This window comes from Hoplias malabaricus, chromosome 2 (genome assembly GCF_029633855.1).
Source record: "Hoplias malabaricus isolate fHopMal1 chromosome 2, fHopMal1.hap1, whole genome shotgun sequence".
Taxonomy (NCBI): Eukaryota; Metazoa; Chordata; class Actinopteri; order Characiformes; family Erythrinidae; genus Hoplias; species Hoplias malabaricus.
Window position 1 is genome coordinate 64,790,772 of NC_089801.1, and position 63,503 is coordinate 64,854,274.

The following is a 63,503-nucleotide window of genomic DNA, read 5'->3' on the forward strand; positions in this document are numbered from 1 at the left end:
AGAGTTCTAGTGCCTCTTCTTTTGTGTGTGTGTCTATTTCTATTCCTCTGTGAAGGCCTCTGGGCAGCTCCACATCCTTTCAGACCCACAGGTGTGATCAGGTGCTCAAACATAAAGAGGGGCAACTTAAATACTCTCCTGGGCTCTTGGTTTTATTTAAACAAATGATTTAGAACAGTTTTATTAGAGATACTATAATAAATTTACATTCTCTCTCTCTCTCTCTCTCTCTTTCTCTCTGAAATGGCTACCTGTTCTACATAGTGCACTATTATAGGGAAGTGAATTCAGGAGGATAGTGCATGATTTCGGACACTGCCTCATGTGGGTTTTTACCAAACAATGCAGTGGATTATGGGTAATCTGATATCTGTTAGTGTAGATGGGTTGTACACTACTCTTTGCAGTGCATTGTGGGATTTTTTGAGTGCACTGAAAATAGTCCACTATGTTTTCAGACACTGAACTCCAATGTAGTGCACTATGTAGCGAATAGGGCACAGTTTCTGAAACAGCCTCTCTCCTTGCTTTTCTTCCTTCTTTTTTTTGTCCATCTCATTCTTCTCCACTCTCTCTCTCACCCTCTCCTTCCTTCTCTCTTTCTTCCTATTCATCTCTCTCTTCTTCCTCACTTTATTCCTCTTATTCACTCACTCACCTTCTCCCTCTCTCTTTTTATTCTCTATTCCCCTCATTCCACTTTAATCTTCTTTTAGTTGTCCCTCTTTCTCAATGTATTCCATTTTATGTCTCTCTCTCTCTCTCTCTCTTTAATGAATTCAGAATCATCCTTTCAGTCCACATTCAGAGTCTGAATACTGATAGTTTAATAATCACCTGAGAGTGTCCCATTACTCTCCGATGCTCAGGAGAAGAACTGTAGGGAAACAAACTGAACACAACTGCTCACTGCTCACCTCTGGCCTTTGAGCTTCGCTGGACTCAAACCTGCAGCTCTGTTTGTGCTGGACCACCTTTTAATCCCACCGAAGTCACATCATCTGTCAGTCAAACCCCTGACAGCACCCAAAGGCTTCTGGGATATCAGCTTTCACACACGCAGAGACATGCAGCACAAAGCAAAAACACAACACACACACAGTGGGAGAGAGAGAAAAGAGGATATGGTTTCAAAGTGAAAAATACAGAGCTAATAACAGCTAATACATAAACACATAGACACACACACACACACACACACACAGAGAGAGAGAGAGAGAGAGAGAGAGAGAGAGAAAACAAGAATAGAGCAGAGAGACTGAGATAAGTACGACAAATGAGGTAGTCAGAAAAAGAAAGAAATGATGAGGATGAATTAATGAAAATGGATAAAAAGCAGAGAGAAGTAAAGAAAAAAAATATTGAAATTGAGAAAGACAGAAGGTGAATACAAAGGTAAATGCAGAAGCAAGAAAGAAAGAAAGATGGATAGTCAGCAAGTCAGCAAAACCAAGGAGAATAGATTAAGAATCAAACCAGACACAGAATAAGAAAGAGACAGAAGACAGAAAGACAGATAAACGGTCAATTGCCATAAAATTCAATACAGTATTTTTGGCCAGTATTTCTGTGTGTGTGTGTGTGTGTGTGTGTGTGTATGCACTTTAATATTCACTCATTATCAGCAGCTTCAGTTAATCCACACACTGCAAATCAACATCAAACATTTATCCTCCACAACCAGAGCAAATCAATAATGTTTTTATGTGGAATGACATTCATTCATTATTCACTTAAACTGAGTGTGAGGGAGAAGCTGCAGCAGGGCACAAATCAGCCTCAGGTTTGAGCCCCAGCGGCGCCATATGCCGCCTGCTTCACCCTTGCCTCCCAGAAGAACCCTCCAGCAGAGGCTCCTTTAAAGGGCCCTGTCCTGTAAAACATTATTGTAGTTAAAGCAACACTAGGTAGTATTTTTACTTTAAATTTACAGCTTCCAAATCATGGTAGTGCTCCACTGACCTGTAACAGGGAGAACAGAGGCTCCTCCTTTGCTACTCCAGGCTTAGCACTGCAGAAACTGCTCTGTGTAACTTTTATTCTTTGTTTATTCTTGATTACAGTACACACAGCTCCAGGGACCTGGCGGTTGTTGGTTTGAGTCCCGCTCCGGGTGACTGTCTGTGAGGAGTTTGTTGTGTTCTCCCTGTGTCTGCATGGGTTTCCTCCAAGTGCTCCATTTTTCCTCGCATGGTCCAAAAAAACACGTTGATAGGTGGATTGGAGACTCAAAAGTGTCCATAGGTGTGAGTGTGTGAGTGTGTATCACCTTGTTAAGGACTGGCGCCCCCTCCAGGCTGTGTTCCTGCCTTGCGCCCAGTGACCCACTGCAACCCAGAACTGCATAAGCGTCTACAGACAATGAATGAATGAATGAATGAATGAATGAATGATTACAGTACAGTGCTGTAAAAATGTATTAGTCTAGAGGGAGCCCCAGTAGCCAAAATACCTTACCAAACGTTCCTTTGAAGTTTCATATCAATTACATTCATTCATTCATTCATTATCTGTAACCGGTTATCCAGTTCAGGGTCACGGTGGGTCCAGAGCCTACCTGGAATCATTGGGCTCAAGGCAGGAATACATCCTGGAGGGGGCGCCAGTCCTTCACAGGGCAACACACACACATTCACTCACACCTACGGACACTTTTGAGTCAACAATCCACCTACCAACGTGCGTTTTTGGACTGTGGGAAGTGGTCTGGAGCATCAGACTATCTACAAAATGGAGGGACTTGTGTGTTGTTCACATTGTGCAGTGGATATGAGCTGCCAAAAGGCATTCAAGAAAAAACAACAGGAGAACCAGGGCTAATTAAGAGGATCCCAGAGGAGAGCTAAAGTAACACAAATCTCTCTATCACCAAATAAACAGCTGTCCTTCCATAGACCACTTTTGGTAAGTTCTAATCACAAGACCCCACAAAAGACAGTGGTGCTGTGGGTTTTGATACTTGTGGTATTTTGACCAAAGCAGCTCCCAGCCCCAGAACTGTGTTGATTAAAGGAGAAGTTGGAGAATACGTCCCCTTTAAGGGTTTCTGGATCTACTAGTATGAGAACAAGGGAGGTTGTCCTCCATTTGACTCTGTGATGAACAACACTGATTCACATAACCGTGACGTCCACACATCTCCAATCTGATAGATACCCGTGTGTGTGTGTGTGTGTGAGAAAGAGAGAGAGAAGGGGAACAGCAGATGCCACAGATTCAGTGTTTGCTGATAGGCGTCCAAAGTCTGATGCTCACCCTTAATCCTCTGCTGATCCTGGTTCTCTCTCTCTCTCTCTGGGAGATGTGTATCTGTTCAGGAGAGTGTAATGGTGGCACGATGCCTCAGTGATTCGCGAAGACTATGAACAGGTCAGCTACAGGTTATAGTGCACTCAGGGCAATACACACACACTTGTTTTGTACTTTGCTAAGACAGGGATTTATACATATCATCACCAGGAAACTTTTTGCAACATTTAAAGCTATAATATGTAAGTTCTGCAAGTTTGGGAATTAGCGACCTCTCTGGAGGTAACATGCAATTGCACCCCACGTGCTGAATAATACTTTGTAACATCTGTGTTCCATTTACCTTGAAAGTCGGATGCCAGAGCTGGGCATGACATCACACCTGAGCTGAGCGCGTTCCAGTTAAACATTTCAGAAAACACTTAGCTTGTTCCCAGTTAGCAGTGTTAGCAAAACCACATGATAACAGCAATTTATGCACTAATTTATGTATCCAAACATCATGGAAACACATTCACATAGAGCTCTTGGACAGTACTGGGTGACTGGTTTAATGAGACACATAGATAGAAGCACTAATACACTGATTTACTTCAACTTAGTGCTTTAACACTGCTTTTACACACTGTTGACATGCAGGCAGCCATCTTGGATTTTAAACTCTGGGTTGGTGAGATTTCCGACTCGTGGGGGCTTTCCAGTTGAAATTTCCTACTTGGTACACAGAAATTACGATATCCGAGTTCAAATGTAAAGCAGCAGTAGGTTGTGCTGCCTGTTTTTTCCACAAGGATATGAGAGTGATTATTGTGGATGGGATCACAATGAAGGAGTATTCAAAAAGAACTCAGTCAGAACCCAGTGAGGTACTGCTACCCTATTTAAGGTGGACCGGAGGCATAAGTAAAGAGCTGCTGTACCATTTAAGGTGGAAAATAGGCACCATTAAATAATTGCCATAACATTTAAGGTAGCCCTAATTGCCATAACATTTAAGGTAGCAATAGTATGTAACAGCACCGACATTTACGGTGAAACAGAGGCACCAGAAAGGACTGCTGCAAAGTTTAAGGTGAAAAGCCAAGTTTGAATAGCATTCCTCAGTCACAGCTCGGACTGAAAAAGACACTTAATGACAGATTTGCAGTCTGATGCAGCTCTCTCACTCAGAATCTGGTCCAGTGCAGTGAGGGACAAGCAGTTGGTCAGTAGTCTGTGAATGAGCGCGGTCATCACTTGCTGAGAGTAAACAGGTGTTTACACAGTGAAGCTGCGCTCTGTCCCCAGAGCGTGTTGGGAGATTAACAGCGCTGTCTGATGCATATGTACCAAATCGTGCACTGTTTGTACATGAGCTAAGACAACACACACACACACACACACACATACACACACGGGTTTGTTTTAATGCAATGTGGGAACATTACATGGACTACTCTTCATTTTGTGAACACTCACCCTTACCTTAAATGCTACCAGCTTAAACCACATTGCCAGACTCTCTAGGAAGAGCCTGATACCTTTTGCCACTTAATAAGGCCAAGAACTGCCTACTACATTAGGAAAAGAACTTTGATTGACCCTCAAAAAAGACCAATCACAAGTCTGCACTTTTAGCCTGACACTTGGAGGCAGTATTTCATGTCAGACCAGTACCAGAACCAGTACAAAACAATACACGAAACTGTATATACGGATGTACAGAGAGTCAATCAGAATAAAACTAGCAGATCCTGACAGTGCATAGAAAGTATCAGGCTCTCTGTCAACTTGTGGGTGGAACATCTGTGGCTGAGACTGGCCTAAACCCTGAACCTAAGCCCTACCCCCTAACCTTAAACCCTAACCATAAGCCTCTCTCTAACCATAACCACATCTACAACTGTAACACTTTCCTGTCTTCACTTTAGATTATACAGATAAAATAACTTTAAAACTATCATTCTGGTTTTCAGGTGACACTGACAACTGATAAACTTTGGTTATCATGTATAACAGTAGCAAGAAATGTATTGATCCAGTGATGGATATCACCACACCGCCCCTCTATTAAACAGCAGCTGCTGTACCTTTTGGATACCACTTATTTTGAAAGATCCTCAGCCTGGGTAAATAGAGCAAAGGCCTACACACTGCAGATGTGGTGGCCACTGCAGAGGCAGCTTCAGTGTTTAGAGACCTGTTGAACCATGGATTCGCCAATATATTATTAAAGTTACTTTAACTGTTGTTGCTCAAGTAAATTTGAGTATGCAAATCTTATGTAATATTTCACGTTTAATTTTGCACACTGTGGGAGAGGCTATGGAAATAAGGGCAGGGGGTAAAGAAAACTACATGAATATCTAAGACAATGGTACGTGTTTATGAATTTGCTTTTCCTGTCTTCCCAAACCAATAAAGAAAACATTAATAAATAAATAAAATCATAATTCTCAAACTAGCCCCCAAAGAAGACAAGTCCCCACAATGTAAAGGTATAAACAGATTTCAGTCCACACATACCTGGTACACACACACACACACACACACACACACACACACTCTCTCTCTCTCTCTCTCTCTCTCTCTGTGTTTACTCAGCTGTGTGGCGGATGCAGAGACTCCAGGAACAGCACAGAAACCCTTGTTAATTAAAATCGTGATTTGTGCTTTTCTTGTTGGATAAACAATGCCCCCGCTGCCCAGGAGACCACTCCGCAGTGTCTGTGCTGTTTATAAAATCCTTGAGTGCATCATTCTGCCTCTCTCTGTTTCAGCGGGTGGGCTTTTCTGTAACAAGTGATTTCAGCGTGCGCTCCCACCATCACGTAACTGTGCAACTCTGTAGATGTAAAGTCAGAGACAGTGTGTGGTGGTCATCCTCTAGTCCTTCGTTAGTAGACACAGGACGTTGTCGGCTTGATGTTTTTGGTTATTAATAGCCACCGTTGCAAGGTTGCAAGGTTAATGTCTCTGTCTCACGCAGCTCCAGGGTCCTGGGGTTGTGGGCTCAAACCCTGCCTGGGCCACTGTCTGTGAGGAGTGCAGTGTGTTCTCCCTGTGTCTCTGTGGGTGTCCTCTGGGTGCTCCTGCTTCCACCCACAGTTCAGAAACAGGTTAGTGTTGTGACTGGCTGTCCACCGGTGTGAATGTGTGAGTGACTGGGTGAGTATGTGATGAACTGATGCTCTGTCCAGGGTGTGTTCCTGCCTTGCACCCAATTATTCCCTATAGAAATGGTTACAGAACATTTATGAATAATTGAATGAATGTTGCAAGGTTGGACAAGTTTGACAGACTTTAGTCTGTCAGTAAATATTCTGCATATAAGATATGTATGGAGAAGACAAAGGACATTTAGCAGCAGAAGGCACGTCTATTACCAGAGGGCACACCCTATTGGTGGATATTAAGGGGAAGAAAATAGAAGTATTTAGCTGTTTTAAATATCTTTGGTACAATTTTGGACAGCTGTTTGGATTTTGAGGAAAATTTTGAGTTAATTTATAAGAAAGCTCTGCAGCGTCTTTATCTCATTAAAAAGTGTTTGAGGTCAGTTTAGATACAGTGGAAATACCATATCGCTCTCTGGTTGAAAGTGTAATGTGTCACAATATGACAGTCTGGTTTGGGAGACTGAGTTGTAGGGGAAAAGGAAATGACAATATGTGAAAATGTATAGGTAAATGGTAGGAAGAAGTCAAAGATCTATAAAGCATTTGTTTAGGAATCGTACTCAAAAAAGGCCTCTAAGATGATAATGAATATATAACAGTTGGGCACTGACTACGTATACAAGTGTTTAAGTAGACAGCGTTCTAACGGTCGTCTGTCCTCGTGAGGCAGATCATTGAGACGCTCTAGTTAGAGAGCGATTGCGTCACGGCTTGTTCCCGCCCACCGCACGCAACTGGTGTTTACTTACCTCAGCGCGGTGGATCTTCCCGTTGTTATCACGATTTTAATTATTTTTTATATGGGAGTAGAGCGAAATAGACGGGGCCTGTTTTTGCGTTGCACCATGGGACTGTCTTCGCGGCCGAGGAAGGGTTCGATGCTGCCTTAAAATTTGGCCAGGTGCAATGTGTCTTGGTAGACAGCATAAAGCGGTATCTAATTGGGACAGCCTGCGTGCCGCGAGCGCGCACACTACGATGTATTATGCTCTCTAGTGTGACAGCTCACAAGCCCTGTGTCTGAAATGGCTCCCTACTCAATATTCCCTATATTACTCACTATACAGTGCACTAAAAAAAAGCAACTGAAGTCAGGAGGGTAGTGAACAATTCCAGACACTAATTCATGCGGGCTTTACCAAGCAGCGCTGTGCATTATGGGTATCCACTACCCACATCAGTTAGCGAACATGGGATGTACACTACCTTTTGCGGTGCACTGTGGGAATGTTTGAGCGCACTGAAAATTGTCCACTATGTTTTCGCACAATACTACAAAAATACACAAAACGGAACACAAAAATACTGCACAGTAGTGAACAGAGCACAGTTTCGGGCACAGCGTAGGTTTTGGGACAGACCCTAAATGTATATGATGTGAGATGAATTAGAACATTCACAGCAGCCTCTAAACTCTACTCAGAATTCTGTACTGTTGTCATTTGAAGAAAATGTCAGTTGATTGGCTACAGAAAGCAACAGCTGTAAGTTTTCTTTTTTTATTATTATTTATTTAAGTGTTTGTTAACTTATTGTTTCATTATATAACATTTCACTTAGTTTATATCTCATAATTAAGTCATGTACTGATTTTAATTTGAAGTGGTTCTCAAATATACTACTTCAATTAGCAGAGAATGTTCTTTGGTTTTAACGTGTTAGCGAGCCAATAGTTTACTAGTCATAGATATGTTATTTGTTTATGTAGGTGTACAGTATCCTTATTACTTATTATTATTATCAATTTTTGATATACTTGATGTGAAGTATACTGAAGTTCAAAGAAGATTATTTTAGATTACACACATTATATTAATATATAAGGAACATATTAAATCCTGGAGCTAGAGAAGTAGAGAATTTCTGTCTCTGTCACATTCTTGAAAATCTTGTTTAGCTTACTGCCAAACTGTGTTACAACTATACTCACAGGAAGGGCAGTATAGTAAACTAGACAGAACACATTGAGGGCAGAGCTTGGATAGACAAATCACAAGGACTGCAAGTGTGCTTTTTCATGTGTGTGTTTTTTTTCTCAGCCCCCTACAGTATTCCACTTCATACATTTTCACTGATGAAAAGCCTTCCAGCAATTTAAACTTGTTTTATTTTATTTAATGAACATAATGCAAAACATATCAGCTCATCTTCACAAGAATAGACAAGATCACAGAATTACTGTCTTCTCACACACACACTCATACAAAGTGCTGAAGTTGCCGTCCTATTTCCCAGCTTCTTACTTTGATTTTCTGTTCCACTTTAAAATGTCACTGCACAATTTAAAGGGAAAGGAAAATGAACTAAAAGCTGGCCAACAGGAGATCAAGTTCAGCTTCATCAGCAACTTTCAGGACACCAGTGACATCACAGCCCTGGTCAGGTTTTGACGTCATTAATTTGACTAGATTTCATACTTTGCCTTTCAAATACCCAATTAGGTTCTAGTTGAACAGGACCAGCTGCGTACAGTTTCTAGGCCGACCTCTTCTAGAGGGAAAAACAAGAGGCATTTATGAGTATTTTGAGGGAGATTTTGGTAAAGGTTAAAAAACAAAGAGTTCAAAGTTCTTGTGTCCGAAGTGAAATGCAGCAGGTATTGGCCATGTACCTTGAGGACGACCAAAAACTCAAACCTGCATCAACACTAAGTCCTCACCACTGATTTAGTTCAGAATCCATACTGAATTTGCAGAAGCTGTGAGCTTCCAGAGGAAAGTTCACGTTCTTCTTCTTTCTTAGTTCCATATGTTTATATTTTCGTGGAGACGCAAGTTCCCAAACAAAGGGTCAATTTTTTTTTCACAAAACCTGAAAGCGCCAGGCAGCCTGGTCTTTGTAGTCCAAGCAGTCGGAGCTGAAGTTGAGTTTCCATGACGACGCAGCCGCGGCGGCAGCAGCAGCTGCCTGCTGGTCTTTGTAGTCTTTGTAGTCCATGCAGTCTGTGGAGCTGAAAGGCAGTGCTGAGCTGCTGTAGGCCTGATGTGGGTGAGTGTGTGGGTGTGTGTGTGCATGTGTGTGAGGGTGTGTGTGCTGGTGCCCGTTGCTCTGCCCGAGGTGGTGCGGGTGGTGTGGGTGGTGGTGTCCTGAGACCCCTGTCCCTGTCATGGAGCTGATCTGGGCGTGATGCGAGTGATGTGAATGACTGTGCATTGGCGCCAAATACGAGCTACAATCCATGCTTCCGAAATATGAGCCGGAAGCATTGCCTGGGTAACCCTGGCCGTAACCGGGCGTCTGGTTGTAGGAAACAGGGTATGAGGGCACTCCGGTTGCTGCAGAAACACCCCGCTGCATGCAGGAGGCACTGGTGGGAGGGGCGGGGTCTGGTAGAGTGGGTGGAGCCGGCAGAGGTGAAATGGGGGCAGGGCTCCAGATGGATGAAACGGGTGTGGTGCTGGAGGCGGAGCTACCACTCATACCCAGTCCTCCCAGGCCTGGGGGGTTGGAGCCTGAAGACGAGGAGGAGGATGACGAAGAGGACGAAGAAGAGGACACGGCCGGAGGAGTGAACTGACCGCTGCTCTCGGACCCTGGACTCTCTCTGGAGGGCGAGGCTTTCTTCTTGGCCGGACGGATTTTGTTGCTGTTGTTGCTGCCACTCTGCTGCTGCTGCCGACACTTGGCTCTTCGGTTCTTAAACCAAACCTGGAAAAAAACAGAAGAAAAAGTTAATCAAGTTTAAGTCCTACTTAAAGCTACACTGGGTAAGATTTAGTAGTTTAGCTTTTGGGCTCCCCCTACAGTAGCAGAGTGTAATTAATTTTACTGCACTCTCCTGAAATCAAGGGGGTGTAACTCCAAAGGTTACATAGTGCTGTTTCTGCAGTGCTGAGTGCAGAGTAGCAATGACAGAGGCTCTGTTCTCCCTTTTACAGCTCAGTAAAGCATCACTATGATTTTGAAGCTTGAATTTTAAGCTAAAAATACTACCTATTGCTTTAAAATTATATATTACATACACTTTCAGATCACTGTGAGGTGAAGGCTTTCATTACTTACCTTTACCTAATAATTAATGCTACAACATTAGCATTAGCATAAACCTCAGACACAAATTGAACCGAACTTTGTGAAGCAGGGCAAGACCATCACTTGCTTCATCAGTGTTAGCATTATTTGCTGGGTGCTCAGACAAGGAACATCCTCAAACTCCCATGGCATGTTGATTTGCATAATCCAAATCAAACAGTTAAATGGACTGAGCAGATAATCGTCCTGCAATAACTCAATAACTTTTTAATGAGAAACCAATCTTTCCATTTTCTCCAGTGATTCTTCTTCATGTTTTGAGACAGCCATTATACTGACACCAAGAGATCTGGATGTGTCAGAGATTTTGAAACACAGCCACTTCCATATGGAGGAGACACTCCATCGAGCGTAAACTGAACCACTCAGGGACAGCTGAGCTTTTTGATATCTGTGCTTTATTGAAAAGTGAATATGTAATGGATATACTCTTACATAAATATTTTTGCTACCTTTCAGTGGTTAAAAATGACTGATTGCCCCTTTAAGTGAATATGATCTGACTGTTCCATTATGAGACATGTCAGAGTGACGTGGTGCAGTGTATCAGGTGTTTACCTGCACTCTGGACTCAGGCAGGTTTATCTTCAGTGCCACTTCCTCTCGCATGAAAATGTCTGGATAGCGAGTTTTAGCAAAAAGAGACTCCAGGATGTCCAGCTGAGTGCGAGTGAACGTCGTTCTTTCTCTCCTCTGCTTCCGAGGGTTCGCTACAGACACAAACAAAGGAATAAGCTAAGTGATCAGTACAGGGTCATTCTGGGTTCTTTCTGTTCATAAAAACATGGAGTGGTGTAGCACAGACTGAAATAAAACAAACAAATTTTTTTTTACATAATATATGTCACTGGGGTGGAAGACAAAATAACAATTGCCATTCTTATAACTGCTTTGAATCTCAATAACCTTCCCAATATGACATATGGGCCATTGTTTTACCTTGAGGGGCTAAAATGTATCTGCACAGTGTTAAAAAGCTAATTACTGAAAGTTTGCAGCTTGTTTTTTCTGTCTGGTGTTCTCCTCTGGATTGATTAAATAACTGAGGAAAACCCAGAAAACGTGTTCCTTTAAGCTCAAACCTGTCAAAGGTTTGTATCTACAGCATAAATGTCTGTGTAGTGTCATCTCTAAATAGCTGAGTGCCTAACTCTTGTGGCCCACACTCCACCCACCCCAAATATATATATATATATATATATATATATATATATATATATATATATATATATATATATATATATATATATATATATATATATATATATTATGTATGAGATACTATAGGCAGAGTACATTGTAGCGGTTGCTAAACACTCTGAACACTGTAGCACTGCTAAACGTTTCTGTACTAATCTTTCATTTCAACCCGAATCTAAAATAGAAGATATATGGCATATATAGGACACCGTGATTTACTTTGATATACTGAGTTCTCAAACGGTTAAACCTGCAATTTTTTGTTGTAACTAATCCCTGGTTGATGTTCTTTAACATGGCTGAAAGTCGGGTGTATGCAGTGCTACAATACAGAGCATTAAACGGGGCAATTAAAATCATGCTAATAATATAAATATGAATTTCCTGAGCAAAAGACACTGGGTTGAAATAGTGGACTTTTATGGCAGAAATCCAGAGTTGAATCTCTGGAAATATTTGTCCAATCGCAGTAAAAAATGTGGTACAGGACACGGCTGTTTGAATATTAGGAGTTCTCCTTTGACCTATTAAAACAGCCAAACTCTCCATATTAAAATGACCCTTAGACTAGGCCTGTGTATGAGAGAGCGTATCAGTACCTGGGTATCCCACTGCAGGATGGAGGAGGTCCATGGGAGCGCCCCCGAGCCCCAGCCCATTCATGGCATAAGGGCCCTGTTTCAGATAAGACATCATCCTTCCACACACACCCCAATACACACCTACAACACAAAAATGTTTTCATGATTCATTTAAATAATCAGTAAAATATATATAGAAAATAATCTGAATCTGAAGAACACAGAAATAAAGTGACCCAGTAAAAGTGCTATGAGGGTTATAAGAGCAATCCCAAACTAAATTGACTTGACTTAGTTCACATGTTTACATTGGGTTCAACTGAAATAATTAAACACAATCAACAGGACTCTGGAGTGCTGCCTTAAACTATTGCTTAAAGGCCTTTTATCATATTTTAATGTTTTATAACATGTACTTTTTTTCTCCTCGTGGTAAGGTGTAAGCGTTGAAAAGAATCACCCAACAAAGTGTGTTTATTGTGTAACGTAATGCCTGCAAAAGTTTAAACGTACAATTTTGCGTACAAAAAACGTCAAATTTGTCTAAATAAAATTTGTTTGAATTTACGCAGGCGGTCGTTTTACGTTCTAAATTCTGTAACGATTTAAAGGAAGTGTTAAGATTCTTGCATTTCAACTGAAATAAGGTTGCTATGAAGAGTGGTCATATTACACGTAAAAGCGTAACTCCGCGGCCATTCCCGTCCTGCACAGTTCCGTTGGCGGAGGAGAGAGAATGAAACGAGTCTTTAAAAAAAGCGCTTTGGTTCTTAGTGAGTGTTTGAGTGAACCCCGTCCACATCGCCATTCCTCCATTCCACACATTCACTGTGAGAATCTCAGCTCCTGACCACTGTAGGAACCCTGGTTCACAATGGTCAGAGTCGGTAAGTTTGCCCCAGTGGTTCATAATGCCTTGTGTAAGGATGAATTCATTAATGGGCTCTCAGATTCACCAGTTCGTTAACTCACTGTTCGTCCTATTAGCGCTTCACACCACACTGACCAGTGGCTCGAGGCTGTAATTAGCCGTCCGCTCACAAACTGGCCACAACGGGCCTGTGTTAATTAGAGGTTGAGTTTGACTCGTTTGTTTTATTAAATAGTGCTTGCATTATCAAAGTTTATTTATTTATTGGTTTACTCATTTGTATAGTTTTTGAAATACCTCCTTTGCGAATAGTTCACAAACTTTACTTTATTTAACCTCATCTATCATTTTTCTGAGATTGATATACATTAAAGAAATATGTCTAGAGCCAACGTTGTCATTATTTATAGCCACACTGGCCGCGCGGTTTATTCACGAAAACATTTCTGAATGTTTTCTTAAAGCCTACGTGAATATATTTTCGTTATCATTGTTAAACTATTAATATAATCAATTAAGCTTTAGGAGGTATGTCACCTGGACAAAGTCTTCAGTGACCTAGGGATTTACAAACTGTTTAGAAAAACAGAACAAATGCACTTTCGACTTTAAACTCTACGAATTTTTTGAAGGTTTTGAATGTATTGAATCTTACTGAGTAAGAAACTGAAACCAAGTTTTGCAGTTATTGGGTTATTACTGTTAATGTTTCTTAATTTGTAATAAGTTAAAATACCTGTTAAAGTTATGTTGATGTTTTATTGTGTACAAGAACTAATTTTTTAAATCCACAGAGGCTTTTACAAATTTGAGATCTAGATTTTAGTTTCTGACAGTTTATGATCAGTTCAAGTTATGATCATTTTCATTTAAAATATGTGATAAACATTGGTCAGATTTGGCAAGTTCAGAAACATCATGTTTACTCATTTTAATTCAATTATTTTTAGTAACACAAAGCTTGACTTTGTTTACCTTCAGAAAGTTAAACTTTAATCTTAGTAAAGTTACATTGAGGCTGTTTTTCAGTGTGTGTTTGTGTGTGTGTGTGTGTGTTTGTTTCAGTTATGATCATGTCTCAGTGATGCTAATAGAGCAGCTCCAGGCCTAAATGAGGAGGTGGGCTTCTTCGTCAATGTAAAAGCGCGGAGCTACAAATGTATGAAGACAGAAAGTTAGTGTAAATCTGATGGTGCTCTTTTCTGCTGAGGCTCATGTGTATGAAAGGCTCCACAGCGCGCGCCTTAAAGCAAATGGTAATCAGCGGCGAGCCACAGCCAGCAGCGCGCACGCACAGGGGGCTCCATTTACTGAAGACCCATCATCATCATCATCCACTAAATACACCACACAACCCCCAGAACCAGTTCTTTATCTCTCTCTCTCTCTCTCTCTCTCTCACACACACACACACACACACACACACACAGCTTAAACAGCGCGAGGAACGTCACTGTTCAGTAAGATATCAGAAATAAGAAATACATATATTAATATAAATAATATGAAAATATATCAGAAATAAATAATGAAAAATTAAAACTATACAGTGGGCACTCCTACTCGAATGACAGGTGATAAAAATGTAAACACATCCTTTAAACTTATTTAATGAACAAATACTGTTTATTTGCTGTTACTTGCTTTAATTTCCTGAGTCTGAAACAGTACAAAAAATACACAATTTTGCAGTTTTTGAAATTGGCAAAAGAAATGACGTGAAATGTAGTTAAACTATTTTTTCCCAATTGAAATCATATGTACTATATAAAATGAAACTTTGCCGAAGTTTTGTCACACTTTAGCTTTTTGCGTATATTTTAATCGTCCCAAACTGGTCAAATCTGCATATATACTAAATGAAACAAAATGGCAAACTAAATGATGTAGTTATAAAAGTCCTAAGCAAAATATGCATTGATTTATTTACTTAGGAGTGTTGGGACAATTTGGCTTAGGTGTCCAAGTTTAGCACATTATATCTCTTAACTTTTTACTGCTTTAAACAAGTTCACGCTAAGAATTTTGTTTTCTTTGTTGTTTCATACTAGAACATTTTATAAACCTATCCAAACTAAAGAAATACAGTATTTAAATAAAAATAACAAAATCGTTTCTTACCTGAAGACTGGCCTTCTGTTTATCCACTCTCCTTAGATACCAATCCACGCGGCAACAGTTCTCCACGGAAACAACGACAACTGTCCGCAAGTAAATAAAAGGTTTTCACGGAAACAAAAGTCACAAATTACTGAAGGTTGCGACGAAATAAAAAACTGTCTCCGGAAACAAGCACGGAATCATTGAACCACACGTCTATAAAGACACTTCAATAGCGACCGTGTAAAAATAACAACAGGAAAAAACCCATCACCATCAAAACCGCCTCAAACTCATCTCTCTCGCGCGCCACAGCCAAAGATGTTGACGAATGGAGATCGATCGACTTTTTTGACGCCCTCCGCGGCTCGTGGGTCAAAGAGAGCCACCGCAGCCAATCAGAGAACGTGCTTCTCCTCATGGCTAAACCAGCCGACCAATCAAGGAGCGTGAAACTCGGCACGGCCCCGCCCAGGGTGATTGTGACGCCACCGCCTTCCGAAGGTGCAGTGCGAGTGTTCTATTAAGCAAAACAGAAAAGAAAGGATCTGAATTCGACGCCAACTTGAACACGAAAGATCAAATAAAAATGCAAACAAAAAATCCGATATTTAAATGACGCTAATATGAAGAAAACAGCTCATGAGATAAACTCTAACTATTTAAGTTTAGTTGGGCCTAAACAATTTCAAACAGCAAGGAAATAAAAAATAAAAACAAACAAACGCAGATATTTAAATGCTGGTTAAAAAGTGACTTTGAAAAGGACCTAATGTGCTTTGGCGGTGCTCGAGCGCCTCACTAAAATGTAAAATAAACTTAAGTATAAAAATTAAATTCAGTGCATAAATAAACTTATACATAAATTGCGTGCGTTTTATCTGACCATGTGTTTGTGTTCAGTTAAAAACACGTACCTTATGCAAGCTTTCTCATTTCTCTTTATTTAAGCGGCTCTGAAGGCATATTTTGCTGCGTGGCCTAAGTTAAAAATGCTGTTCGAAATTTACAACTAAAAAAACTTTACAAATATTAAACCAATAAAGATGTTGTTTAAAAAGTGAAGAGTGATTGTGTAAATTATTTGGCAATGATAATGTCTGTGAAGATGTGTTTTATAAAAACGTCAAACACGTTGAACAAAAAGAGCAAATCTAATGAAATTTGTAGAGAAAAACGGAAAGGATAAATCATTATGTTCAGTTCTTTGGCGTGTCAGATTCACAAAGGTTTAAGATTCATTCAAATTCAGCAACTTCATAGAAATATCATTGATGTATTACTTCATAGTAAACATTCCGTGGAGGAAAAAATAATCAGTAAATACAAATAAAGTAAAACACTAAATTGAACTTAAGTAAAAAAACAAAACAAAAAAAACATTCAGCATCATTCTGGAGTTTCAAAACTTTCAAAACGGAATTCAACAGAAATCACATGTCGTCTAATTTTAGTAACAATCAAACTAAACCTAAACTAAAAGAACCAACATGCGAATCTGATTTTTTTTTTTTGAGTATTATGAATTTGTTTGTTTATTTGTGGCGGGGCAGAACCCCGAGTCCCGTTTCTGTGTGAGAGAACATTGAAGTTGTTTTGAAGTTGGTTTTATTCTGCATTTGTGAATATTACAGGAGTATTATGGGCTGTGTGTATTTTCTGGGTAAAGCTGGTTAAAGCGCGCGGGGTCTAAGCCTCATTGTCCCGGGTGTGTGTGTCTAATCCCGGAGAAGCGCGCGGTAAAGCCGCGGGATCAGCGCAGCGCTCTGGATGTGTGTGTGTGTGTGTGTGTGTGTGTGTGTACGGGCTAAACTGTGCTTCGTGTATATTGTCGTTACTTATTAAAACGATGATGCATAAAATCCCCACTCAATCCGACGCGAGGCTTGTCAACGGGACGGGTTTATCTTCTGCTCCAGCTTTTCTTTCTTTTTCGTTCTGTCTCTTCTCCTGTTCTTTCTTTCTGTCTGAAATATCCTCCTCTGTGCGGCCGCAGTCACTCCTGAGTCAGAGGAGCGTCCCGACTCTCTGAACAAGTGCGCGCACAGCGACCAACTCTCCGCGAGAATTTAAACACTCTCTCACTGATACACGCGCGCGCACAGGGAAAGTCTCTCTAAGTCAAAACAAGTCCATTTTAACTTGCTTTTGATTTTAATTCCTACTGCGTTTTTAAACTCTTTTTTAATTTTACTTCATTAAAAATATATATAAAAATATATGTCTATAATCTTTTTACAAATCTTTTTTTAATGAAGTTAAACAAAAAAGGGGGTTTATATTTATTGAGTTTGCTTCCGGGTGACATTTGGATGCAAGTATGTTGTTTATTTAGCACTGATTTTTAGAAACAATACTGTAAAATTATATATATTTTAAATTAAAGCCATAAAAAAGTTTTTAAATTCTAAATGGTTCTCATTGGGCAGATTGGACAGTTCTTCCTAAATATGTGAAGGAGTATATGTAAAAGCTTGAGTTTAGTTGCTTGCCTAAAATACAAATACTGCAATATATTAAAACAAATAACATCATAGGTGACATTTACCATAAAAATAATATTGGCCTTGGTGTGAAAATATTACTTAAGCCCCAGTACCGGTCCCTGAGGAACTCCTTAATCCACATAAGCTTTAATTCTGCTCCTGTTAAAAACGCAAAAGCCATTCTTGAAATCACAACTCCTTTTAATTACCATAATGAATGACACGCTGTCAGGCCAGATCCAGTCTGTTTACTCGGGTGTGTATTCGCGTTAGACTCCCCCCAAAACCACTCAGCTACAGCCAAGCGGTTTACTAAAAAAAAAAAAAAAAAAAAAAAAAAGCCAGGTGAAGAGCCAGAAAAAAACTTTTCGACTACTTCCAAATAAAACGGAGCAAGAAATTATATTTTCACAGCTTCAGATCAGAGGAGCAATAAGGAATTACACAATCAGCAAAAGACGGGATGTAATTAAGCATTAATACAGCTATTAATGGTGTTTGGCATATGAAAGCAGTCTGAGAGCTGCAGTCATTCACTCTCAAATACACACACACACACACACACACACACACACACACACACACACACACGAATGCCAACTCTGCTGTTTGAGGTGGAGTTATTTTTCAGCTACAGTCTTGAGCAAAAGTCAGAGACCACTGAGTGATTATTCAGTTAAAAGTGCCGATGTGTACATAGTTTATGCATTTTACAATTTCAGAAATTACACATTTAATCGAAAATTAACAAAAACTAGTTACAGAACTCTACACTTACCTCAATGTAATTTTTTAAATGAATAATGCTTTCAGTTTTTCATCACCTTCAGAACTAGGCTGGCTGATGTTTTTGATTCCAGACATGAAAGTTTACACTCACCAGTCTGTAAAATCTTACCTAAACACTATGAACTCACAAGTCCAGTTATGGAGATCACATTGTCTTCTTTTCTATTTCCACTTCTCTCTTGGGGCTTATGGAAAGATCCACTCATTCCAGACCTTTGTTGAGCTGTCTTCTGACACTGGAAAGATGGACATGTGTGGATTTTGCTTATATGTGATTACTTGAAGAAATTAATGGCTGTGAACGATTATAAATGTGGCCTCTGACACATGCACAATGTTATATCTGTACGTACTAATGTATGATGTTTATATTTAAGTGTGTTCTCTGTAGAGAACGTTTTCACTTATTTTAACATAGAAAACAACAGAACAGAGTTATTTCACCAGAGAAGCCCAAAGGTTTTTGCACATGGGTGTGCTTCACTGCCTTATAGAGTGTAATCCATGCGCTCTTATGCATAGGAGATTAAAAATAAATGTGTCTGCTCTTGTTACACAATGTGTGAACTGGCCGACCTGAGCTAATTATAGAGAGGAGATCAAAGCCAAAGGTAAGACACTATCACACAGCTGAGACTACAGCTTAGTCTAAAACATAAAGTACTGACCACAGCCCAGACTAGAGCTGAGACTAGAACAGAGAGTACAGACCAGAGCTGAGGCTAGAACAGAGAGTAGAGACCAGAGCTGAGACTAGTACAGAAAGTACAGACCAGAGCTGAGACTAATACAGTGAGTAGAGCTGAGACTAGAACAGAGAGTACAGACCAGAGCTGATATTAGAACAGAGAGTACAGACCAGAACTGAGACTAGTACAGAGAGTACAGACCAGCGCTGAGACTAGTACAGAGAGTAGAGCTGAGACTAGAACAGAGAGTACAGACCAGTGCTGAGACTAGAATAGAGAGTACAGACTAGAGCTGAGACTAGAACAGAGAGTACAGACCAGAGCTGAGACTAGAACAGAGAGTACAGACCAGAGCTGAGACTAGTACAGAGAGTACATACCAGCGCTGAGACTAGTACAGAGAGTAGAGCTGAGACTAGAACAGAGAGTACAGACCAGAATTGAGACTAGTACAGAGAGTACAGATCAGCGCTGAGACTAGTACAGAGAGTAGAGCTGAGACTAGAACAGAGAGTACAGACCAGCGCTGAGACTAGAACAGAGAGTACAGACCAGCGCTGAGACTAGAACAGAGAGTACAGACCAGCGCTGAGACTAGAATAGAGAGTACAGACCAGCGCTGAGACTAGAACAGAGAGTACAGACCAGAGCTGAGACTAGAACAGAGAGTACAGACCAGAGCTGAGACTAGAACCGAGAGTACAGACCAGAGCTGAGACTAGAATAGAGTACAGACCAGAATTGAGATTAGAACAGAGAGTACAGACCAGCGCTGAGACTAGAACAGAGAGTACAGATCAGAATTGAGACTAGAACAGAGAGTACAGACCAGAGCTGAGACTAGTACAGAGAGTACAGACCAGAGCTGAGACTAGAACAGAGAGTACAGACCAGCGCTGAGACTAGAACAGAGAGTACAGACCAGAGCTGAGACTAGAACCGAGAGTACAGACCAGAGCTGAGACTAGAACCGAGAGTACAGACCAGAGCTGAGACTAGAACCGAGAGTACAGACCAGAGCTGAGACTAGAACCGAGAGTACAGACCAGAGCTGAGACTAGAACCGAGAGTACAGACCAGAGCTGAGGCCAGAGTGGAGAGTACAGACCAGAACCCCGACTAGAGCCGAGTCTAGAGCAGAAAGTACAGAAAACAACCCAGACCAGAGACTGAAACTAGAATTTAGCTGAGATGAGGTCTGACTCTAAAACTGTGATCAGTGTAAAGATTAGAACAGAGCTGGAACCAGAGTTTTTAGAGAGATTTTCATTGCTAGTTGTTTACAAGTGTTTAGTTTATTGCAAGTGTGTTGTTTGTAGGTGACATGTATTATTGACCATGGGCATCCAAATGAACATAGAATCAATTTAACAAGCTCTATAAAGAATCACACCCAACAGGTTTTCCTTTATGGAAAGAGTGTTTATGGCTCTATACAGAACCACTGGCGTTACTAGAGAAGCCTAGACAAAACTAGGATGAATGATGAATAACTAGAATGAAAAGAATAAACACTCTAAATCCTTCCAAACAATTATTCAGTTTGATTTAAAAAGTATCACACACGCCACTTCTTTCAGCATTTACTATCACAAGAACTTGAATGAGTACGGCCCTATTCTTCTCTTAATTCATTTAATTCATGTACCTGCTTCATCTTGTTCAGGGTCACTGTGGACAGGTTGCACAGCTAATATATCAACTTGGACTGTGGGAGGAAACCTAGACAAACACTGGGAGAACACACCAAACACCTCACAGACAGTGACTGGAAGTGGAGATTGCACAGCCACTGTTCTTCTCTATTGGTTTAGATTAAAACGCTAAAGCTTTAAATCTGGTCAGGAACTGAACAACACAGTTAAACAGAACCCCTCAAAAAAGACATTGGGAATTAACTCTGAAGGAGACTTGGGGAACAGTTCATTCTTATTTCTATTATGAGGCAGAAATTAAATAACACTTATGACCAAAACCTCATATTTTCAAAATGGTAACCTTGCTAAAAAGGCTCTTATAAAGAAACATGCTGCTATTACTCATATTCTTTGACCATTGACAAGAGATACACGGATTGTTTCTGACAGTGACACATACAACTGGTTATAAATCACCTCTGATGACTGAATGGGGGTCCAACTGATGCCCCTATGAAGCACACAATCCTGGTTAGCACGCTACCTGGTTATTTATGGTCAATTAGAGGTGGGTATTAATTAGTGACCTGAAGTTAAGAAACTAAATACTGATGGATTTGTATTTTCTTATAAAGTCATTTCTACTCAAGTCTACCAGTGAGCGAAAGAAACTACCTTTTCATTTCCTATTTTACATTTAAGATGTCTCTATTTAATCACTGCTTTGTGTTTCACTTCTTCTGGGAGTAATTTATTTCCAAGCAAGGACTTGTTTTTTTTTTAAGGTTTTGCAAAGTCACAAATTTAAGATCCTTCCTTTAAATCAATGAAACATCGCTTTATGAAAAGGTGGGTGTCCCCAAACTTTTGATCAGACATTCTCACACACACCCACACACTCATCCCTCAGAACCGGAGGGGTAACAGACCTCAGATTCAAAGACCCTAGGGGAAATGCACTGAAAAAGATGCATACCCAGAAACAAATACAAATTTGAAAAAAGAAAATTCTCTCTGAAAACAAATGAGAAACACAGTCAAGTGCAAAAGTGTAGACACCCCGGATAACATTGTTGTTTCTTGAGTGGAAACTGTTGACACATCCTCTACAGAGATCACATTTAAATGCAGAGTCACTGATTCAATCAAAGACAGTGACAGTTAGCTGAGAACAGTGATGGTGATGATGATGACGATGAATGAAACAAATGCACTCTCAACAAGAAATGCAGTGTTTAACTTCTGAAGGGGACTGGTTTTGTTAAGAGAGAATAACAGAGAGGATATGATGATCACTGCACATATTTTCTATTTACAATCCAGTTTAACTTATTAAAAATAAAACATAATTAACATAAAATGTATCACAACTGTTCCACAAGCGATGATTTATACGTTATTCCCCTCGATGGTACAATACAGCAAATAAAAAGGGACTGTGGATTAATCTCTGCAGGAGTGTGCTCTCTCTGCAGAATGGGTCACTTCTTTTCGCTCAGAGAAATCAACAATAACATGTCGTATGTCCAGGGGTGTCCAAACTTTTGCACAGGACTGTGCATGCTCAAAATGAGCTGAATGGAGCAGGTAAAGCCCAGTGCAGTGTGGGTAACAGAGAGAGACAGAGAGAGGAGAAGGGTGAATGGAGCTGTCAATCACAGAGCCAGGGTCCCGCCCCCCTCATTAGGAGGGTAAATACAGGGGAGGGGCCATGAAAGAGTCAGAAACCAGATATGAGCACAGGCACACACACACACACACACCTTCAATTCACCCCAATTCCTCATACACATACACACAAACTACATTTCAGAAATTTGGAATCGCTGTTCATAATAATAATAATAATAATAATAATAATAATAACAATTATAATAATAACTTCATAAAATCATATCAACGATTTATTGAAAAGTCAAACTAAACACTGCTTTTTAGGAACAACAAAATATTATGATATAGTTTAGTAAATATAATTAAAAATAAGAAACCTATAATTAATACGCCTTATCCTTTTATTAATAATAATATATTCTTATAGATTGGTCACTGATTATAGAAAATTAAGTGTACACATTCATTCACAACAACACACATTTATCACTCATTAGAGAACCATCTACGGGTCCAAACAATACACTACAGTAACGTAACAATGGGTTTGTGTTCCGCAAATATTACATATACATAAACGCCTTTTCTCTCCTCTCTCACTTTCTCCCACTCTGTTCTCCTGTCGTTTGCTCCTGGGGAATCAGGTTAAAACTTGCATCTCCCTCTCTCTCTGGTTACCAAGTGAGCCTCGCACAGCCACACAAGAATGTGCAGGTTCAGATCCCTCTGACCCACCCCCAGCTCAGAGAGAGAGAGAGAGTGAGATGGGGATTAAGACTGAGAGAGAGAAATAAGAGAAAAGAGAGTGTATGTGTGTTTGTATGTGAGCAAGAGAGAGAGAGAGAGAGACAGAAAAAAACAAAAAGGGAAATAGAAATAGAGAGAGGAAAAACTCAGAGGGTGCAAAATGACAACACCACCTTGGGTTTCTTGATATCAATCCAGTTACTGAAAAGATAGATGGGAAAAATGGCCTAGACTATGACTGCCAGTAGAAGTTTGTGTGTGTGTGTGTGAGAGAGAGAGAGAGAGAGAGAGAGAGATATTATTAGTGTTGAAGCTGGTTTCTTCATCAGTACGGTGTGGAATTGCTCTGCGCTTATCTCTCTGCTTGCAGCAACTCCACTGCACTGCCATCCCATAATTCTACAGATCTACTTCTGTACAGTGAAATGCTGAGAAAGAGAGAGAGAGTTAGTTATTGGTGATATGTAGTATTTTACACATACTTGTTATATACATTGGTATATAATGAATTGATCAAGTTCTAAAATCTGATTGGCTGAGCCACTGATAAAGAGTACATTATCAAGGTCCAAACAAAACCTTGCCTCTCCACAAGATAGTCTTTACACAACAACAAATTAAATGGTTTAAATGTGAATGGGAGTGACAGGAATAGAATTATTGAAAGTAGTTTTTGAGTCAATCCTATTGGTCCATTCATCATTGTTTTAGTTAAACGACACAAACAGAAATAAAATGGGTCTAAAGCAGCAGTGCAGTTTACTGGGCTGTAATCACTGCTCTATTTTCTGGCAAAAAGCAAGCATCGCTGCTTTTATTTTGATGGCTGAGATACAGTAGTGCACACACAAACACACACACACACACCAAATAGACCCAGCCTAGAGATCATTTTCGATGTGATTGCGTATTGATTTTTGTGCCGTAAAAAAGCCTTATCTCATAAAAAGGCTTCAGCAATGAAAGTAATATCCTATGAATTAAAACATGTCTTAAAACGCTTAATCAACTTTTCCCACGCAGCTTTACACCCTTCTAAAAAACACAAAGGAACACCAGCTGAAAAGGAGACTACTGCCTTTAACACACACTTTAAGTAAACATTCACTTAACGAAGCCACTTCAGTAATGGTGCGAAGAGAAAAATTCAATTTACATCTTAAGCTTCTTTAGTCCGGTTGTTTTTAACGTAGCTAGCATGTACCTAATTGAAGCTTGCTAGCATCACACAAGTTAGCATTGTGTAAGGATTTCTAAATCCCCACACACGTGTCTCAACTTTGTTTAGGTGTTACAAACATTCAGATCCCACTCTAACCTATAACAGATGGAAAACGTGTGTGTTATGAAAATGTTATTCTAACGTAAATAAGATTTTCCTCTCTACACTTTGAAAATCTCATAATAGATGGATTACGAGAAATGGTCCAAAACGACAGTGAAAAAACTTTGCCTTCTTTTTGACAGTTAGCATTTTGGAGGTCTTTATATATATATATATATATATATATATATATATATATATATATATATATATATATATAATTTATATATTATATAGAGTTTATTATCTAAGCATTGCTGTCATGGCGATGCCGGCCCAAATATGACAGCACTGGGACCGGCTTTGACAGAAAAAGTCATTACACAGATTTAAAAAGCCTTTCATTTGGTCTAAATGTTATCACGTTGAGAAAAGCTCTAAATCCTGACACCGCAGTGGGGTGACTGATTAATTGATATCAAATCAGCAGATTATGATTAGATCTCCTCATTACAATATAAAAACCCCCACACAATATAAACAGGTATTAGCACGCTAAACCTGTGCTAATTACAGTTTATTGATCACAAAGCGTAGTCTGTATGGGGGGCTTGGTGGCAACGCCACGGTAACCTGTCGCTAAGCGCACGTCAAAATCAATCAGTGGGAATTGGGATCTGAAAAGGTCATGTGACATATGGACACTAAAGCCCCGAAAGACGCACAGGGACTTAGTAGCGCATAATGGCTGATTTAAACTCTTTTATACAGACTTACAAGCAGAGGCCTGACGCTCTTTATTCAAACCCAGAACCTGCAAAACACTTATTGTCACTCCAACATGTGACCACCGTAGATAGCACACCCTTTTATTTCTCTAGTCAATTCTTTAGTGTCTGCGGATTGTCTTTTTAACCTTTTTTTTTTGGTTTTGGATTTTAAAATCTGTTTAAGCTGAGAAGATGAGCTAAACAGGAGCTGAACTACAGTGTCTTGCCAAAGTATTCTCCCCCTCCAATTTTGGGACATTACAACCTGTAGTAAAAAACAATATATATATATATATATATATATATATATATATATATAATGTTTGGAAAATTGGCATGTAAATATGTATTCACCCCCTTTGCTATGAAGCCCCTAAAATGGTTGGTATTGGTGCAACCAATTACCTTCAGAAGTCACATAGTGAAGAGGTCGCTTAGTGAAATGCGGCAAAACGTGGCTTTACAAAGTACTTGACGTTAGTGGGTGAACTGTTATGAACACTGAAGTTTTTTGTTATTTTGTCATATTTGTTTTTCGCTTCTCAATTAAAAAAAAATCACATGTTCAAAGTTGTAGGCATGTTCTGTAAATGAAATGATGAAAACCTTACAAATAATCCATTTTAATTGCAGGTTAAAATGTAGCAAAACATGAAACATGCCAAGGGGGTAAAAAGTTTCACAAGGCATTGTATATGATGAAAGGCTGCTTTGTTATTTGTTATTCTCCCAAATGAAAAACAAATCTCTATATATGTTAAATGCCACAATTACAGGACAAGGTGAAAACATTACTGAGTTTCAGTGTAGGTCAACGCAAAGAATCTAAACCCATTGTTTTGGAGTTTCTTTTTTGGTTTCTTCATCATTGGTGAGAAAAAAAACAACAGACTTTGGCCAGCAACAATTGACTGCACACCTCAAAAAGCAACTATACCAATAAATGATCTTTACTAATTGAACAAGTATATGAAATAATACTGAAAAAAAAACAGACACTTGAAAGTGGCTGCTGCTGTCGCACTTACTGTTTTTAGCAACGCTAGCTAACGTACACGTCAATTTTTACAGACCACATTGTCATACAGTGTTTGATACCACATTACCAAGTCTATTAGAGATTACCAAATAACTCTACATAGACTGAAGGGAGTGTACAATGATGCCTATAGTTAACGCATTTACATTTATTTGCTAATTTGTAGCTACATTAGTGTCATCTCCAGTGTAGAAGTAAATAAGCAAACTTCAGACACCAAACAGGCCCTGGCTGACTATAGTTGGAGTAAAGGTGGAATAATAACAGAATTATCACTTTATCACAACATTACTGCATTAAATGTTACATGTAATTAACCTGGAATCCTTAATGTGTTTATATTTTAAAATGCAAGTCAATCATTTAACCAAATTTGGCCTAGTGACATATTAGTGGTTTAATCAGGCAATAAACACAGCATCCTTACTATTGAGTTCAGAGGGTAGATAGCATTATTTTTATGTTGAAATTAGGATTAAATAACTCTTTTACCATAACACACACACACACACACACATCTGCTGCAAAAAGTTTGTATGTTTTTCTCATGCTTGTCTTATCCACACATTTATCTCTTATAAAGTTGTAAAGATTGAATATGGAGATGTTTAATTGTCTGAACTGTGACCTGCACGCTGCAATTTTCTCGAATCAAACTTTTGTCCGACATTCATTGTTTGATGCTAACTCTCTCTGAAACTTTTACTCACCAAATAAGATAAGAAAAGAGATTATATTTCAAATATCACCAAAACTACCCTTAAATATTACAATACAGTAAAAAGAATGGTTTCCCGTAACCAGTTTGTCTTACACACCATTCTATACCTTGATTTATACCTGCAATTTAACTTTCATTTAATCACAGAATGTCATTAAGAATGTGATTAATCACAGAATGTTTCTGTGTTTAATGCCCTAAAAACTTGTAATCGATTGACACCACTACTTTAAAAACTTGGCCACTTGCCTCAACTCTTACTGTAGCACACAGACTAGATCAAGTACCTCTCTTTAAGCTTGAGAGGGAGGTTATGGGATAAACTGATCTTAACAAAAGGATGACCTAAAGAAGTAATAAAAGAGAAAAAGAACATTCCCCTAATCCCAAGGATCTATCACTCCGTCATTCTCTCTGAATGGAGCGGTATGGACAGAGAGAATCTCCCCAGATTTGTGAGTGGTTTTCTGTTTGACAGACTTGAGGACCGAAGCCAAGTTAGAACTGAAGAGACTGATATCACACGCAGAGGACAGAGGACGACGAGACACTGGAAATAAAGGAGGACTAGAGCTGGTCTTTGTTCAGTTAAAGCTAGGATTACTACGCTTGTGTAAGCTTGTATTCAACACCACCGCACACACGTGGACACCGCACTAAACATAGAGGAATTCACAGCGTACAGTCCTGTACGTACTGTATTATTATATTTAAAAATACTTACATTCGTTCGCTGTAGTGGATGTGCAGTATTTGAAAACACCATATGTCCTTTATATTCTGTTAAAATATGATGATGGACACATTGACAGTAACTGTCCTAATTATATTATAATTTCTTATTTATTTATAGTTTTTATTATATTTGTATGTTTTATTGCCAATTTAACAATAATTACAAAGCTACACGAGTATGTGCAAATTAAAATGTTAATTAAAAATATCAATATTTCTATAAATATATACATTATAAATTGACTCAATTTAAAGATCAATTTTATATCAATCAATTCTGGAGCTCTGTGTCCATTTTCATCAATAAATATTTCTTGATTGATATTTAAACTATTTGGTAATTGCTGTGTATATCAATTAAAAATATATTAAATCTGTGATGTCATAATAGAATTTATCTCACTTCATAAACCAGGCCTGTAGATGTGTACTTTACTACATAATAGTCACACATCACTTTATAACAGACTCAGAGCATGTGCTGTGGTGGTCCTGGGTTTGATCCTTCCCTCGGGTTACTGTCTGTGAGGAGTGTGGTGTGTTCTCCCTGTGTCTGTGTGGGTTTTCTCCTGGTGCCCCGGTTTCCTCCCACAGTCCTCATTAGTATCTTGACAAATGTGTCCACAGGTGAGTGTGTGAAACGTTCCACAGGTGTGAGAGTGACTGGGTGAGTGTGTGGTGCCCTGTGATTGTCTGGCTCTAAGTCCAGTAATAAACCCTAATAAGAACGACATTTCTCCAGTGGGGAATAACATGGCTGAACCAGTATAACGCATTCAGCATACTGAGGGGAAGATAAATTAATAATAATAATAATAATAATAATTAAAAAATCCAGAAACAAACACACACACACATATATATACACACACACACACACATATATATATTATATATATATATATATATATATATATATATATATATATATATATATATATATATATATATACATACATACATATATATATCATTAATGCACAAAAAACCCAACAAGCCAACAGCTACTAGATGTGTTCTTCTTTTAAACATGCATTGATTGCCCTGGTCTTTTTTCTTTTTTATTTGTAGTGGAGGAAATATTAAGGAATACAACTTCCTTTTTAATCCGCCAAGCCTCCAAAAGCCCCTTAAAAACCCCCTTTGCCCCACAAAAACCCCTCCAAAATCTGGAGAACTTCACATTCTTTTGTTGCTTAGTTTTATTGCGCTTCGCCCTGTTTGCTTTAGATAACAAATCTGCTAGTTGCCTTCGGGGGAAAGGGAGCATTACAAATTAATCCTGGGTTTAATAAGTCCTGGACTAAGCCAGGGCTTTCCCTCCATGTGAGAGAGAGAGAGAGAGAGAGAGAGAGAAAGGGAAAGAAAGGGAGGGGGATGAGAAGAAGAAGAAGAAAGGAAAGAAGAAGGCAAAGAAATATATTAAAGTCTGTGATCACAGCCAGCTTTTCTTGTTTGTCGCCTCCCCCCCCTCCTCCTTTCCCTCTTTTTTTGGATTTAATCCTTCATTCCGTAATCCAATTTGTCTATCGGAGTTTTTAACTTGGCCACAACCTGACGCATGCATCTCTCTCTCTCTCTCTCTCTCTCTCTTTTTAAACCAACTGTCTCTCGTCCTGTGACATCTGCTTGTAAAACTGCTCATTTCACTGTTGCTTGTTTACATTTTGCTATGGTTATATTTGTTCACGTCAATATCTGTCATCTGTTCCAGCCACTAGATCAGCCCTTCGGCTGTCTGGATTGGTTCATATCAACTAATATCAAATAAATATATATATATATATATATATATATATATATATATATATATATATATATATATATATATATATATATATATATATATCTGCTCTAGACTAAGACTATACCTTTACATACTTACACTTCACGTCCCCTCATTGTATTGCAGTGTGATTCACCTGAGGAAATGAGCAGAGTACAAACATCTATGAGTAAATGAGTGTGTGTGAATTGTGTCCGATTTATCTGTGGGTTTGAGCTGTGTGATTGGTTCCTATGATTTGTTAGTGTTATTTATGTGAGTGTGATTTACGTGTGTGGTTTTAACGTGTGACTTATTTGTGTGAGTGTGTGAAATGTATGAATGTGTTCTGTGATTAGTGTGTGTGTGATTTGTTTGTCTCATTCACCCGCGTGGACGTTATCTCTGAGATTTGAGCTGAGTGTGTGTGATACGGAGGTGTGTGTGTTGTTCAGCTCGGTTTGTCTTTTGAGCAGCACTAGAGCTGAACTGCGCTCTTTCTCTGCGGGGAAAAGCCTGGGGCAGCTTAGACGGATTGATTTAATTACTGTGAGAGGTTGAGGGGGCTTTAGGAGAACAGAGGGGCTTCAGCCTCCCGCTGAGGAGAGCCATCAAGGTAGAACACACACTACAATTATTAGATTAGACTTCAACATCACACACAGGTAGCGCACACACACTGTCCTCTGACACAGCTCTGGAGCATCTGGTGCACCCTCAAGGAAAAGGGGGTGGGATTTTAGAGTGGACGCTTAGGGTGGAATGGAGGGGTTTTACTTACAGAACCATTACTATCCCTTCACATCGTCACACCTCCACTCAACAACGGCTGCGGTTTGTTTCAAACTCCTAGTGATGTAGCCATCACCCCTACTTTTTTTTCTGAGGAGATGAGATCTAACAACCCAGTGGTGAAGGAACAGGGGGAGTTCAGGGTAATGGTTTGTGGATAAACGTGAGACTGAACGGCAGCCCATAACCTGGTGTTGCACCACTATGTGACAAGAGGTGACAACTCAACCCCGCAGGTCTGAAAGGACACGATGCTCTAACAAACCCTTACTGAGAAAGGGACATACCTTGTCCACATGGGCCATAAGATTCAGATATGGGGCTTTGGGATTGGGATAACTCAGAGTGTTCAAGGGTAAGATTATGTGGAAAGGCAGCTCTAAGCTCCCTGTCTTTTAAGGTGGAATGGTGTGTTTGAGGGAGAATAACGACTGTTGTTTGTTGCTGAAGCGTAAGTTGTCTGTACATTTTTATTCACTGTTTGAATTACCACAGAAACTCATTTGTAACTTGGGTTGTTTAGTTTTGTAGCACTTTCAGTTAATGCAGTTAGCCTTCCCGAATTTAGAGACACTTCCACCTTAAGTGACTTGAAACAGCATAAATTAGTCAATATAGGGTGACCAGACGTCCTCTTTTACTCGGACATGTCCTCTTTTTTAGACTTAAAAAATATCCGGGCAGAATTTCACAAACGTCTGGGATTTTGTTTTTCTAGAGCTTACATAGAATCAAACTAGTCCCGCCCTCCCCTACTCCGATTGGTTCGCTTGAGTGAGAAGGGGGCGTGGTGAAGTAGTCTAAAATCTTCAGATTGAACGGTCTGACTGTAGAGCTACCGTTATTGGTCGATAACCTTCTCTGTAAACATTTAATTGGTCAGTCTGCACGTCAGCAGTCGTCCACCCCCCCGACACGTGTCCTCTTCTTCACCATCTCACATCTGGTCACCCTAGTCAATATTACCCACATATGGAGCAGGAATAGAGCAATATCCTAATTTCGGTTCATGCTTTTCAACAGTTGGAGTTCTCTCAATTTCTCCAGATGCCTCTGCCTTGAACAGAGAGAGAGTGAGAGAGAGAGAGAGAGAGAGAGAGAGAAAGGAATAAGACTTGAAAACTCAAAAAAATACAGCCTGGAGAGTAGCAAACGGTGAGGAAACATCCTCAGAAATTTATAAAAAGTGTTTTTGATTATAATCATGAACTTTGCCTTAAGCACAAAATGCAACCATCTTCTAAGACCTCCTCTAGTCATTTCACATAGGTTCGTCTGATGTGGGACACATACGAGAGAAGCAGAAACAAACTACAATTTCAAACTGTCCCTGCTTTAATTTATGTAGTATCTCTGCATCAGTTCCTACTTAGTGTCCTCCAGGTCGGTCAGGACAAAGACGGCTGCAAAACTAACCACTAAGGCGGTGTATTATGATATTAGACGATGATAACAGACATTTCCAAAATGAAATACGAAGAGGTCATTCATCTCCATATTCTACGGCCTGTCTGTGCTCAGCGTTAACCAGAAGCGAAAGAGGCTTCTCAGGGATAAGACTCAGAACAGCGCTTTCTGAAGAGACGGCAGAAGGCAGGGTGTAGGTCTGGGATGGTGCTATTCAAGTCTCTCTCTCTCTCTCTCTCTGACAGACATATGCTCGCTCGCTCGCCGAAGGAACAGAGGGTTTGTATCAGAGCTTAATAATCTCACAACAAAAGCAGAAAGGCCCGGCGGAGTTAAGGGTGTGTGATAGGTACGCTCGCCCGCGGCTCCGTCCCATCAGTTCTACTCTTTTCTGAGCAGCGGGGTCCTTCCTCCCCTTTAAAAACGCCCCTCTTTCATCCCAGAGAGCCTGCTGGTGTCTCAGCTTAAAGGAGAAGTTCAGAAAATAATGAAATTTCCTTAATAACCCTGATCGACTCCATTAGCAAAAGAAGTTTAGCTTTCACAACTTTCGCTGCATCGTTTCTGGAACTACGGCCGATACTAAGTTCTGGAAACGCAGTAGCAAGACACCTGCTCATATGAAATTTCTCCTGAAATCAATGAGGATAAATGAGGAGTTTGTTCCTCCTGTGTTCAATAACAGTCTTAGAGGAAGGCTGTGAGGGTTTGATGATGTGTTCAACCACAGACTTTATAAAGCTCAGGTACTGATTGATGGTGGAGGATTAGTTCTGGATCACAAACACCACTCCAACTCATCCCAAAGATATTGGATAGAGCTCCTTCACTCCAGAGAAACACAGTTCCGCTGCTTCACAGCCCAGTACCGAGGACTTATATCCCTCTGACCCATGCATGGCATTGGGCATTGTGAGTTTAGGCTCACGTGCAGTTGCTCCTGAATGTTTGATTCCTATTTTTCTGTGGAAACTAGACATCATTAAAATTTAACTACAGTAATAAAAACACACACATATACCCCCAGGGCAGCGGACAGCAGTGTGGGTTGGTCGGGCTTAGCCTTGCTCAAGGACACCCCAGCCGTGGATGTTGAGGGAGGAGACAGTGCTGTTCCTTCACTCACCCCCCCCCCCCCCCCCCAAACCCACCCATTCTGGTCAAGGTGATCAAACCGGTGACCTTCCAGTCCCAAGTCCACTTCCCTTAGCTTTAGGACATGACTTCCCCAAACATTTTAATAGGCTAATAAGTCTGATGATAAAAACCTCTCTGGAGTTTAAGGGTTATTATCTCACTGTTCGCCGGGTGACACACAGGCAACACGTTTTCTGCATGTTCCCCTTTTTGTAATGGGTTACGGCAGGTTCCTTTATCCCTGTAAAACCTGAGACTCACAGAGAACATACTTGTTGATCTCTTTATGCAGCGGTGATTATGTCCCAGCTCTTTTTTGTGTGAAATATGATTTACGCTGCGAAGACGAGGGGGGAAAGGGCTGGACCCCCCTGCTGCTGCGCTCTCTTTCTTATCTGTTGTAGAGGAGAAAGGGGAGGGGGGGTTGAAAAAGGAGAAGGAGAGAAGAGCTGATAGGTCTGGAGCGGAGGAGAAAAGGAGAGATATTCTCATTTACACGTCTTTATCTGAGAAACAGCATGACGCCGGCCAGCACAAGGACCCGGACACATAATAAACGAGAGACCACCACTTAATTATTACACAAAGGAGAGAGAGAGAGAGAGAGAGCGAGAGAGAGAGAGAGAGATGGAAGGATGGATGGAAGGACATGTGAAATAATTTAGAATACAGAAAATAACAAACAAACATATTGGATTTAAGGATGGATGAATAAATAGATGATGTATGTATGAATGAATGGATGATGGACAGATGGAAGGTGTAGATGCGAACAGACTGATAGTTTAAACTGGTAGGTGAAACTGGCTCCAAACATTATTTCATAAACCAAAAAACACTTAAGCTGTGTCTTAAACCACAGTCCTTGTACAGTGCAGTGCGTGGTTTTGAGGTTCCGCCATTTTGTGATGGTGTCAGAAAACAGCGAGGAGTATCCAGTGAGCTCAAGAATCCCACAACGCACTATAAACATAGTACTGATACATTCTAGCAGATAGGGAATACCCATGATGCACCACACTGTATGATTTGAGGGGTCTGTAACCTTGCTTCTGTCTGTGGTCAGTGTCTCGTGTCGTCTCATGTCTGTCGCCAGAGCACGCTGGCATCCGTCTGGTGACTGCTGCTTCTGCCCGTGTCTCATTTGTGTTTGTTTAGTTTATGGCTGTCTGTGAGGGTATGTGTGAGGTGGGTTTTTCTCCTCTGCTGCTCTGAGATCTGACCTGAGGGACCTGGTTTCTTTGTCACTGCGCAGAGGTTAGCTGTTTGCTATCTCCGATGCTAACGGCAGGGCCTACTGACCCTGGGAGTTGTTTCCATTGCTAAGTTCGGCAGCTGCCTGCTTGTCTTTGCTGCTCTGTCCCCTAGGACTGTAGATGGACAGCGATATGGGTTCTTGAAAAGCACTTTAAAAATAAACTGTATTCTTTTTTTTATTATGAAATAGCTTGCTATCATCACATACATTTTGTAGCATTTGGCAGATGCTCTTCCCCAGAGTCTCGACAGTCTGAGATGTGAGTGAGTGCAGTGTTAGGAGTTTTGCCCAGGGACTCTACTGGTATAGACTGGTGTTCCTCCCCGAGCTGGATATCCAACTGTATTCTGGTGTATGGAAGGCAGTGATGCTATTTCCAACACAACCACCATCATAAATTCTAGCCCATATTCATTCATTCGTTCACTCATTCATCTTCTGTAATCAGGTTAGCAATGGGTCCAGTGCCTACCCAGAATCCCTGGGCGCAACACAGAAACACACACTGGAAAAGGGTGCTAGCACAGAGAAGGGCATCACACACTCACCCATTCACTCTCTCACACCTGTTTGAGACTTTAAAATGAAAGCGGAGCACCCGGAGGAAACCCACACAGACACAGGGAGAACACACCAAACTCCTCACAGACAGTGAGTTGGTGTTTGAACCCAAGATCCCGAGACCCAGGAGCTGTGTGACAGAGACACTACCTGCAGCGGGGCAGTGCTGCCTCACTCCCTGTAGCAGTGCCCTCTGTAGTGATGTTGAATTTCAGACGTAGGGAGCAGTGAATAGGGAGCATTTCGAAACACGTCCTTAAAGTGGAGGATAAAAGCCTCCATTACCGAGTTCATCAAAGCAGGACGCCTTTTCACTGCAGCGTCTCACACACTCGCAGACAAAAGGCCAATCCGCTCAGAGCCTCGCACAAAAATCATTAAACTTCTTTTAATTACTCTTTAAAAATCAGCGCCACTAAGTCTCCGACGCCGCTCACGCGTACGGCGCCAAAAGAGCAACATTTTCACAAACGATTACTCAAAGCCTCCGCCACTGCGACATGCTCCTAATCTCCTGAGAGAAAAAAATCATACCAACAGAGAGGAAGAGCGGGAGAGAGAGAGAGAGAGAGAGAGAGAGAGAGAGAGAGAGAGAGAGAGAGAGAGAGAGAGAGAGAGATTGAGGGTCTTTTATGGGGGGGGTTCGTCTGGACCGCTTAGAGGGATGAATCTTGACCAGTACCAGATGCTCCACCACTGACCGGCATTCAGGCCCAAACAATGCTGCAGAGGGAAGAGGGGGAGGATGGAGAGAATAAATTAATCATTCCTTTTCTTTCTCTCTCCCTCTCTCTCTCTCTTCTTTGATGGAATTAAGCTCTCCGCTGCTTCGGCCTGTGTGAATGCGTTTAAGGGTTTTTTCCTTCGCACCCTCCCTTCTTATACTCCCTCTCGTCCTGATGGGCAATATGGGGCCACCCAGAGGAGATGGGGAGAGAGAGAAAGAGAGAGAGAGAGAGAGAGAGAGAGAGAGAGAGAGAAGTAATCCCTCTGTGCTTTAGGGGTCTAGACCCCCATCTCCGACTCCCCCCACCAAACATTATCCTCTAAAAACTCTCTCTCCTATCCCTATGTCTCTCACCCTCTCTCACTCTCGTCGTTAAGTGACCACATTTGCATACAGCAACAATGCACGTTGCCACAGTGCAGATTAGCTGGCAATGGAGTGTGGTACCCTCATCTGTGTGTGTGTGTGTGTGTGTGAGTTATAGACGGCAGTATATGGTGGCACCTGCCAAACGGTCCCCTGTCCATTCAACAATCAGACACTTTTAAAAAGCATTAATGCTATTACATGCTGCTACAGAATCTTTCTCTCTCTGTGTCTCACACACACACACCCTGTCTATCCCTCTTTTGCTTCTCTTCCTCCCTTCCTCTTAGTATCTCTGCCACTCCTCTCCATGTTGCTTTCACCTTTTCAGTTTCTCACTCCTCCTCTTCATTCGCTCTTTTTGTTTCTCTGCCAACTTCTCTCTGTATCTGTCTCCTCTCTGTCTACAATTCCCTTCCTCCCATTTTTCCTTGTGTATCCTACTGGTCTAAGACTAGTCTCCAATGAAGAGCACCGGCCTTTACAATGGCATGCTCTGAAGCAGATGCACATGGGCCTAAACTCACCATGGCCCAGTGCCAAGTGTTTACTAGAGAGTTATAATATCCCTCAGCATCTCTGTTGGAGCAGTGGAACTGAATCCTCTGGAGGAATTGATCACGGCCCAGTAGCTCTGGGATAAGTTGAAGTGATCCAGAACTTATCGTCTAACGCCAGTACCTGACCTCACTAATTGTTATGTGGCTGACTGCTAACAGATCCTCACAGTCATGTATCTAGTGAAAAGAATTGTCAGCAGTGCAGAGGCTGCTACTGCCACAAAGAGGGCTCAAATGCACAGTTAATGACCTTCAATTCAGAAGATTCAGGAAAGGCCAGCGTGTTTAAAGACTCCTAAACATATAACTCTGAAATGCAAATGCATAGGGTAACACACACACACAATCTTAAGTCTTTACATAAAAAGACGTTAAAAGGAATGTGTGTGTGTGTGTGCATGCGCGCACGTCCATCTGTTCAGTACTGAAGAGTTTACGCTACTACAGAGAAGAGTGGAGTGTTGACGGAGTGTCCGAAGAGGACAACAAGTCTGTGTGTCTGAGCGTGTGTGTGTGTGTGTGTGTGAGTGCTCAGACTGCTCACCTAATGGTTTAAGACCACCCACAAACACACACAAACCACAAAGTAAACACAGCAAGCACATTCAAACACACTCTTACACACACACACCACCCCTTTATCTCTCTCCAGTGTGTATTATGACCTAGACTATACACTGCAGGCAAAAGTTTGTGGACACCTGAAATTATGGATGTGTATTGGTCCATTTATCATTAAATTTTTACTCAAGCAAAACATCCGCATCAACATAGTAACTGCACATGAGAAGTTGAAAAACCAATGTGTATTTAAAATGAGGTGGTGATAGAAACTATTGAAATTATCAATAAACTTAGCAAGATAACTAGTGATCCCAAACTTTTTAATTGTGTGTGTGTGTGTGTGTGTGTGCACACACGCGAGAGAGAGAGAGAGAGAGAGAGAGAGACACTCCCCAGGGCGAGTGTGAAGACAGAGTTGTGTCATATTAGCCCCTGTACCCCTGACACTACACACACATTTACTTAATGAATTAATCTCACACTAATGGCAGTGCTGCTAACACCATTAGTGAGAGCACCTGACTGGAGTCCGCAGGGAAAAGCAGGAATTCCACCTGGGAATTACCCTCTTCCACAGATCATTAGTGTGAGGAAAAGACTAATTCACAGAGGAGGCTTCCACTTATCTCACTTCCACCCCAGCACCACAGAGCACACTGTGCCAAGTGTTTGTGTGAATTCTCCAAAAGTTTTATTGAATTTTACAAAGACACATGTTTGTTGTTGCCACCCATCCATCAATCAGTCAAAATAAATTATTAGGGAGTGGAAATATCTAATGACACAATTCATTAACTTTGATTCATTTAAACTGTTTATAAATAAAATGAAACATTAAATAAATTTACCATGCTTTAATTATGTTGAATTGATTTAGAATTTTTTTAAAAGTATACTGAGCACACATTTTGCAAATGAAACCTCCTTTTGCCGTTTACTTCTTCCTTTATACAAATGAAACTATTTTGTCATTAGTGCTATCTAGTCATCAACCAGAGGATGTGCTTTTTGTGGCCTGTGGGTGATTATCTCAGGTCTAAACATGACGACACAAAGCTAAACAACCACAACTACAACAAAAACAACACCATCTCCATCTCCACCTCCACAGCTCCTGAAGAATTCCTGGCCTGTGGCTGGAGGGCGGCTAACAGAGTCTGGCCCCGGCTAATCACGCAGGGCTGATAACAACAGGCTGCAGCCGTTAGCATTAGAATAGAGTCGTTACTGCTTGCATAGCTAGCATTCAACCGCACAGTCAGGACCCTCGACCCACTGCTTAAAGGCAAAGCTCGGCCAAATCATGCGAATATGGCAAATACTTAATGCTAACTTACAGTGTAAGGTTACATTAACACAGGAGGGGCTCAACCAAACACTGTAAGTGGAATGTTGCCAGCTAGCATTTTAACTAGCATTTGCTAGTGTAAGAGGCTTTTAAGACCGCCCATCTCAAAAGTATTACACTCATATACACACAAAAAACATTCAAGACCTCAGAATAAACACACAATCTAAAAAAGAATATTAACAGTTAGCAAGTTAGCTTTCATATTGTCATCTGATTGAATAAGAAGATCCTAACTGACACTTTTATTTACATGCCAACATAGTGGGCTTCAGTACCACACAATTCCAAAAGTGTTAAGCACCCAAAAAGCCCAAATGAAAAATAAAGTACACAGAATAATAACAGGTAGCTTGCTAGCTGTGTCATGATTTCCTGTTGCATAATGCGACTCGCTAGTTTTTTTGCTACTTTACTATTGTATGGCCAAACTACTCATTGAACACCGCTCAGTTTGTGTTAAGGGCTTTGACCATAATGCCTTTCTTAAGGACGTCCTCTGAGCTGGTTTATCTGTTTTGGAGGCAGAGGGAGCAAAGGATGGGGGACGGGAGGAAGCAAAAGTATCCTTAATTAGCTGCTAATAAAAGGTAAGATTTGGTATCATACTCAGAGCTCAGGCTTAGCAACCTTTCAAGTGTTTGTCTAGAAAACTAAACCATGGCTTAAATCTGGTCTCAATCTAAACAGGATTTCCGGCAGTTTGGGTCCAACTATCCTTTGAAAACTCTAATCCAATGGAAAACACAACATTTGCAATACATGTAAATACTTACTATAATTCCAACTAGGTATGAACCAGAAAAGCACCCCAAAAATCTCCAGTGAACCGTAGTGTCGACATTTAGCTGAATTTTTGGAAAGATTATATTGACTTCTAATAGCACAAGCACTACATGTGATTACAGATTTTCTAAAAAATTAAATGTGCTATAAACTTGGAAATGTACATTTTAATTACTCAAATTTATCGTTTTAACTAGCCTTCATCACATTTGTATAAAACTGATATTTTCAATGGGATAAAATAGGCTCTGCCTCTGCAGAACACACAGGAGTTCATCAGTATAATAGCTACAAACACAAATTATGTATAATGTTCATACATCTCTAAAAAACGTTGAGCATTGTTTAAATGACTACACTCTCAGAAAATACTGTCACTGTGGTGGTACCCTCATACGCATATTTAGTACTTTTAGCTTGGTTTGAACACAGAAATGTATAAATGTTTGAGTGACATTGGCTTTTAGGTTGTATTCACCTGCCCAGGGACTACAGATAGAAAATGATTTATTAGCTAACACTGGAATATTTACATTAATGTGGACACTGAAATGTTGATGAATGAGCATTGTAATGAATAAATGAATAGAGAAAGTAGCTTTTTTCTGTAGTCAATTGATAACACAATGAATGTTACACTATTCAGTAACTGAAAGTAAAGCATTTAAATACAAAGTATGATCACAGACTTTGGTCAAATTAAGAGTTACCAACAGCTTTAGGCACAATATTAATAATGTGCATATTGTGCATTTAAGTCTTACTTGCATGCTGTGTACAAGATCTGGGCCTTGTCTCACCTACAGCAGCATGGCTTGGCCCTGGATGGTGTTTTTCCTCAAAATGGGCTCTGCATCTGCTTTTACTCTACCTCTTACGAGCCTTGATTTCTTCCAAGGTTTCTTCCTTGTAAAGGGGGAGAGTGAGTTTTCCTTTCCACTTATTTAAACAAAGCAATAGATAAATAAATAAACTATCTGCATTTGGGGATGCTACTCCTCATTATAGAGTTGTGAATGTGAAGAGTGTGATCAGGGGAAATTCGATTTGACGATTTGCCAAAAACGAAGGGCCTTTTGTTAAGGAACAGCTTCATATTTTATTGATACGGATTATCATCAAGGGTTTGTTTTTAATGTTTGTGCTTTGATTCCATCAGTATTTTAACTAGCTGTGTCTCGTTCGCGTCAGTGGCAGTGATACATTTTTAAATGTTGTTTAATGTGATGCTACTTCTTTCTGGGTAAAGTGGCCAAAAGGTCTGTTAGTGTTTTCCTCTCATACTTTTTGGTTGGTACAGGTTTGTATGGATTTCTAGAGCATCACAGAAGTCATGAGTAATGAGATTACTTGTTCAAGGATGTAATAAGGAAAGTAATCCCATTACGGATAGGGAGAGGTAATTAGTCATTGGTAATGGATTACTATTTTGAGAATCTAGTACAACACTGATCACAAATGGAAAAAATAGGGCATATCTGTTCTTGGGTATGTGAAATAATATTATTTTAATAATATGATAATAATTATAATAATACTACCCATAGTAGAGTCAATGCATTACATTTTGTCTTTGCTAACAAAAAAAAAAGTGTGTGGATGTGGGAAAAGTGCTGAGCCATGAACCTGAGGGTCATTTCTGAAGCTAAATGATCAGTCAGGTGTTTGGATCACATGATCAGCAGCATTTGACAGAAGCATTATCAGAGCATAAGGTTTTAAATCAATGCATTTCAGCCCCCACCTCTTTAAAAAAAAAAAAAAAAAAAAGACCAACACCCCAAAATACTACCTCCCCCCCACACTCCCACCACCTGCTCTCTCTCGCTCACACACACACACAGCATTCTTTATCTCCAGATTTCCAGACAATGCCCAAGGGATACTGATGCCTAATCCTCCTGATCCCCCCCCTTCACTCCCCCCACCAACAGCACCCTTCACTGGCAACCTCCATTCACACACCAGCCGTTTGAAACTGTGATATAAAACACAAAAATAGAAGAGGGTTACGGCATAGAGTAGGAATTAAAAACAGAATTCAGTTCTAATTCAAAAACAGAGAAGATACAGCTTTGATACAGAGTTAGGAAACATGTTTAAAATGGAAACTAAACAAAAATTTGAGAAGTTATTAAACTCTTCACTCTTTAAACTAAAGGTGCCAACAGCTGATGCTGTAGAAATACTAGGTGTCATTTCTTAAAGAACCTTTCAAAATGTGGTTCACTGTAAATAACAGACAGCTCAATTTGCAAAACAATTTCACATGGAAAGTGGTTTAAATTTCAATTTTATGCAAATTTCTAGTTTAAAAGCATCGGGTTACCCCAATTTAAACATCAAAAATACTCCAAATCAGCTCCTGACTGGTTCCTCTTCAAAATAATCTCTTTTGTGAATGATATGAGTGAGTGTAAAAACCTTTTTAATCTTTAAAGAACCTCCATATAATCTAATGATTCTGCATTAATTAAAGGTTATAACTGAAAATGTACATCCAGGTACTTTCTAAATTATTATAAACCAGTATTTTGTTTAGGACACTTCTTTAAAGAGCGAACCACCTCACAAACATCTGAGACATAAACGAGATTCAAAGTCGTCATTGAGAGAGTGAAGCTGAAGTTGCTGCTATTTTCAATTCAATTTATGTTTGGGAATTAAAAAGCTGGTGACCAATATGACCTTAAATGAAAAGCAGGTAACATTTTATTCAGAGGGTCCATCAGAGAAGCTTTGACTTCTTTATAACTTACTTTCAACTGAATGTTTATTAGATGTAACCAGATTTTCAGATGTACAACTTCATCGAGCTCTAATCCTAAAATTAACTGCCATTTTTTAACCTCATTTCCTCTTACACACGGTATTCTCATAATTCAGTCTTTCAGTTTACTTTCTCTTCGCAAGACCGGAGCTGATGTATTTACTTCATACGAATGTGTAAATGATCCACACGTTTCAAAGAATGCACCAAATTCTTATTCCAGTTTTTAATGTAAAACATTAACGGGTCAAGTTAAAGACTTTGAACCTACAAGGTTAACGCATAAATCCCTTTATTCAGAACCACACAGACGTGTCATCTAGATACAGGTCTTGCCTTTCCGTTTAAATATAAAAACATTTAAAACCATAAACACATTGAATGAGTGAGTTAATACCGAAGATATGGCTTCCTCTCCTCCCCTCAAACACACTCCTCCTTGTGTCCGGATGGAGGATTTACGCATTACTCTCTTAACTCGTTTGTTTCGAGGCCTAAGTCCTAAAAGATTATACGAGTTATCCCATTTGAGTTATTTAAAAACGCCATTCTTGTGTATGTGTGTGTGGGTTTGTGTGTGTGTGTGTAAGCTCTAAAGCGTCGACCAGGTCAATGAGAGTGAGCCGCCACTTTACAAGGCCAAGCCCGCGGCCCAGCCGCGATGTGTTATTGTAATGAACCATAAGCTCCTTTGGCTGTGCGCTCCCTAAAGAACTGGGCTGATAATATACTTACGGCCGGACGGCGAGCTGTTTGTGTTGAAGCCAGCTCAGAGGTTGGCCATGCCGCTCACGTACCACGGCTTAAAGCCTCAGGACCCAAAACACTCCCTGAAAATAACTGCTAGCTGACACTAGCTTCGTTAGCATGTGTCAGGGTTCGAGGCTAATTTAGAAACAGGGCACTGATCCAGGGTCTGCTTCATGGAGCTGTATATGGTCTTGTTTTTGTTTTGTTTTTTTGTTGTTGTTGAACAAGTGAAATCTAAGTCATATTTTTACCTTTTAATTACAGCTTCAAAACCATTGTAATGCTCAATTGACCTGTAGAGGCTCATTAATGCTCCCCTTTAGCTGCGTAAAGGAATTAAGTTTCTAAAGTTGTAACGTCACTGCCCTCATACTTCTATGCATCTTTTACACTGGCGTAGAAGTTAAGGAATACATCCAACAATGGGCAGTTCAGAGTCAAAACTTTCGAACAACAGATAATGCTGCCCATTATCACGTCCCTACAACAAATACAGTCCTTGGTCTGTTTTGTTTCAGTCAGCTGCAGCCAAAGACTGGAATTCACTGCAAAAACTATTAAGATTGGATACATTTATCCCCAAGTTCTCACCATTTGCTGCTCTCCAGAACTATGGAAAACTATCTGTGTTTACATATCCCCAATGTCTGTAAATAGCTAAAAATATAATAATAATAATGAGTCTCGGTCTGGTATGCTAGGATTTCTCTCTCTACTCAAGACACAGAAAAAGTATCCAAAGCTGTTCGATGACTAAGAGACCTCCAACGTTGAAAAGCACAAACCGAGATGAGGATGTTGCTCTAATTCCTGATCCACAGGTGAGTAATAATGATTTATGTTTGCTGTGTCAGATCATTTAAGGTGGAAATGTCTTCAAATTCAGAAGATGGCTGACTGCATTATTTAACAAGTTAAACTTTTTTTTCCTTCAAACATTCCTTTTACAAAATCCACAGCTTCTGAATTACCTGAAAATGTACCTAGTGTTTTTGAACAAGAATTTGGTTGCGGGGGAGCATAAAATATCTTCAGCAGAGACATATTTCCAGTTGGAGCAAGGGGCATCCGAACTCCAGACTCCGAACTCCAAAAGGATGGATGTTAACTGGATGCAAACCACACCTTGATCTTTTTAACCAGGACACAGCACAACTTTCTGTTAATACTAAAGGCAGCAGTCAGCCAGCGGATTGTAATATACTGTGTAACATGAATCTGTAATATAGTGAAGCACAAATAATATTTGGACCAACCCAAACAAGCCTTGGACACGTTTTACAGTTTAAAGCACCTGAAGATGATGTAAAGTGTCTAAGGAGGACTCCTTACATTACGATCACCTTCAAAGTGATTCTTCTGTGGCACTAGTCGTCCAACCTCAGGGACCCTGCGAATGTCCACAGTTCTGCTCCATTCAAATTCACAATGCGCAAGGACAGAACAAAAACATGTAATGTCCGGAGGTCTCTGAGGACAGGTTTGATGGCCACTGTTCTGAGGCAGTGTTTAAAGAACACTTACAGGTCTAGAGTGGAGAGCATTCACTGGACGAGGACGGAATGCGTTTGACTCGTAGAAACAGGAAAGACACATGTAGCTAATAATGACTTGACCACTTTTGTTGGCTAATTAGTGTCACATCCTCTAAGTGGACACCACCCAGCTTTAAGCGACAAAAGACGTCCTCAATGCCTTGTCTAACTGAAGTGGTAACTAATGTGGAGGGCATAGCATAGAGTGTACTGCCTAGTATGCTTTCTCATTTCCTGCCTGGGTAACTATATTTACCCAGCCCTTAGGCAAGACTCCTAATCTTAATTTGTCTGTAACATAAACAAATGAAATGAAGATTAAGTCACTTGGTATAAGAGCATCCACTAAACTACTAAACTACTTTTTATTATATTATTATTATTCAGATCTGCTGATGCAGATATTACAGTTAAATACAACTCACTATTAAAGTCATACACTAATTTTGGGAATATATTTTGTACGTCTTCTACAGAAAACACTTTGTAAAAGTTTCATGTGCATCAATAAATTCCAAAAAAAGTGCTGAAACATTTGCTCATGATTAAATTATTTTCACGTAGAAAATCAAGTTTCATGGGTGAGTAAACTTGCACATAAGAAAATATTTCATAAACATTTTCATTAGTATGTCTTCTACACATAATCGTATCATTAACGATTAATTAAGCAAAGTGCATCAGTCCGTAAACAGATCCAGATACAAACACAAATCTAAGCTGGAAAAACAAGTCGGATTTAACAACAGACAACAGCATTAACCCAGAGGCCACACCCACTAAAGCGTAAGAGTGGCTCGGCCTGACTTCTACAGCAGTTTTTGACCAGTGTTGAAATTTAACTCTGAAAAAAAGCCAATATCAAACCAGATCGGATCCAAGTCGTGTGTAATTAGACCCTGCTCAGCAGACTAATTACAGCCCCCACTCATTAACCCCCCTCATCCGCAGGGTTAATTAACACCTGCTTATCACTGTAAACATCTCTCAGCTCAATAATCCCAAAAACACAGCTCCAGGAGAGCAGTGAGGGGCGGAGACTCCAGTTAAAACCTGGAGCTGAGTGAAAAACTCTGACTCAGAAAAATACAAATGAAAAAAATGTAAAAAAAAAACACCACTTTAAACCCTCCATGGTCCAGCAGCAGTCAGAAATCTACAGGACACTTCTGATTATGATTTTTTACAAAAAAGAAACAAAAATAAAAGTACTCAAGTAATCCATCTTTACTCCACACTTTCTGAAGGCAACACCAAAGGATCTAGCTCCTGGATAATAACTTTATTAGCAATACATATCAACATATTATATATATATATATCGATATATTATAGATACAGTTAGCCATTTTGTTCTGTTTAACTTCATTCTAGATATTGTTTAGATCCCCATCCTCAATATTCATTTTAATACCGACTCATTCTGAATAAAAATGTCAACAGAAGTTTATTCTAGGTATTTAATTTATAAGACATTTATTTTTAAATCTGAAATTCAATTAAGATATTATATTATATTTCTTCTTTCAAATTTGCCAAATTCAATAACAGATTTTTCTCTGCACTCATCAATTAATCATTTCTAAAAACTTTATTCAACATTCATACACTTGACTCCTTTTAAACAATATGTAATCATCCACTTTCAAACTCTCTCTCTTTCTCTCTCTCTCTCTCACAGACACACACACACACACAGGCAGCAGTAGAGTGTAGTACTCTTGACATTAATGAAGATGGATGGATTTTTAATGACGATGAAAAGAGTGCAGTGAAACACAGAGAGGGCTCCTCACTGCGCGGACTGATGAGGTCATTAGCAAAAGTCATGTCCAGTCAGAGTTAATTAAACAGATAACGAGGTGTTGGGATTCACACGTCTCTCTCTCTGTCTCTCTCTCTCAAAGTCCACAGCTCATCACAGGACAAAGAAAAACAGTGCTAATGAAATCATTAAGAACAAGCAGCTCTTCAAACCTAAATGCACTTCTGCTCCATTTAAAAGACTCCAAACAATGACAAGCTCATCATCATCTGTCACAGAAAACAAAACAAACAAAGCTTCAAACTTCTGAACAATACACACGCTATATTTTTCAGTCTGAAATCAAACACAGTCTTATACTTAAATAATAAAACACGTTTCGATAACAGAATCATATCACCGCTGTAAGAACAAAGCACTGAACAGCACCCCTAGTGGAGTATATAGTTAAAATGAGTGAGTGTGTGAGAGTTTATCGCCATTTAAAAAACACCTGTGTCATATTAGACCACTTCTATTGGTCAGTGCATTATTCAGTTTGGCCTTAACTTGGCAGATTGAAGGAATTCAATTTTTTCTTCCAGCAGCAATTAAATATAAACTGATTGCTTGTTGCTTTGAAGTGAAAATAAGTGAACAATTATTCTGTAGGGAACTAAATCCTGCTTTTTCATCCGGAATTGCTACATTTAAATTGACTATGTTACAAACTGTAGATAAATAAAACAAAATATGAGATGTGTAATATGGTCACATATGTATATGATACCGTAATATGAATCGTATGTTTCATCATCGCTATCAGAAAATACACTGTGTGTGCTGCGGAGGTAATTAGAGCAGAAAAGCAAGGTTACTGCTTTACCTGGAATGTTCAAACTATACATAGATTTTGCCCCACATAATAAAACAACAAATACCACAGATGCCCTACAATCAAAGCACAAACCACAACAATGGGCAACTACGAGATCATTTCTTTCTTTTGCGGAAAAATAAAATAAAATAAATAAATTCTGATGTAGCTGAATGCCTTGTAAATTTGGTCTCAATCTGGAGGTTCTTGGCTCTTCAGTGTGTTGTTAATTCTTTTGGAAAGCCCAACAAACACCACCAATTGTCCTTTGGCCATTCTGGCCACCCCCTGCCCCTCCTTCCTCATACCCCCTCCTGTCCACCGGCCCAAAGCAATTTACCTCTATCTCTCCCAGCTAACAATTCCAGCAGAGATAACTAATTAGCTACATTTCTGCCATTTCCATCTTAATGGTTTGTTTGCGACCATTGTTTGGGGACACAATGGGAAGCAAATGCAAATGGAGTAGACCCAGGAGCACTCAGTTAAAGAAGAGGAGCCATACACTGCCCTCAGAGAGAGAGAGAGGGAGAGAGAGAGAGAGTGTATGTGACAGTAGGGGGTTCTCTCAACTCACCTACACCCTGAGACATTGGGCAGGAGGGAGGGAGAGAGAGAGAATATTTATGGCCAAAGTGATACTAATGACACTACTATGACACTGATTTTATTTCCTACACTTTTCTGTTGGATGTGTATCGATGATAACGACTTGTTACTGCAAACACTCACTCACCACAGCCATGAAAAGTTGTTAATTACCCAAAGATAAGGTATTTACCTTACAATTACAGCTTCAAACTAGTTAAGATACTCCACTGAGCTGTAGTATGGAGAATACAGTTAAAGTTGTTGCTACACTGGGATCTGCACTGTAGAAACTATACTATGTATCTTTTGGAAGAGGGTAGGAAACCACCCCCGCTCTCTCGCACTCCCTAATGATTTTAGTATCTCACCTAGTGTTCCTTTAAATAATTTTTAGTTGCAGTATGGCACTGGCATGGTGACCTTTGACTCATGCATATATTGGCCTGTATTTTTCTATGGAGATTATACAAGCTGTGGGTGCGACACAGTAACACCTTAAAACAGTTAAAAAAGGATTTATTACAAGGGGTGTGCGCACACACATACACACATACACTACACCACATACAGTGTAAATGAATCCTTACATATCTGCATGTAACGGTGTGCTCTCACATTACCACTCAAAGACACAAAGTTGTTAATCAAAACATGACTGGTTGATTCTATGTTCGGTTTTGTTAAGGGTTAGTCTGACATAGTAGACCTTCTGTTCAGCTCCCGAAGGCCTAACTAATGACAGCCCACTTTGATGTATCTGCCAAGATAAAATATAGAGGACGTCTGCTCAAAGCGTGCGTTTGGAGCACAGACTCCTTTCAAAGCATGCGTTTGGAGCACAGACCCCGCTCAAAGCGTGCGTTTGGAGCACAGACCCCGCTCAAAGCGTGCGTTTGGAGCACAGGCCCCTCTCAAAGCGTGCGATTGGAGCACAGACTCCTTTCAAAGCGTGCGTTTGGAGCACAGACCCCGCTCAAAGCGTGCGTTTGGAGCACAGACCCCGCTCAAAGCGTGCGTTTGGAGCACAGGCCCCTCTCAAAGCGTGCGATTGGAGCACAGACCCCGCTCAAAGCGTGCGATTGGAGCACAGACCCCGCTCAAAGCGTGCGTTTGGAGCACAGGCCCCTCTCAAAGCGTGCGTTTGGAGCACAGGCCCCTCTCAAAGCGTGCGATTGGAGCACAGACCCCGCTCAAAGCGTGCGTTTGGAGCACAGACCCCGCTCAAAGCGTGCGATTGGAGCACAGACCCCGCTCAAAGCGTGCGTTTGGAGCACAGACCCCGCTCAAAGCGTGCGTTTGGAGCACAGACCCCGCTCAAAGCGTGCGTTTGGAGCACAGACCCCGCTCAAAGCGTGCGATTGGAGCACAGACCCCGCTCAAAGCGTGCGTTTGGAGCACAGACCCCGCTCAAAGCGTGCGATTGGAGCACAGACCCCGCTCAAAGCGTGCGTTTGGAGCACAGACCCCGCTCAAAGCGTGCGTTTGGAGCACAGACCCCGCTCAAAGCGTGCGTTTGGAGCACAGACCCCGCTCAAAGCGTGCGTTTGGAGCACAGACCCCGCTCAAAGCGTGCGTTTGGAGCACAGACTCCGCTCAAAGCGTGCGTTTGGAGCACAGACCCCGCTCAAAACGTGCGATTGGAGCACAGACCCCGCTCAAAGCGTGCGTTTGGAGCACAGACCCCGCTCAAAGCGTGCGTTTGGAGCACAGGCCCCTCTCAAAGCGTGCGATTGGAGCACAGACTCCTTTCAAAGCGTGCGTTTGGAGCACAGACCCCGCTCAAAGCGTGCGTTTGGAGCACAGACCCCTCTCAAAGCGTGCGATTGGAGCACAGACCCCGCTCAAAGCGTGCGATTGGAGCACAGACCCCGCTCAAAGCGTGCGTTTGGAGCACAGGCCCCTCTCAAAGCGTGCGTTTGGAGCACAGGCCCCTCTCAAAGCGTGCGTTTGGAGCACAGACTCCGCTCAAAGCGTGCGATTGGAGCACAGACCCCGCTCAAAGCGTGCGATTGGAGCACAGACCCCGCTCAAAGCGTGCGTTTGGAGCACAGACCCCGCTCAAAGCGTGCGTTTGGAGCACAGACCCCGCTCAAAGCGTGCGATTGGAGCACAGACCCCGCTCAAAGCGTGCGTTTGGAGCACAGACCCCGCTCAAAGCGTGCGTTTGGAGCACAGACCCCGCTCAAAGCGTGCGTTTGGAGCACAGACCCCGCTCAAAGCGTGCGTTTGGAGCACAGACCCCGCTCAAAGCGTGCGTTTGGAGCACAGACCCCGCTCAAAGCGTGCGTTTGGAGCACAGACTCCGCTCAAAGCGTGCGTTTGGAGCACAGACCCCGCTCAAAACGTGCGATTGGAGCACAGACCCCGCTCAAAGCGTGCGTTTGGAGCACAGACTCCGCTCAAAGCGTGCGATTGGAGCACAGACCCCGCTCAAAGCGTGCGTTTGGAGCACAGACTCCGCTCAAAGCGTGCATTTGGAGCACAGACCCCGCTCAAAACGTGCGATTGGAGCACAGACCCCGCTCAAAGCGTGCGATTGGAGCACAGACCCCGCTCAAAGCGTGCGTTTGGAGCACAGACCCCGCTCAAAGCGTGCGTTTGGAGCACAGACCCCGCTCAAAGCGTGCGTTTGGAGCACAGACTCCGCTCAAAGCGTGCGTTTGGAGCACAGACCCCGCTCAAAACGTGCGATTGGAGCACAGACCCCGCTCAAAGCGTGCGTTTGGAGCACAGACTCCGCTCAAAGCGTGCGTTTGGAGCACAGACCCCGCTCAAAGCGTGCGTTTGGAGCACAGACCCCGCTCAAAGCGTGCGTTTGGAGCACAGACTCCGCTCAAAGCGTGCGATTGGAGCACAGACCCCGCTCAAAGCGTGCGTTTGGAGCACAGACTCCTCAAAGTGTGTGTCTGTGTGCAGTTGAAGGGGGTTTCTCTAAGTCAGTGGGTGTAGAAGGCAGTATTGGGGAATGTGAGGAATGCTCACTACGCCACTAATCCATAATCCCTGCTGAGTGCAGGGGCTGGGCAGCCTCTCCACTCTCACTGCATTTGTATGTGTGTGTGTGTGTGTGTGTGTGTGTGTGTGTGTGTGTGTGGGGCTGGAAGTGGAGAGTCGGGGCAGGTAAATGTGTCTTAGTATAAATATACACATGAGAGAGAATGAGGGAGAGATAGAAAGTCTCTAGACTCACCTTTACTCCATCCCTCTGTTTAATGCTCCACAGGGTCTTGTCTTCAGCCAATCAGCTCGCATTACTCACTCTCACATGACTTCTTCCAGCTCCTGCCCTCCATCCCTCCTCTGTGTGTCATGTGCTCTTGTTTCTCCCACGCTGCACTGGAGGAATGAGGGAGCAAGGAGGTTCTCATTAGCTGAAGAGGACTCAGCTCCAGAAGCTGGTGGAGACCTTCTCTGAGTTTCTGACATAACTCTGAGTTCCTCTGTAAAGAAAAGACCTGAGCATGGATTATGAGGGCCACCCAAGATCAGAGAGAGAGAGAGAGAGAGAGGGGAATAAATCAATTAGAAATGTACCGCCATAAGCTAAGAAGGCAAAGAGGCTAAGAGAGGGGAGAGCGAGAGTGAGAAAAAAAGAGTAGGAAAAAGAGTCAGAGAATAAGAGAGAGAGAGAGAATATAAGGGACCATCAGAAGGGAAGAACACTAAAAAGTTAAGTGTGAGGAGGAGAGAGGGAGAGTAACTTAAGTGAGGATCAGACTCAGAGAGAATTAGAAAGGGAGAAAGAAAGATTAAACTAGGAAACAGAGATAAAGAGAGAGAGAGACAGAGAGCAAGAGTGAGAGAGAGTAATAAAGAGAGAGAGAGAGAGACAGAGAAATAGAGAAAAATAGAGACAGTGAAAGAAGAAAAGAATAAATAAAGAACAAATTAGAGTCCAAAATAATAGTTAAGGGTCAACTCCAAACACATTCATTCTTATGATGAAGATGGACAAGAGAGCTCCAGACTGTGAACATGATCAGCATCAGCTCTGTGGAGGAGAATGAAGTGTTTCTGAAAGGTAGTGAACTGCAACAGCAGTCTAACCTTCCACAGTCCACAGGCAGGAACACTGCTTCCTACTGCCCTCTGCTGGTCACATTCAGTCCAGCAGTGGTGTTCAAATTGTGGCAATACAATGGCTGTGTTGGGCTGTAGACCACCACCACCACTACTACTACTACTACTACTACTAATAATAATAATAAGTACACATTAAAGAAGATATTAGGAGATGAATTTAATATTTAAAAATGTTTAATATGAGGCAGTGCTACTGGTAGTGCAGTATGCCTTGTACATTTTCTTTCTCTCCATGTTTATTTATTAATTTAATTTTAAATAAATTCAATTTAATATACCCATTCACCCCTTTTATTATACATTTATTGGTTAGTTTTCACCGTTGTTGCTGTTAATCATCACTATTAATGCTATTTCTATTTTAATTATTCACTGTTCTTTGTCGTGTACTACATTGTGGAACATGTAGATGTGGAACTCTCTCGTTGGTTAGGCCTCAAAAAGACTTCAGGATCTGAACTGAGAGCCTGACATGACACTAACAAAGAAGCTACATAGTAAGGACAGATCTGAACAGACTGTCCATAAAAGTGATTTAACCCCTAAAAATCCCACACCCACACACTCCTATTGACAATTTCACACACTCCTGTTCATTTTGTTTCAATAACTAACTGCTTCTTTAATGTTGTTTACTCTTCTTTAAATTCCCGCCTTGTTTTAAATCTAAACAGGAGCTGTCAGAAGTGCAGCTGGAACCGCTCTGTCCAGAATGGTAACCGAGTGCATAATGTAATTCAGCTACTAAGTAATTAACTGTAATTAAGTGATTAACTGTACGAGGTAACGCTGAAACAGTGCTGAAAGGGTTAAAGTGGTGTCCTGCAGGGGATGGCTGATGCAGCTCGTGTCCGGCCGAACCTCATCATCAAAGTGTCTCTGCTTGAGTGGGCCGACACCCTTCACTCAGCCAATCAAATTACAGCCATTACTCCATTCCTATATTGAAGCGCCGCAGACGCAAATCCAATAGAGCCCTGCAGGCTCAAGTGCTCTCTCTCTCTCTCTCTCTCTATCTCTTTCCTTTCATCCCTTCATCTCCAACCCATCTCTCTTCTTCCATCTCACCCTGAGTAGGCTCTCTCCCTTTTCCTTCCCTCTTTCTCACCATACATTCCTACCTTTCTCTTCTCTCTTCACTTGTTCCTCCGTCTATCTATCCATGATCTTAGATTTCTAACTCTTCCTACTCTAGCCCACACCTTCTCTCTCTCTCTCTCTCTCTCTGTGTGTGTGTGGTCTGAATGAATCCATTCTGACTCTCAACACTATTTCTGACTACTACTCTTAGTCAAGTCCAAGGAATGAGGCCTCAGTGCTTGGGGTTAAGCAGCAGTAGACAACTGTAAGAGAGCCATCAGAACCGGGAGTATCCAGTAGTAAGTCTATGTTTAGGACGGCTTAGTCCAGGATTAGAACCAGAAATCCTATTGTCCCTGATCTGGAGCTCTGACCCACTGAGACACTGCTGTCTGTGGAAACACTAGGGCCTGACCGATGCAGCATGTGCTGGAGAAACTGGACGATACTGAGGTTAAATGAATTCTTATGCATTCACCCACAACCCTGTGTTCATCCTGCCCCTGAGAGAAGTACAGCTCAACACTGTGGGTCTGAAAGGATGTGGAGATGCCAGGAGGACCTTATTAAATCTGCATATTGAAGAAAGAAGCTGCGGGTGTTTTCAGAACACTTCAGAGCCCAGAGTTCACCACTTAATTGGCTTAATTGTTAATTAACTCATTCGTTCATTCATTTTCTGTAACCACTTCAGCATCTTCACCCAGAATCAGTGACCTGCTTTGGTCAAAACACCGCAAGGATCAATCCAGGAATTCAGAACAGCGGGTTTCAGCGCCTGTTCCTTTAAATGATAACGAGCTGCTCGCTGTTTACCCCGACCCTGAGCGATCAGCAGTGAGGAGCGAGGAGCAGACGCTCTGGTTTTTAACCGTTTTCACTTGGTTCTCCTTCTCCGTTCTCGTTTTCTCAGTTTTTCTCAATTTAACCTCCTCGTACTCTCACACACTTGGTCTAGTGCTGTGATTGGACTTTCTTTGCAGAGTATCGATGACGAGTGGCTATTAACAGACCTGTCAAGAGTGTGTTCCTGCCTTGGGCCCAATGCTTTCAGGTAGGCTCCAGACCCACCGCGACCCTGAACAGAATGAAAGGGTTACAGGAAATGAATGAATAAATAAGTAAATTAATAATCACTGGTGGATTAGCAAATACTGCGCACCCTAGTGGTCACTCACGGTATCTTCTCATGTGTTAATATGGAGCTCTTTGATCTTGTGTTGCGAAAGGAAAGCTCTTTGCCCTGATCAGACACTGAAGCGTTTTCACTAGTCTTGAGGCTGTTCTGTCGTATTTAACCCAGACATTCGGCGGTTGTTTGATTGATGCGGGCCCTCTGTAGGCAGCATCATTACCACAGATTCCTGAAGAGCAGCGGCAGTACAGGACTTTAATTACGGCGGGCAGGAAGCCTGTGGGCTGGAGTGGGCTTTACGGCTGATATGAATAAGCTGGAGGGAACTGCCGTACTCTTTCTTTTGGAATGAAAGAGGGAAGTTAGCTCTCTCTCTCTCTCTCTCTCCACAAGGCCCGCCTCTGTTCCGCGTATGAGGAGGGCTAATTAAAAAGTGCTAACGGCTAGCACGACAGAGGGGAGAGGGGTTGAAAAACAAACCCCCTTTGGGATGGAGGGGGCTTAATCAAGGCCTCTCTCATATACACACACACACAAACACTCTCACAGGTATTTATACCTTGTTAGGCCGTGAGGTATACATGTATTGGATCTGAATATGGGTCTTGCTGTGACAATATGTAAATATATTGATGTCCTATAAATATTATATGTACCATAGCGTTCCATAGGAAATCTTCAGAGGAAAACCTTGCATTTCCAAAAGGTTTCATTTTAAACGAACAAGGACAAAAGATAAAACACAGTTAACTCTATTCCATTTCCTGTGGTCCAGTCTTTCTAAAATCCCAACACAATGTAAAGGGCTTTGTTAAGTATACTTTAATAAAAACTGGGATCAAACTGGGTTCATTAGCTTTACTATAAATTTTGAGACATCTTGTCTCATAAATGTACAAAAACAAACAAAACCCTCCCCACACACACACACTGATTCCAAGCCTGGGGTCGTGTATTGATCTTTCAGGTTGGGTTTACAGGCAGAGGTTTGGGTTTGACTTCTGCTGCTAAGCTGGAGGGCCACACACCTGTGTGTGTGTGTGTGTGTGTGTGTGTGTGTGTGTAGCACTGCTAAGCCCAGATTAAGCTAAAGTTACCCGTCTCTGTGCCTTCTTGCCATGTCATTCAAACCCCCGATAGCCCGGCGACCACGCGGCCCACAAAAGCCTCCTTTCCACTGCCCTCATCAGCGCCATTAGCTCGCAGACATCAAACACAGAGGATTATGGGATTGCCAGAGGTCCCAGAGGGGGGAAGGAGGACAAAATGGATTCTTCCGGGGACTCCCCTCCAGCCGGAGGGGCTTTTTCTCAAAAGATTACACTACAATTTGTTTTCCACCCCTCTTTTTTCCGCCATTTTGCCGTTTGCTCAGCGGCTGCACTGTAATCCCGGCCGTGCGGCAGATTACACTAGGCTTTGTCAACACGGCTAATACCTAACAGCCAGGGAATCGCCAACTTCTCAAATCACTTAACACGTTAAGAGGGCACTAATGTGTATGTGTGTGTGTGTGTGTGTAAGAGAGAGAAAGAAAGAGCTAGCACACTCACACGGGAGGTGGGCAGTATTTCTAAAAGTCCTATTACTCATTACACTCTATTTTCTTTTTCCTCTTAATTTTCACCATCAACAATTAAATCTTAATGTTCAGTTAATGCTCAATGCTAATGATATTTTCAATACTAAAGACAACAACATGACAGTGACTTACGTAATTACACTGGTGCTTTTCCGCTGTATGGTCACTACTCAACTCAACTGTGCTCTACTCAAACTTCTGTTATGCAAATTTATCACCTGGAACCGGGTATGTTTTTTAGTCCCTGCTTAGCCCGCGAGCGAGCCGTCAGCGAGCCGAGTATGGACTAAACCATGATGCGTAAACCTTGCAGAGAGCTGATTGGCCAGAGTCATTCTATACGAAGAAATGCAGATTTCCAGCAAAAACTCGCCATCTGTAAAATCTCCAAACTACAGCAGAGATCACTTTTTTATCCGTCTCACAACAGCAGCTTGGAAAATTACTCTGATTTTGGATCGGTGGCTGACAAAAGACTGAACAGTGAAACAATGAAACAATAAACTCTACAGATCTGTCTGAATGAATAAACTTTAAAATAAATAAATACATGCAAATACAAAATGAGTAAACGACAGTGAACCTTACCACTGTTGTTGTGGAATCCAAATCCCACAGCTCCCATTAGAGGCAGTGTTCTGCGGCTACATTTAGTGGGAAAACCAACCCATACTAGGGACCAAAACGTAGAGCCGAGCCTAACAGAATAGGTAGCATGCAGTGGAAAAGCAACGACAGTATCCAAGGAGACCTGATTTTGGAAATACTGCTGCATGGCTGCACAGGAACATTAGTGAGGATGGGTACAGAGGGTGGACGATTAGTTCTGGATCACAAACAGCACTACAAAGAAGTTCTACTACTCCACAGTCTAGTGCTGCGGGCATTACACCCCTCTGGCTGAGAACTACCACTGGGCATGGCAAACTTTCATTTTATTATGTGCTTCCACAGCTGATCGCCTCTATTAGCTAAGAGTGCATCTTACTATATCCGCATTCACTACAATTACAAAAGTGGTGTCTGGATACTTTTGGACATGTAGGTTTCAGCATTCTGGTGATATCTTAAAGCAACACTATGTATGATTTGGTATTCCAGCACTGTCCTGAAATCAAGGGGGAGGGGGAGGTTAGGGGTGGTTTCCTACCCTCCTCTAAAAATTACATAGTGCAGTTTCAGCAGTGCTGAGCCCACAGTAGCAACAACAGGGGCCCTAGTCTCCCTATTACAGCTCAATGAAACATCGCAATGATTCTAAAGCTGTAATTTCAAGGTAAAAATACTACCTACTGTTGCTTTAACTCATGGGAATTTTAGAAGCTAATTTATTTGTACTGGCTACAAAACCGTTAAAGCACTACAGTGGTAATGACACATGTTCAAGGACCATCTATATCTTACCATTGATGACTTTACTTACAGATGCAGACAGATACTGTGACACAGACACTTAAAGCTATTTTAAAAGAGTATATTTGAATTCACTTTTATAACGGTTATAATAAGCGCGTGTTTTCTTTCTTGGGTTTTAGATACAGCATTGTCACAGAGCTAACCACCATGAGTGGCAATTATGCTTCGAGTCTATTTTTGTCACTGTCTACAAACACTCTTTTTTTTTGCCACTTGCAACACATTCCACCACATGTTTCACAAGTCCTGACTGGTTGAAAAGCAAACTAATATAGAAATGTCCTGCTTTACCAAGCGTAAAGCGTAAAAAGCTGGTTTTAAACCTGTTTGTAGAAACTGCGTGTTAAACTCCAAGAGAAAAGGGCAGTTCCAGTGTGAGTGTTAGAGAAATGTGGACTCAAAGTTTACTCACAAAACTATACATTTTGCAGAAGTAGTGAAGGAAAAAAAACATTAAATCCATTCAAATGTGTATCATTACACATAAAAAATTAAACAACCACATCACAGCAGATGTTTAAAGTAACTAGGAGCTAAATCATTAGGAAGGTCAATCACATCTGATCATTAGCAAATAATTAGAGTTCAACCCACTGGTTATTAAAGGAAATATAATAATAAAAAGAATCTAAAAAACAATAAAATTCACACCCTGTAGATTATAAAATGGAAGCAATTTTACTGTGGTATTAATCGTTATATTTTTTTATTTCTTATCCAGTTACGTGACGTGGAAAGCCCAAGTATTCAGAAATAATTTATAGAGAATTCAACTAGATCAGGACATGCATATTTCGAACCCATGCATATTTAAATCTCATGGAATCAGTAGATTTATAGCCAGGATTAAAACCTAAAAGAAGACTGCAGCTACTTTCTATCATCAACAAAACAGAATGGAAAAAAAATAGGAGAAAGAAGTGAGGGTTAAAATGCACTTCAGGGATTATCCTTCTAATATTACAGATGGGTTATCCAGCCAAAAACCCCACAGGCTGGAGCTGAAGGGCCCAGCCGCCCAGGGGCCGATTCCATTTCAGATTTTAAACGTCGTTTTAAGCCTTCACCGTTTCAACAGGCTGTGACGGCGCGACTTAAAGACGGCCGCCATGCGAAGTAACAATGTAGTTTAAAAAAAAACAACAATAATCTGTTGTCAAATTGTGCAGATAAAATATATACACAACATATTGCTGAATATAGAATATATACATTTAGTGTTAATGTTTATACAAGTGAAGCATCTTAGTGAACTGGTTTGTTACTCATTCACAGACAGAAACTGCATCGCAAGGGGGTGCTATTCAGCGCTTTCCAACAAGGACCCAATGTTACCGATGTAGACAAATGGTGTTAGGCGTCTTGCCCAGGGACTCATAGGTATAGTGTAATATGATGGCCAGGGGGATTGGATCCGCTGAGTACTGAATTTTAGATCTATAGAAGAATATATATCAGATTAAAAACTTTTTTCAACTTTTTAACACAACAGTGCTGATTTCTCACTGCCCTGGAGTCATCCCATGATTTATTTAAAACGTAAATAAATACACTAGGGATTTGATGTTAACTGTAAGCAATGATAATTTAGTGAAGGTTGAATTGTAGGAGTATATTTGGATAACATCAGCACAGTTATCTCTGTATGCACAGATTTAGCATCTTGTTCATCCAACATCAGACTGAAAAAATTCCATAAAGCAGAACTTACATTTGGCTGCACATGATTGCTAAGCTGAAACATATGCTAGCTCTATGCTAGATCACTAGGAATCGGTTACCAGGTTTTGAATCTGTGACGTATTTCCTGTTAAAACCGAGAAGCGAGAGCGAGCTCAAATTTTTGAAGCGAGGAAAAAACGAGAGCGTTTTCGCTCAGTTTTCGTGATTTTGTGCGCTCGTTGAGTCTGACTTGCTCGATTAAGTGTGGTTTTTGCGCTCTCGCATAAAAGACAGTGATCTCACTCCATATCGCTCCCCCTGCTGTAGCCTCCCAGCATTACACCCACCCTCAACTGTCCAGCGCGTTGTTTGCGCACTTGTCTGCTCGACGTGTACGAGGGCTGCATCCGTTCTGAACATGTGAACCTTGTTATTATTGACTTTATTTCTTTAAAAATACAGCATAACACCATTGTATTAAGGACTATGAGTAACCTAGAGATGATTTAAAGTATAGAGGATGTACAGATGATATTGTTTTATTATTGATTTAGTTTTTTATCTGAACAAAACGGTCTCCAAAAAAGTAACCTCACGGCAGAGGCTAATTTAATTTTAAATCATTTTGGATCACATCTGTTGGCCATGAAATTAAGACACAACACGGAGGACATCTGTTTGTTTTTCCACGTTAAATATAAACATATAAACAGAACAGAACTGGAGATAGAAGGTTTTGTTTGTATGTGCTACACAGAATTAAAGAGCTGAAGAAAGATGCAAAACAGCAACAAGGCCCATCTCCCTCACCCCCTCATCCTTTTCCCTGTCGTTCTCTCCCTCACTGACTCTCTTTTTCTGTCTCACTCACTCACTCACTCACTCACCCCTCTCTCTCGCTCTCTTCCCTTTCTCTGTGGGGAGAATGAGAGATGACCTTAGCATGAATAAAGTCAGAGAGGATTAAGAGTGGTGGGGGACTGAGGGGAGGGGGGCAACAACAGGTTCTGCAGAAAGTGGTGGGGGGGTCTGAGAGGGGGTAGAAGGGGTAACAGATGCTGTCTTTGTGGGATGTGGTTAGAGGGTAGAAACCATTTCTACCTCAGAGACAGTCAGAAAGAAAGTGTGTGTGTTTATGAGAGAGAGAGATACAAAAGCGGAAGATGATCAAATGAGCAGTCACTCTTATTGTGTTTTCCTCAAATGCCTTCACTGCAAAGACTACTGTGGGCAACCAGTGTTCAGTGATGACTATTAAAGTGACTCATCAGGAACACCTGGGTCATACACTGGTTTTGTTGATTTTCTAAGTGATAATAAGCGATTGTCCGCAACAGAGAACACAGTTCTGTACATTTTAACAATTACACTTTAGTTGCTGAACTGAACGTTTTGGGGAAAATAAAATAAAACGTACGAATGTGTGAATGTCATTGCAGTAAAAGTACACTCTTTTTTCTGACAACATGTTACTCTTAGTATATACTCAGAAACTAGTATATACCCAGAGACCTAGTTTTGGAGAGAAAAATAAATCCATATTTAATAATATTTTGTGTTGATTTTGTATTTAAAGAATAAATAAACAATACAAAATTTGACAAGGGTCATATGGAAACAACTTTTGTAGATATAGAGACTTGTACAAACACACACACACACACACACACTCTTAAAAGAAGGTGGACACATGCTACAATAAAAACATTAAATGTAATAGTGTTGAGAAACAAAACACCAAACCAAGTGCCATGTCTTTTCAGCAGACCACTGTAGGACCTGGACGTCCTTAAAGTGAACTGTTCAAAACGTGGCTGATATTTACTGTTTGACCAGTTTCGACAGGTCAACATCCAAAATGTCTGGGTACACATCTGTACTGAATGAAGGATATCTTCAGAGACACCACATGCAGCCCCACACTTCTGATTCATAGTGGAATTCTTTCCAGTGTTTCCAGAAAATAAGAAAGAAAGAAAGAGAGAGAGAGAGAGATGTTCCTGCATGGCCTTAGGGAACACTGTGATGGAGATTAAGGCAAACATATGTCTCGAATCGAACCACAGCTGCTCCGAATGTCAAAGTTCGAGAGAGAGAGAGAGTGTGTGTGTATGTTGCGAGATAGCATGTGAGGTATAAGGAAACACCTCAATTATAAATAAATGCTGTGTAAGTAGTAATTATTAATATTATATACATATGCACATAACTGTATTTGACTAGTGCACAGTAGTGGACTTTCTCTGTGTTTATCAAGTGGTCAACTGAGTCGGACTAAACCTCTTATCTCCATTTGTGTGTTTTTCTTTGACAATAGTATCTGCCATATACACTGTGACTTTACAGCGAACGGACCAATAGAGAGGACCCATTTTAAATATAATTCAGCAAAACGCCTGTCAGAATTTAGAGGAGAGTATGATTATAGCACACACATTTAGTCTTACCTCTGCAGGTGAGCGCTGTACAATGGGGGATGAAGACCAAGCAGGTGTGTGTCTCGTGGCCTTGGGGTCCTGGAGGTCCGAGGGTGGGCTGCCCCCTGCCCTGAGCAACAGCGCAGACGCCACCGTCCTTGCCAAAACCACACGGTGACGTGACCAGCATGGACAACTACAAAGACTCAGAACAGACCTACAGACAGACAGACACACACACACACACAGTGTGAGGCCCAGTGTGTGTGAGGGAGCAGGATGCTGAGAGAACATCTGGAGGAATGACAGAGCCTGACACACACACACACATACGCAGTTTGAATATACACACACTTACACACAACACAGTCTTATGTAAAGAGAAACTAATCTAAATCCTAAGAATAAGAATCATGAAATGTGTCATTCTAGAGAAAAGTATCAATCCAACAAACAAAGTACCTCAGAAAAACGAAGCTTTGTATCTGAAGTCCGTCTGGTGTTTTAATCCATCCTTCCTCAGTGAGAATGCCTGGGTGTGAAAGGACATAGAGCTGTCTAGTCACTCTGGAGAAAAATCAAGCAAAGAAAATGTAGATGTTCTAACAATGGACTTACCAGAGCCCAGCCCTCAACATCACTGAATACATTTGGGATTAACTTGGATCACTTGAAGGAAAAATGCAATCAATTCCTAAGACCTTTGGAGGTCTGGAAACATCTTTGCAATTTATTAAGAAAAAAAATGAATAAATAATAGAAGCCAGTGTCGCAGCAGGTAGTGTCATAGTCACACTCAGGAACTGGAGGTTGTGGGTTCGATTCCCGCTCCGGGTGACTGTCTGTGAGGAGTTGGTGTGTTCTCCCTGTGTCCGCGTGGGTTTCCTCCAGGTGCTCCGGTTTCCTCCCACAGTCCAAAAACACACGTTGGTAGGTGGATTGTTGACTTAAAAGTGTCCGTGTGTGTGAGTGAATGTGTGAGTGTGTATCTCCCTGTGAAGAACTGGCACCCCCTCCAGGGTGTGTTCCTGCCTTGCGCCCAGTGATTCTGGGTAGGCTCTGGACCCACCGTGACCCTGAACTGAATAAGGGTTACAGATAATGAATGAATGAATTTACAATAATTTGTAGTGGATTATTGTTTTAAATGAATACCCTTATTGGCACAAGGGTGATGAAATAGGGCAACAATCTTTATTTTCAGGGATAAGATCATTGGTTGCATGGCAGACACATACATCATGGCCACCATTGGAACCCTGTTGCCATGGATACATCTCAAGACCCCACCCAAGACTGGCTTAGTCTGTCCATTGGCAGTCAGCAAAATAAGCTCCATGTACAGGACAACCATGAGGTAATTCACTTCTGGACACTAATTTCCCCTTGAGGTGTGTGGATCAATGTACTCCCTCATCCAAACTTCATTCTGAAAATGACGTTTTTTATATTGTAAACCAAAACAATAAAACATTGTTTGTTTGTTTTATGCTCAATTTACTGCCCTTTAAACAGACAATCTGCCCATTTGTGGCAAAACCCGCAGAACTATAAATGATTAAAACACTACATTAAGCTAAAAAATTTAATTTTTAGATATGAAATATTTCTCTGAAGAGGAACTACAGCTCAACAATTGTCTTAGGAACTGACTTAATTTTTCACACAATCTTTCACAGCTGTGCTGACAGTAGCCAGACCTCTAAACCATTTAAAGCCTTTAAACAAGGGGCCCTCTCGGAAAGTTACTACACCAAATGTCCCACAAAAAAAAAAAAAACAACATTATTTAGATTTACCACTCTGCATTTATCAGTAATACACATAAGAATCAAAGACTCGCTGGTGGTTTTGGACGGTAATTTAAATGTCTGTTTGTGTTACAGACAGTCAAAGCCTGGTTCCTGACCACCACTGACCACAAAGGAACTGGATCAACAGTATCCTGAATGGGATTTAAAAACACATTTTAAAGTCAAACTAAATTCAAACGTTTGTATAATAATAAAAAAATAAATAAAATGCTTCAGATAACAGGTGAAGTTTTCATAACTTAATTTATGTAATAAAATGTAGATATTAAAAAAATAATAAATAAAAGATAATAATAATAATAATAATAATAATAATAATAATAATAATAATGAAAGGGCCTTAAAATTCAAAACGCCTGGTTTCTATCACCAGTACTGAGCAATTCTGTCACTTACTCAAGAACCAAGCACTGTACACTAAACTCATTTTTAACGATCATGTTTACATTCAATAACTGAACTATATTCATAGATTTGTATTCGTAAATAGTATATCACTACGTTTCATTAACTGTCTGGCAAACAACGTTAAATATTAACCCTACCTATTAAGGGATTTTAGGAAAAACTGGCTAAAATTAGCACATTGACGCCAATAAACAGTTAATCACACGAAAAACACATTAAATAAAGACTATATGACTTACACAAAGACGACAGGGTTAATAAGGCCAAAAGAATGTAAAATATTTAACAGTGTTGAATTGGATTTCACTCTTCTTTCCACGAACTCAAACCTGCTCATGTAGACATTTAAGTCTTTCTTTTAGCCAAAATCAAACTCAAATTGGGGCTTTTGCTGCTTAAAACCAACGTTTTGTTCATTAAAATAACACAGTCTCCCCAGACATTCATTAAGAACACATGCTTCTCTTGTTGTTGAGCGCCACCTAGTGGCAGAGGTCACAACCGCTTCACTTAAAGTAAACGTCTTAAAGCTAACAGACGTCTTAATATAGTGAAATTACTGCTTAATATAATTTTTTAATAATTTTAGCCCAGGTATTCACAAGTCATACGCCATCCCAGGACAAAAACTCTGCACTTTTATTAAAGTAGTAAGAAGTTTAGTATTTATATCATATTGGGGAAAA

General features: G+C 40.8%; 1 protein-coding gene across 2 annotated transcripts; it reads right to left on the reverse strand.

The window, feature by feature from the left end:
- Nucleotides 1–8,554: 8,554 nt before the first annotated feature.
- On the reverse strand, nt 8,555–58,275 carry otx2a (orthodenticle homeobox 2a). 2 transcript variants are annotated; one of them, XM_066659584.1, is made up of 5 exons: nt 58,228–58,275; nt 50,411–50,675; nt 12,239–12,361; nt 10,998–11,149; nt 8,555–10,055 (listed from the first exon to the last, which is right to left on the reverse strand). In XM_066659584.1, exons 3-5 carry the CDS (start codon nt 12,333–12,335, stop codon nt 9,210–9,212), a joined length of 1,095 nt encoding a protein of 364 aa, XP_066515681.1. In that variant the 5' UTR covers nt 12,336–12,361; nt 50,411–50,675; nt 58,228–58,275; the 3' UTR covers nt 8,555–9,209. The 2 variants fall into 2 exon arrangements, with proteins under 2 accessions (XP_066515681.1, XP_066515680.1); XM_066659583.1 differs by lacking the exons at nt 50,411–50,675; nt 58,228–58,275 and adding an exon at nt 15,213–15,550.
- Between the last annotated feature and the right edge of the window lie 5,228 nt (nt 58,276–63,503).

What these genes read in the sequence shown, in the direction of transcription:
- otx2a (XM_066659584.1), bottom strand. Translation starts at nt 12,335, where the DNA reads ATGATGTCTTATCTGAAACAGGGCCCTTATGCCATGAATGGGCTGGGG. An exon ending in TCCTGCAGTGGGATACCCAG is followed by an intron (nt 11,150 to 12,238) that starts GTACTGATACGC and finishes TTGTGTCTGTAG; the next exon opens with CGAACCCTCGGAAGCAGAGG. An exon ending in TGCCTGAGTCCAGAGTGCAG is followed by an intron (nt 10,056 to 10,997) that starts GTAAACACCTGA and finishes GTTTTTTTCCAG; the next exon opens with GTTTGGTTTAAGAACCGAAG.